Source organism: Parambassis ranga, chromosome 1 (genome assembly GCF_900634625.1).
Source record: "Parambassis ranga chromosome 1, fParRan2.1, whole genome shotgun sequence".
Classification (NCBI taxonomy): domain Eukaryota; kingdom Metazoa; phylum Chordata; class Actinopteri; family Ambassidae; genus Parambassis; species Parambassis ranga.
In genome coordinates, this window is record NC_041022.1 from 10,500,563 (window position 1) to 10,561,510 (window position 60,948).

Here is a 60,948-nt window from a genome sequence, read left to right on the forward strand (position 1 = left end):
TTTCAACCTTGTGACAGCTAATCGATGAGGAGAACAGGAGAAAATATGATAACATGACAGAACACAAAAGGAGCACATGCTGAGGCTGAAAACTGAGGTAATGACAAACACGCACACATATGCAACAGCACACACACACACGTACCTACACACACAGATTTTAAAGGTCATCAGCAAGTCTGACTACCCTGAAGACAGCTGGCAATCAATAGAAGAAAGAGGACGACGGAACAATAAGCAAGAAAGCCGTTATTTGGGTTTTTAAAGTATTTTGCTCCCTTAGAGACGAGAAAACTTGGTTGTTGCTTCGACTGACCTTCACATGGCAGCAGTGGTCCATTTAATATTGGAGTAGTATTTTCCATGCAGACATGAGGGGGAGGGTCAAAAATGTGATGAATTGTATAAGTACAGAATGATCACCTCTTGCTCTACTTTTGACATTTTGTCCACTTTCTCAGATAAAGTAGAATCATCGGGTGTTATCTCCGTCTGTCTGTCGTCTGATCAGAGATTTGACTTCTGAAGAACATGCTCTAGAAGCATTTCACTCTACTAACAATACAGTCAGGCTGAGGATTATTTCAATGTTCGTGCATGTGTGTGTCTCCATCTTAAAGAGGCGTTCGTGTCAAGTCTGGCAGCACTCCATGAAATGAGAGCTCTCATCCATTTTGAGTGATTCTTAATGAAAGTAAAATGAGTTTACACAAGTGTGCAATTCCCTCGCGAGAAAGTGTGTGTCTGTGTGGGATAATATGTATTCAAGGAGTTTGTTTAGGTTTATTACCATCTCTAAACCATAAATTTGCCTGTCAAATTAATGTGATCTGCAGTTTGTAGTGTTTAGATGTGGTGAGACACGTCACCTGGATTGTTTTCGAAACACATAAAAAGGCCAAAAGGTATCCAGAGGAGCTTTGCAAGGACACATTTAAACGAAGCAGCAGATTATTAGTATGTAGCTGATATTTTACCCAGAGCGGCGAGGATAATATAGGTATCTCTGAGGGATTAAAGCTTTCTGCTGCTGCTGCTGGTGGCAAACACTATCCTTCCTCGGGGCGCTTGTGCAGGTGTTGCTAAAGACTTATATGTTTGGGGAATAAATGTGAAGAATGCTTGCAAGCATAGTTTCAGCTAATTATATTCACACAATGTATACAAACACACACACAAAGAAAGTAATAAATGAGTGTGTTTAACCTCTGTGCCTCCAGAAACACACCGTCACCCTTCTTATCGAAGCTAGGTGACACAAGCGATGGTGGCTCTAGTAGTCAAGCAGAAAATCACGCAGTTATTGGGCTATAACAATCACACACACACAGAAAGCAAGAATTCTCTAGGGACAGTCACGTCTCTCTGCTTGATAATCTATCTCCATTAGGCACAAGTGATAGGTTCTGATTAATAGGGGCAAAGGCAATAAACACACACATATACAAACACACAGAAATACTGACACAAAGTCTCATTAGCCCAGCACCACCATCAACAACACAATCACAATTATTACTGTTGTGTTGATCACAAACAGAGTCGACATAATTAAGGTATGTACTCATTCTATTTTAGGCTCATGTTTCACTTGAGGGATGATCAAAGTGAATTTTCTGTATGTATTTGTTTAATGTCACCTAATTGTGTTATTACAGCTATAATGTTTCTTTAAATATCTATGAAATCACATTATTTAAAAAAAATACAATTTGGCCCAACAATAATTTAAAAAACAAGTTGTTTTATGTTTACTTCATGACATTTTATTGTTGTCATTTCCTGAAAATTGCCAAAAAAATGGTCAGCTGAGTCAACTTGCTGTAGTCTTCTTCTTCTTCATCATCATCTACTTTCTCATTTATATATTTTCAGCAACCCCTGTGATTGCAAGTCATCGCTGTTCTCCATGTTGATCCCTTGCTGCTTGCATAGCAACAGCAGATATGATGAAGCAACAGATTCTTATCTATCTATCTATCTATCTATCTATCTATCTATCTATCTATCTATCTATCTATCTATCTATCTATCACTCATCACTTCTTGGCTGTATCAGTCTCACCGAGCTAAGCCTTTCTCAGTCCACCTTTCATTATATAACCAGAAATAGGGTTGAGTCTAGGGTTTTTCACACAGAGAACCCAAAATACAAGCTTCTCCACTCTCTGTGACACAGCCTCAAGACACAGCAAATTCATTTCTGTTCATGTCCAGCCCCATGCAATCCATATTTGTCCTCCCCGATGACATGCATGCACATTAATGTGTGTAGCATGTGTACACATAGACATAGATGGACACACACAAAAACCAGCGCATGCATTACACCTACATGAGACAACAGTGTATTATTTCCCCTGTGATTTTGAATGGCAGGGTTGAGTAGGAACATTGAACCAGATGCTCTTAAATCCTGTAATGAGAAAACCAGCCAACCACACATGCAGCAGGGACACACACACACACAGAGAGAGAGAGAGAGAGAGCCAATAATCTGTTCGACACAATGCCGCTCTTTTAATCCCGATCCCTCTTTCCCTCATAATGATGACACTAAGACTCCCTCTCCACTATTGCAACTAATCATGTATCTGTTTATCTAACTACGCACACTGAGAAACACAGATTGTCTTTGTATATCCGTCTGTCGTGTTCTAACAGGCCGAGAGGAGGACTGGCAGGCTGTTGAGCAGAGAGACAGGCAGATGTGCAGACAGGCAGATGCACAGAGATCCGACTGGGCAGTCAGGATTAAGCTTGGCAAAGGAAAACAGGCATATTTTACATTACGTTCATGCCTTCTAAAAAGGATTGCGTACAAGTGTGCGCATACTTGTATATGAGTTTGGTCTGCAATTGCATGCTTGAAAACTGCGACCTAACAAACAGACAACGGTAACCAGGCAACTGATTCACTCCTAAATCTTTTAAAACCTCAGATACCACTGTCATTGTTTTAGAAAACACACCCAAACACACACACAAGGATGCACGGAGACACACTGAATCCATGTGGCAAGTGTGCTGTACTTAGAATATAAACACACCATTTCTAAGCTGCAAAAACTTTGAAAACATATTCTTTTACAGATGCGGTGGCATCCAGAAATAGACGTCAGCAAGAGCACATCACACGCTTTGTTTAGGCCTAACGATTGAGACGGGTGAGACACAGCACATATGCTAGGTGAAAGGGTAACAGGAGAGACAGAGAAAGAGAGAGCTGAGGGAAGGGTGAGAAAGGGAGGTAATCACAGTTCCACCCAAACAGATCTTTCTCTAGCATGGCTGGGCTAGAAATCGATAGCACTTCTCCTCTGCTCTGTCACCAGTGCTGCCCAGAACACTGACACACACATGCACACAAATTGTTGACAGAGAGAAAGAGATAAAGCACACAGACACACACACAACTGCACGCATGCATACATGGCAGATGATGCACAGATCACTTTAACATGCTCACACAGTCTTGCCTGTGGGCCATTTAACTGCCACTAGATCTGAGGGTTTGATCAATACAGCAATATCAGCCACACACTCTCTTCTGATTTCTTTTATTCTTACCATCTTTCTCAAGCCCAGAATAAAATAAAACAAAAAACATACACCAACATTTGTCAGAAATGTGAAAGCTGACACACACACACACACACTCTAGCTTGCATGTAAAATGTTCCACACACAACAGGAGCAGGGCAGGGAATCAGTGTGAACAGCAGTAGCATGGTTTCTCTTCTGCCACTTGCAATCATGCACATTAATTCACAGTTTTTATTATACTTTTACACCCAGAACGTGCATTTGTGCGTGTGTGTGTGTGTGTCAGGATAATGGCTTGTTTGTTTATTTGCCGTTTGACACCAGTCCGCCCTCTCCTATTGATTAGTGCTCCTGCCTCTCTCTTTAGATCTCCTCCCAGTTGGCTGGTTATGAAAACACTATTGTTGGAGAGACAAGTAGTTTGCCTAAAGGTTCCAAATTCTGTGTGCTGTGATTTCACAGGTGGACATAGCAAGGCATATCCAATATCCAAGGGCGGAATCGACCACTAAACATTAGTTGTGGTTTCACTGAAACAGCACTTCATATTTTTCACATTAGCAAACACTTTTTGGTCTGTCTTTTTCATTTTCATTCTTCTCATGCACACACACACATGTATATAGACAGCCAATCAGATAGATCTGATGTTAAGTCTGATGTCTGTAGGCTGGTTGAGTAAGTGATGTATTGCAACTTGTCTTGTGAGTCTAAAACAAAGTACCCCCAGCGCTGCCAATAAATCTATGGAATCCATTAGCTGGTGGCTTGGGACTCAACCTCATCATTTAGAGACACACATACCCTCACACACTCTTTTCAATGCTGCACACTGCTCCGAATTCTGCAGACTTCCATTGTGCCTTATGTTACTCAAAGCCCCTTGCTTTCAGCAATAGATTGTGGCTAATCTCTTTATAGCCTTAACTCTGTTTCATCTATGCCTGCCACCTAAACCCAGGTATTTACACCTGAAGGCAGCTGAATCCCAATTGTTGCAAACAGAAAAGACTGTGTGTTCCATCTATTACATTCAAATCTGAATGTAAACAAATCCAGATATAAGAAATTGTGACCCGAATTCAGTTGGGAAAAAAACACATCTCTCCTCCTCACAATCTTTCAATCTTCCCTCCTACCCTGCATCTCCAACTCTGGAGCCTCTCTCCTCCACTCGCTCCTATCTCCATCCCTCCATCTTTCCATTTCCTCACAGCGCTTACCTCTCTATCCCCTCTGCCTCCTTTCATCCCTTGAGGAGAAAGATCCTATCTGTTCACCCCACCCCACCCTCTGTATCCCCCTCCGCATCCCTGTTCTCTTGACCCATGTGAAGGACAAAGCAGCCCAAGCCAGCAAATTTAGCTAAGGCCTAAATGCTTAAGAGTAATCCCTTTTTGTTCTTTGTCCTTCCTTGGAACATTCCTGCATTAGACATTTTTTCCTGTCGCCCAAACTCTTAGTGCACCTCCTGGGCCTCATTTTGCGAGTCATTAACATGTATTACTGTCTCCTTTGCCTCTAGCTTCTACTCAAACTCATCTCCAGAACTCCATAGCTATCTATCAGAGCTCCATAAAAAAAAGCAGCATCGTCAAACATTCTGAAGAGGGTCATGTTAAGATAAAACGAGAGGGTGAATAATCTGTCCAACATTCACTAATATACGAGAGAGAGAGAGAGAGAGAGAGGGATGGGGATAAGGTGAGGAGTTGAAAAAGGACAGCCACAAGCCTGAGCTGCATCCTGCAGTGAAACCCAGTGTGATGGTTTACTAACTGTGAGGAAGGAGGGAGACACGAGGAGGGCCGTGAATATTCAAACTGATGAGAGACAACCTGAAGGCTTATGAATTTTTAACGAAAAGAGACAAAGAGATTAAAAAAAGGAAGAGCTGTGTACTACTATGTGGAGAAAACTGATCATTTATCACATTATTTATCCATGATGTGATGTATGTGCACCATCAAAAAAAAAAAAAAACGCTGTTTTGACTGTCGACGTGCCACCGCTCTAAAAATCTTTCTACTCGATCCAAGTGCACAGTAAGATTTGCGGTAACTGCTCATGCTTATCTGTGCCAAATTAGATTCATCTGGAAGCTGCTTCAACACAGAGTTCAAAGCATGCAGGTTGTTTTGGCGAAAGTGTGATGCATAGTGGCTGGGCTGCTACTTTGTCAGCTGACTTTATAACAATCTGGGAGCTATGTAGCTGTTTAAAGAATAAACACACAGACAGGCTGAGTGACCTCAGTGCATCTCACTCTCATACATACATGATGGGAACAGATTAGTATTTGTTGCAGCCTTGCAAAGCCACTGGGGGTGAGAAGCATTCCAGCACACAGTAGCACACAGAACCGTACATAAACTGAGTATTTGTAAGAAAAAAAATGGTGTGCATCATCTACCTAACAGAACAGTAAGACCGCCGTACCTCACCTCTGACTACAGTAGGTCAACTACATCTTTATTCCAGAAATCAGCCTTATTAATAATTCATGGTACTCCATCAATATTTCAGTCATAAGCAGGCATATTTCTGTCCTGCCTGTAAGACTAAATCATTAATGGCCAACAGAACTCTTAAAAAACAACACAGCGGAGAGTTACTGTGTGTGTGTGTATGTGTGTGTGTGTGTCGACATAAGCTGCTGACCCTTCTCAACGCTATATCTCATCCTCCATGATTTGCAAACCGTGATCCTCAAATCACTCCTGCGACAGTGATTTAACACTCCGAGCGGCACAGTCAACATAGCTGATTAAAAGGAAATTAGTCTTTATTTTTAAACTGCATCATCAGTTGAGACTTATCTCCAGGCCCTCACTGGGAAGTGCCATGATTTTATGCTGAAATTGCTCTTTTTTTGCGCAACTATCAAGTTTTCAAAGCAATTTACTGGAAGTGTAATGGCTTCCATATTGTTGTGCAGTTCATAAAGAATGTCAGGCTTGACTTAAGGGCTGCAGTGACCAGGCAACTTTGGAGCAATAAACAACATCACTGCTCCAACTGCTTCCAAGATGAGAAGTCAGTAAAGAATTGTTCTTCTTGTATTTTCGACACTCACACTAAAAATAGTTCATCTGCACAAAGTCAGAACAGGGACAAAAGAAGCTGCATATCATTAAATACAAACTCTTTTAGAGGTGAATGGGGCAGGAGGAAGGGGGGGCTGTCACACCAACGTCACTAACACGAGAGCTTGCAAAATGTCTTCACAGCTCCATGGTTTCATTGTCATCAGTATTCACTGACCAGAATGGATGAACGTAATAGCTGGTAAAATGGCCTGACTGTCACAGAGCAAATTACTTTCATTTCAACGCGGCACCATCAAGCAGCGAAAGCACTGACATGTAAATAGCAGACCAAAAAAAAAAGAGAGAGAGAAAGGCACTTACACAGAAGTCATTGACATGTAAATACCAACACAGGGAGATGAAAGATGAAAGGGAGGAAAGATGTTGCAGGAGGGAGAAAACAGGGAGAGACACAGCGTCAAAGCAAGAGGGTTTTTGAGTTTTGAAGTGCTGTAATGGTCCTCATTCTCATTCGGGTGTAATTTAAATGAAAAGGTGGGCAATTTGATTGATAGAATCTTGGATGAGGCTTTTGGTTCTTAATATAACGTCTGAAAGAATGCTCTGCTCTTTTGAGTGCCCCCTCTCCTTCACACCATCTCTCCTCTCCAGCCAAGTTCAGTGCCACCCATGTGAAACAGAGTTGTACATGAGTCACATAATATCCTCTTTTTGCACCCGAAATGGCTTCCTCAGCGTGTCAAGCTCCGTGCTCCAATGGCTGTCGCTGTTGCATCTCGGGCCTATGCACTATGAGTGATGACAGGGAGCAACTGGCTTCCATTGGGATCTAATCAAATGTGAGGGCCCATGCGGCTGCAGGCTGATAGAGAGGCGCTTTAACAGAGCTGCTCAAGGGAGACTCATCCATCAACCTGCAACCAACCAAAGAGCACCGGGCTACCGCTGGCAATGATGGAGAGCTCACCGACTGACTCAATGGAGGTGTGTGTGTGTGTGCGGATGTCTGTCTGCACATGCGCGCTCATGCATCAATATGGAGGTGCAACAGATCGAAATACAAGAGATGGGAACCGCGTTATCCCCCATCCTTTGATCCAGACTTTAAAAAGAGTTATGTTTGACAGCACAGACATCAGATAACTTACTGGTTACACAGTGGAGGTTTCTTCAACATGGCATCACTTGATAGGTTTCTGTCCATTTTTGTCTCAGCTAGCGTGAAGTTTCAAGTTGCAGGAAAGTGGGCCCAAATGCAGACAAACAAAAATATTCAAAAAAAGGTGGAGCTTAAATAATAACTAAAGCTGAAAAAAAAATCAAAAATTCCCAAAAAAGCCAAGACAAACAAATGCCAGATCAACAACGAAGCTAAGTATAAAACAGACTGGGTAACACAGGAAACAACATGGAGCAAACAAAGACAAACAAGAGCCAGGAGAAACACACAGGTTAAATACACAGGGAGTGGGTGACAAGACACAGGTGGAAACAATTAGGGTGGGGCATGCAATCACAGTGGAGGGAAAACAACAGGAAGTAACGCAGACAGAGACACACAAAGACACTTGACTTTCAAAATAAAACAGGAAGTTCAGAGAAGATTTGGAAAGTGAAGACTAAACATGAAGACAACCAAAAGAGGACAGACATCACAATACAGGACTAAACTTATAAAAACCTATAGGCAAGGCAAGGTTTATTTATATAGCACTATTCATACACAACTGAATGAGAAAAGTGCAGTTAAGACAGCAATGAATAAATAACTAAGATTAATATGTAAGAATTTAAGAGAAAGCTGCAGTAAACAATACTGTATTTGGGCAGACCTTAGATATTCAGGATGTTTGCTCCACAGATGAGGGTCAGATAACTGAATCCTGCTTCCCTCTGTGTGGTCCTGACCCTGGGTACACACAGTAGGCCTCTGTATGCTTCATAAGGAACCAATACTTCCATGATGTATTGTTGGTCCAAGACCATTTAGTGCTTTGTAAACCAAGAGTCAAATTTTAAAATGTATCCTTTGACTCACAGAAAGCCAGTGCAGTGCATTGAGGGCCGGTGTAATGTGGTCCTGGTATTAGTCAGAGTATCCAAGGCTTGAAAACAGAGAAGAAACACACTGAGCATAAACAATATTAACCAGAGAACATGACATTGACTTTTCATTACAAATGAGCATCTGTTTCATTCAAGTCCTTGAAACAAGGATGATAAATCCTGTCAGCAAGTACATGAATCAGCAACATTTGGTTTAAAGTGATGAAGGGACTAACTGTAATGACAAAGACCCTTTGGTTTTCAAGTTTCTGATGCTCTGGACGAAATATATAAAGTTGACTTTCATGACTCCTGCCCTACTATACCCACTTTAAAGCCTACCATATACTGTATGGACAGGAGTCTAGAGTACAATCTTGTGGAGCCTTGTGCTAAAAATCCATCTCATCACCAAAATCTCACAACAATCTCTATTCGGACAGTTCCCGCTGGTTACACACAACCACAGGCTGCTGTAATCTTGCTAACGTACTTCTCAGATTCCCAAGTTGAATGTCACTTTATGTGATAATGAACTCATGTTGGCTATGAATATGAAAATGATGCCCTTAAGTACAGAAAAGGTGCGGCTGATGAGTAAAGGTGTGATAACATCAAAATCAGTGACGACAACAAGGAAGAATGTTATAACACTGCACTGGAAGGTTCTAAGTTTTTCTTCAGCTATATTCACAACATTTCCACAGTCTCAAAATAATAATTAATTACCCATGAAGAGCACATATAATAGCTGCACAGCACTACTCCAAATATTATGAAAACCTGTGTCTGCCCCCAGTTGCGTCCCCTTCTTAATGCTTTCTAACAGTCTCCCTCAGGGAAAAGCCACATGTTAGTTATCAAGCTGTGTTATCAGGCTTTGTTAATGTTTTGTCTGTCTGAAAACTGAAAACAACAACCCCTGAATACTGATGACATGTTTCTCCTGGTCAAAATGTCACTCATTCAGTTTTGTTCACTTAGATTTCTTTACAGAAATCCAGAGTCTGACCCCTGAGCGAGCAGTTAAGCTAAGGAAAAACTCCCCTTTAACAGGAAGAAACCTAAAGCAGGACTTAGCTCATAAGAGAGGCCCTCGCTCTGATGGTCCACTGGGTAAAGGAGGAGAAAAGAACAGGGAAAACGAGGAATAAACATGAACCGATGCAGACTAACTTCAGTTAATGTTATTTTTTTTTTATCAAAATTCAATGTATTTCTAAGTTTTGGATGTTGAATGGATTATTCTTTTACATTTTCAATGGCGCAAATTAAACAAAAAAAAAGTTGGATTGTGTGAACAACATATTCTGAAAACAGATCATAGCAAGATTATCTTTTTCCTCAGCTTTAGGGAGAATGGACGGAAATATGAAAAGCCAGAAAACCCAGAGCGGAGGAGACAAGAGAGAAATGAAATGAATGATAAAGATCAAATGATTTACTGAGTTCAAAATAAGGGATGCGATGGAGTGTGTGTGTGTCTGTGTGTGTGGGTGGGTGTGTCTTTGTGTTTTCTTATCAGTGCAGACAGCAGGCCTATGAGGTCAGTACCTAATCATAGTGGAGGTTAGATTTCTATCTCACTATCTCCCAAGTCCCTCCCTATTTCTATCTTTCTATCTCACCACTAGCTTCTCTTAGGGATCCACTGCTGGGCAAAGGATTCCAACAATATTAGTGAAACGTTTCCCACCATTAACACACACAAACACTAACGTGTGAAGCGTTTTGGCCAAAATAAGTAAGCATGGGAGGTTCAGCAAGGGCAGCAGTAGGTGTTATGTTTCTAATCAAGCATGGCATTGACTTTATGTTTATTTAGTGCTTATTTATTGTTTGCTTAGTCACATTACCTCTGCGCTGCGTCCCTGCAGCGACACAGCTATAATTCACTCCCATAATTAAATATCTGGCTGAAAACTCAAAAGCCTGATTTTCTCCAATTGAATTCCCAATTCCTCACAGATACGCTGCATCAGCTTACAGAGTCACTGAGGCTCTGGGGTTGGGACGAGGTTTGGAGAGGAGAAACGAAAAAAAGAGAGAAAGAGAGGGGCCATGAGGGGGGAGGAAGACGGTGTAGGTGAGAGGCGGCAAGAAGAAGTGGAGAAGAGGAATAAAAATCCTGAGTACAGAGAAGAGCAGAAAGTAAATCAGACAGAGAATTAGATCACAGAGAAGCTGAAAGATTTTTTTGTGCCAGTACAACATTTGGCCAACCCTCTACTTCTGGGCGTTGTCCAAGCATTTAGAGAAGGGTGACACACACTGGCATCTGTCTGTTTCTGTGTCAATGCAGAGTGTGTGTGTGTGTGTGTGTGTGTGTGTGTGTGTGTGTGTGTGTGAGTTTATGTGTGGTCACTGGAGTTTAGAGATTACAGCAAGAGGTGAAGCCAAACTGACAACAGCTGCTGACATACAAACCACATGACATTGATTTATTTTTGATTCTAGCTTAATACCCTTTCCTAACCCCTTAACTCACACACACACACACCAGTTATAAGTCAGTATGATTGATATAAAGGCTGTCATTCTCTCTCCCGTGCTGTCAAGCTTCTCTTATCTCCATGGTGACACAGTGACAGGGCTCCATCTATCCCAAGCACCCTGACACACACAAACACACTCACGCGCATATACACACATAAACGCATGCGCAGACATAATAAGGCCTGGATGCACAAATATATCACATGCCAATTATATTTGCTTGTTGCAATTATTCATTACCTCCATTCGTCTCTTTCAAGCTTCATCTTGTCTTTGAGGTTGCTGTAGGGACTCTGCTTCCCCACATGGATCATTTAACTTTCATTTGAAATCTCTCTCTCTCACACACACACACACACACACACACTGAGGCGACACTTGAAGGCCTCTGATGTTGAAGGCTTCTCCTCACCCACTGATGGTCACATCTGTCATGCACAGTTTGGGTCCTGAGATTTTTCATAGGGGGAGATTTAATAAGAGTTGCAGCTGTAGATGTACTGGACTAGAATGACAATAGCATCATGACTTAACACATGGATACATGCACACACACACACACACATACACACACATAAGTTTGGAAGCTATTGCAAGATGTTTGCGTCAGAAGTTGAAACTTTAGTCAACAGGTCCAACAGCTGTTGGTCAAATAAAATAAGACTGACAGACAGGAAGATAAAAAAAGAGACAGAAGCATAAGATAAGTGGTTAGTAATAGAATACTAGCACCCTCTACTGGACTGAAGGGTAAGCTGCAGTCTCCTGGTAGTTAAACTCACCAGTTTCTAATCAAGCAGCAGGGGTCATTGGATGTATTGATCCCAACATTTGTTGACATGAACAAGAAGAAAAAAGACAGAGGAGAAGTGTTTAGCTGAGCCTTTCACATGTCCTTTGATTAAGATGAAGAGCCCCCTATTTAGATGCATGATGACTATGACCTGGATGAATGAGAGCATCCACAGATATATGATGCTTATACTCATGCAAATGTAGCAAGTACGTACAGTATGGTAAATGATAAACAGGTAAAAAAAATGTTTTTTAACACCTAAAGTTTAATGTATAGATATAATGTAAAGTATGTATATATGTTTTAATTGAGGTCTAGTACAAAAATACATAAAGATCAATTACACATTGATCTCTATTAGGGGAACAGGTCTTTTTCTCTTTTACTATTAGACATCTTGTCAGAGCTAAACTGACTTCTGGGTTGATTTAGTGATTGCAACGTCTCTCAATGTCTCCTGTCAAACCCTTTACAAAGAATTGTCCTGTGATCCATAGGTAGAGCTTATAATATGCCGTGACAGAGATGAATAAACACTGAGGGGAAAGCCATCACTCATCACTCAAGTCAACAACATCCAAAGTGGCAAAAACAATTAGGGCCACACACAGTCAAACAAGCAATGCAGCAGACACACACACTCACATGAAGTCTGTGGATGTAGGAGATTAGAACACACCTTGTTGTCAAATTATTGGCACATCCATCACTTAGATCCTGTGTAAAGAGGGAGGACTCTGTATAGTCAACACACTCAGTCCACTCAAAGTGTCTAATTGCTCCTGACTGTTGTCCTTTGAGGTGATGAGGAGCAGCAACTAGATAATGGGCACTTATAAGGTCTGAGGAGGGAGGTGTGGCTAAGAATGAATGAATGGAGGATGTCTTGAATGATGGGTTTTCTGTGATATTGGATTCCTCATCAGCTTATGTCAGTCCTCCATTTCCTCCAGCCTTCCTGTCTCAGTTAACAGAACAGTGCTCGATTTGGCCACCAGCGGCAACAAAAGAAAACAACTTCAAGAACGTAAATTAAACATAGCTGCAGATGCTTTTGACTGTGAGAGAGAGTGTGTGTGTGTGTGTGTGTGTATGACGTCTGCAGGCCCCTCCAGGCAGAGTGAATAATTAACAGGGCCAGTGAGCGAGGCAGGGTACCAGGCGGGGTGTTTTGTTACCCCGGCCTCACTCAGCACGAGCATACAGCATTGGATAACCCTATCTACCCACTTATGTGTGTCTGTGTGTGCGTGTGTGTGTGTGTGGCTACTTTAGATGATTCCACCATTTGATACCTACAAAAGCCTCTTGCTGCTTGGTAACAATTCCCGACAGAAAACCTATACATCCCCTATCAGACTGAGACTGGCAGCATCACCTGCTGTAATCAACATCAGCCTCAGGTCTCTGAGGAACCTGGACTGCATGGTGCCACTGTCAACAAGGAGATCTAGATTTAAAAAAAAAAATATGAAAAACTAGATAGTGTGCCTACCTTTGGCCGAAAAAAAGAAAATCAATCGTCTCTGCAAACAAAATATGCATTTTTTATTCAGCATTAGTATTTTGTTTACATTCTATTTACAGCAGACACACATGACAGGAAAAAAGTGAGGACTTTGTCATTTTTAAAATTAAAGCAAAATAAAACTAAAAAAATAACAAGGGACTGTTAATATTCAATATTGAAAGCAAAAGACAAGAAAACCAAGCCAGCAGAGCACACCCGGAAGTTTAAGACAAAGAGGTGGACAGGAGGGAAAAACAACACAAGTGCACCATTGAAGACGGAACAAAGGAAGCACAGACACGTGTCAGACTGCAGGATATGTACAGGATTAAAGGGCAGGTATTTACCAAATGGGCTATAACATTAACATTGAAAAAAATAACAAACAAAAAAAAAACAACTTCACAAACATATTTTTCTCTCCTGACCCTGTTCATAGCTTTTGTAGCACCTGCATACACAACTGCCAGACCCAACAGCTGATGTTGTTATTGATGATAATGATTCAAGTATAATAGTTTTCAGCGGGGCTGTGCAGGGCGGAGCAGGTGTAGCTGCAGCTCACAGAGAAAGACAGATCACGAAATTATTATATGAAGGATTTGAAGTTGGATGGATGTCAAAGCTCTTAAATTTGACGTTTGCAGTTACACTGCAGTTTTTTTAAAAGTGGTAAACAATCTTCTGCAAGAATGCAAAAAAAAATAAAATCTTTTGCGAATTTGTAAAAGTTTAAAAAGTATGTCTGGTCTGTGCTGCAAATGCAGTGACAGTAAAATACAGTATGTGTGGCATCACCCAACTGGAGGTCTCATTTTCCACGAGCAACTGCCCTTTGTGAAATATCCATTAGCAAGATACTGAATCCCCACAAACTCCACAGATACTCTTCCAGCTCGCCTTGTTCTTTGATCGCACCGACAGGTGGGGGTTAAGAAAAGAGATTTTCACTGTGGGGATTAGTGTCACTTTGACACATTACTATTCATTGTAAAAGTAGTGGGGATCACTTTTTTGTTGCTGGAACTATGGCATTCAATCCATCTTCTTACAATCCTCCCCAATCCGCCTTTAAATTAACAGACATGGCAGCCAAGAAACAAAACAGTAAAAAAGGAGGCAACTTTATCCTCATTGATGGAAAAAGTTACAAATTTGTCTATTTTTGGGGCGTATGCATAAAAACTTGTCTGTTATTGTTTTTACATGACTCTCAGTGGGCTTAAACATATCTTATTTGTTTTGTTGCACCCATACTACTACAATTATAATAATCTAAAATTCCCACACAACAACAAACACACACACACTGTGTTCAAGCATACTGCATACACATATATCTGCATTATAAAAGGCCACAAACATGAATGTGAATAAAATCACACTCAGAATTAATATGATTACATAAAGTCTGCCTAGTGTGCACAGGAACCACCAACAGCAAACAGACTTACAGAATGAATGGATGTTTTCTACCTGAATAGTATCATTTAAAACTAGCATTAGGAAGAGTTAGTATATTAACAAATAAAGCACAGATGAGTAATGTACAAAGTCAAGAGTAGCACTGAAAATGGCAATCAAGTATTGGAGTAATAAACAGAGAGGGAGATGCAACTATTAAGATGAATTAATAACGCTCTGACTCATCCTCGATCAGCTGACTGGATGAGCACAGTTGCTGCTGTGTGTCCTCAGTGGTTATCTTTTTATTAGCAGGGTCACCTTTTCACACGGAGAAGCCAAATTAGAGTTATTCTGTACCGAAACAAAAGTCAGTTGAAAAGCAATGGGAACGCTGCACAGCAAGGTGCAGTAATAAGTTGGCACTGCCATGTGAAAAGGGAAAACGGGTGTGTTTTCACACTGATCAGACTGAGGACCACAGTGTATACTACAGATAATGCCCGGGTCTTGTTTTGTTTTTTTTTTTTTTTTTTTTCATCTATATGAAGAACACAGATGTGAGCTTAGAGTAGGGAGTGTACGTCTGCCATCACGCTGTCCACGCCTCTGATATATGAAATAAATTACAAATCAGACAAAGAGTCAAAAAGGTCCATCCTTTAAATGCATTTTGTACAGTAATAAATAGATTATTTATCTATTTACAGCTTACCAGACAAATGGAGTTTGCAGTTAAAAACACTACATCCTAAATATTTCAAAAGCTATCTTGTTTGTGAGGATGAGGGGTTGGCGCTCAGGGTTTTCCCTCTTCATCATCCTTCCACTGATGAGGAAGGTGGGAAGACAGCAGAGAGATCACACAGGAGAGAAGATGCACGTCTACAAACTATGTCCTCCAGTCTTTCCTGTGTTCCATCCTCAGACTTTCCAATTGAATGTTTGTGTTGCTGTAGCTGCTGCTGTTAGAGAGTTTTTGTTAAATTTGCTTCATTGCCACACATTCACATTCACCCTCACACACACGCACACACACACACACAGACTTTGAGCACCCAATGCCTTGCTCTGTCCCTTCTACAGCCTCTTGCTTGCCTCTGAGTAGCAGTTGCCTCTTGACGCAGACCTAAGAACGGCTTTCTTTCCGAGCATTCATGAAACAACTGAGCCAGACCTAGAGCTGAGTCCGTAGGGCAACTTCCTCCTTTGCCATTCCTAACATTAATTCATCTTCTTCTCATTTTTCAAGGAGCCATTGCGTTTGTGCTTCCCGTTTGCCATGCTCTCGCTATGGCAATGTCCGTTGGCCGTGCTACCATCATCCCTGATGTCGCCTGCTCTCTTATGGTCCACGACCTTTCCCTTCAGCAGTCGTACCAACCACCGCAGTGCAAAGACTGTTAGAACCGCAGCGGCTCCTACAGTAAAAACAACATCCAGTAGAAAGTACTGGTACAGGGACACCTCGTATACAGCCGAGCGCAGGTGGTTGGCACCGTTGTGACGGAGGATATAGCTAACCCAGTAGACGGCCCTGGTGACAGGGTGGCCTGGTTGATCTTTGTGAATGTTGGAGAGTAGGCGTGCTTGTTGGCGGTACCTGTGCAGAAGAAGACAGACCTTATTATGATTTTCTGAGGGAAGTGGGACAAAAATATATGAATATGGTATGAGCAGCAATGCCATAAACGATCACCAGATGTCACTGACGAACACAATGCAAACAGTCTAACCTGCTGTCCTTGATGACACTTGTCAGGGCCATGAAGAGGTCTTCCTCTGTCATGTATTTCCAGTGCAGCATGATGCCCATTCCTTTGGCTGCCACACGAGTCATGGTGTCATAGTGGTCTCCAAACAGAGGCACGCCTACCACCGGGATCCCATGATACATGGCCTCGTAGATGCTGTTCAAGCCTCCGTGGCTCAGGAAGGCTCTTGTGTTAGCGTGCCCTAAATGACAGCAGGTATAAATTAGTTCATGTTAGGAGGTCTGTTAAGGTATGACAGGGCAGGCTTTTTGTTGTGTAGGTCTGTTTAAAAGAGAGATCCTACCTCATTTCCTCACAGGAATTTAATTGCAAACACTTTATGTTGTTTATACCAATTCTAAGAATTAAAAAGGTGCAGTTCACCTAAAACACAGGAAAACCTTGTAAACTATCTTATTTAAATGCCTTTCCTTAACCTCAAGTCACACTGGAAGCCTAACCAGCACTGACACAATGTGAGCTGTCAATAGCGGCGTTGCTACATATTGCTCATTCCTGACAGGCACTTATGTTATTCGCAATTTACCCACTACTGTGGTTAATGAGTAGGTGTAGGAGGAACCCATGACACAATTAAAGCTAGCCACATCATCTTCAAGTAGGAAAATGTTGCGTAAAAAAAAAAGAGCAGAGGATCAGTTTTGTGTCAAAACATGCTATGAACCGGGAGTGCACAGAATTCAGATTCCTGAAATGGTGTTTTCAGAGGATTAGAAGGAGAACAGCAGCTGATGTCATCAGGCACTCACCTAACAAGTCGTTCTGTGGCATCCAATCAACAAGCTTGGTGTTGTTGCCAAGGTTACTGGGTGGAACTCCAGAGAATCTAAAGGGAAAAGAGGAAAGAGAGGTCAAAGGGTTGTCCCACATCATTTTATATTGATTTGTCAATATTAATGCTGAATTCTCTACATAAATAATTTAAATATAGCTAACAATCATTCATTGTCCAAACTTTGAGTTACCATAATACATTGACTGCTCATTCTACAGTGAGTGGAATCCATGAACCAGATATGATAAAATCAGCTGTGTACATACTGCATTGTACATACAACTGATAAAGAGCAGTGGCTGAGCTTATGTAACTTTAAAGAAATGCTTTACATTTTCGGTAATGCACATGATTCACTTTTTGTTTTACAAGTTCAGTTAGACAGGCTACACTCCCTATGTCTGCACTGTAACTTGAAACCACAGTCAGCAGCTTATTAGCATAGCTTAGTACACAGAGGGGAAGCATGGAGTAACAGAATCCACCTACAAGCACCTTCCTAAGCTCATCAATTAAAAAAACTATTTCTAATTTATTTAATTTGTGACCAAGCTGACCCTAATGGTCTCCAAAACGAGTTACTTCTGTAGATTTCACACTTCGACAAATTATTTCTGTAATAAGATCTCTAAGTGAAGCCAAGTGTTGTCGGCTGCAGAGTTAAGTGCAGTAAACAAATGACTTTTAGTCATTTACAATACCTTTAACTTGTAAATTGTTGAAATCTAACCTTTGTGAGATTTGCATCTATGACAATTGTGGTTCCACTTTCGCTTTAAATTAAATGCTCAAAGGCCACAGACAGTCATTTAAGCCTGCAAAAAAGGGAAACTGACAGGCTACAAGCAGAGAGAACATTCAGGCTTCAACTAAGTGATTCACACTGCTTTTGTACAGTATAATATGTACAGTGTTTGTAGTGTGAGGAAGCATTCCACACCCAGGGTATGTGCGTGCTGAACCCATCCGTCCATCTCTGTCTGTTTCCCTGTCTAAGCCTGAAGCCTTTCATCTCAACAAAGCACCAATTCACTGTCCTGCCAATCAAAGCCTACATTCATGGAGCCAATTATCAATGACACGATTCATTTGGCTCGGTCCCTATCCTGCTCATCAGCCCCCCCCACCCCTTCCTTTCTGATCCTCTTCATTTTAGAAGGGCCACTGAAAGCCGCATTACCATACAGTGCCATACATAATGTCTGAAAAGTAGCTCCACTTCACCTGCAGACTAATACCTCAACAGGCACCATATTATTACTCACACTGGCTGGGTTTTTTTTTTGTCTAGCTGACACACGTGACATTGCAACCTGCAACCACAAGCTCATTGTCTTAGACAAAGACTCTGCCCAGTTACTCCCTTTTTACCTCTCAAACAAGTTCAACTTTGTTCAGCCAAAGCACAGTGAAGATCCACTTTTTATATTTGGAAAACTAGAGGTCAACGTGTTGTCATGTGAATAATAATAATAAGTAAGCCTTTCAGCTGGCATGTGGTCTTTGCAATTAAAGACACGATATTCCACCTTTAGCTTTGATATTTCTATCTCTCTAAAACTCTCTATAAACCAGTGTTATATTTACAAGATAAATAAAAGTGCAATGTTGGATCCACTCGGGAAAAGGTCAGAGAAGAGGAAGTACAATGTGTTACTATCATTGTTACAACTATCTGAACTATACAGACATGTCATATGCATTTGAAAGAATTGAACTCAATGCTGAAAACTACATTTAAACTACATTTAAAATGCAAGACTAAGGTGTCAAACTACTACTAGTACTAGTACTAGTAGCGGATCCAAAACTGAATACAAACAACCATTTTAAACCTGTTATTATTCGGCTGCAGACACAGTGAAAGTGTACCTGATGTTTTTGTCAGTTGTGATGTCATTGTGAACTGCTCGGTGTATTTGTACAAGTGATGACCTTATTATATGTCTGTCACCAACTGTTTGTAGGCACACACGTTCAAACATTAACCTAGTGGCATTCTTATATAAAAATCCAGTTAGTGTGGACAACGTGTGTGTGTGTCTATGTGTGTGTGTCTGTGTGTGTCTGTGTGTTAAAGCTAAAGATTTGATTTCGATAGTTGCAAAACAAAGTGACTTATACACTAATGTTGATGGAAGATTTGATGATGTAGTTTCTCTCATTCTCTCATTGATCAAGTGATTGGAATTACACAAAAACTACGTGGTCAATGAATCACTAGACTCTTCAATATACACAGATTAGATTAAGGTTTAACAGACTCATGGACAGATTGTTAAAGCATTGTTAAACCAGGCCTCACACTGTAAAGAGATTAGAGTCCAATCACTCACTTTATCTCTCATGGTGAAAGATAAGTTTTAAGTGTATCTGAAACATGTGAATTCATCCTAAACACATTTACAAACTTTGTTACAGACTGCTGCACAGTGGACCACTGTTACTGTCACTGTACAGTGATGACTGTCAACACATTGGTCTGCAAAGTTGTGCATTTTAACAAACTGTGTTTAACTAAGCAGACATACAGGAGAAATAATTTATATTTTGCAGCTTTCCCAGGTATCCGTATGCAAAGGTATCCCCCTTTATCAAAATCTAAAGTCATCACCCTTAATTTCCCCTTTGTGGAATTTGACCAACTAAATGACCTCAGAAAATACCACAAGGTGGAGATGGACTTCGACTTCAACAAGGCCGCCGCCTGATTCAGAGAAACAAAGCTTCGTGTTTACCTTTCGACGTGCCAAAGCAGTATATGTAAGGATCATTATAAATATCCTCCAGTTTTATACATTTTATTCTAAGTACTGTAACATTTAGAGCCTTTACAAAGTCCAGTTGAGATCTGTTACAGCGTCCAGCTGTAAACGAGCATCTTACCTCCAGATGACACGCTGGGGCAGCCTGGCGAGGGCTCCTGCCAGTTTGTGAGCAATGTCATGGGAAAGGTACTTGACTCCAGCTCCAAATGACACAACCACGAAGCCATGCTCCGCTGTGTCGTTCACCCATGCCTCGAAATCCTATGGGAATATGAGGGAAAAGTTCAACTCAAGTTCAGTGTTATTATCATAACATTATATTCAAATTAATCCATCTGCCCTGCTTCTGACTCCACACAGACTATATTTAAGAATAACAGCATCACAGATCAATACAAACCTCGTGAATAATACATAAATCACCTTAAATTATGCTGTTCCCCTATAAATAACGTCAGTCTGTGTACCGGTGAAACAAACTTTGTTTGCATGTGCCTCAGTTGAGTTCCATTTTTTTTTTTATTTCTTCTTTTCTTATCTTCTTCTTGTCTAATGATCCACAATGTGCATAAAACTAAATTAAACACCTTAGCTAGATTAATTTTTAATGCACTAAAAATAAACAGCTGACAAAGTAAAAAAGACCCTTTTCATAAACTTTGTTCAACTCTCTTTGTTTGCTGCATTTATTTCAACCTCAAGTTCTTGCTGGATTACTTTGCAAATGGGCATACAGTAGGTTAAGGAAAGTTTAAATCACATGAGGATAATAACACAGAGAAACTGGCAAGATTTTTAAACCATAAATCAATAATATTCAACTGAACATGTGCAAATCTCTATCTCTCATATCCCTGCTGTGTATAAACTGAAGAATGTGCCCAAACTCAAATCTGTGATTGTGAAGGACTTCCCTCTTCTTATAGCTGAGCTGACCATGCTACCCTACACTATGTCTGCTGTATGTATTAGTGTATATTCTTTATTCTAAACCTGCTTGTGTCTGTGTGTGCCAAGCAGCAACTTCTGTGGCTGAGAGACAAAGCCGGTGCTGCCAATAACAGATCCTCCAATGGCTACATAAAGCTGGTGAGTAAATCTCCACAGATCTCCATGTTAAATTGTCCAACTTTACAACAGAAACGCCTACAATCTGGTACAGAAATGTTTACATCTCTATAGAAAGTGTTCTCTCTATAAGAAGTTACATTTAACTCATCAGTTTATGATTACATACTATATTACTATATTACTACTATAGTGATTTTCAGTTAGGCACAGTTCAGTTTACTAAATCATCACAGGAAACACTTCAACCAGTATATTTGGCCAGATTTTACCTGAACTATTTTTACTAAAAACAATCCACAGTCCTACTAATCCCAGCGGTGGAAGAACCTTGAGGTTAACATTTAAACTTGAGTATATTTATCCAGAAGGATGCACAATAAATTTCCTGTGAGGTATTCATAGTTGCTTAAAGAGACCTCTATATTATATATGGTCAAGTCTAAAATTCAACAGCTCTGGATCAAACTATTTGGATGCCTAAGAACCAAATACAAATAGGATCGTGACAATGTGCACACCTTTTATGATATCATATCCTTAACTGGGTTACAGCTCTCATTGGAAAGCTGAGGCACTACACTCACATGTTCAACTGATAGTCCTAGATAAATGTAACACCCATCCCCAATGTTATTAATAATGTGTCAATAAAAAGAAAATTTAAACTGAATTGGAGATTTGTCATACTGACAGCTACCCATAAGTATTAAAACATGCAGATGCACCCTCTTTCTCCAGGGCTTTGTTCTTGGAAGTAAGAGACAGGTTCTAGGACTTACTCTACGGAGCAAACCTACTTCTTGGAAATCACCACAGCACGAGACTGTTGGGTGGTAACACAACCTGCTAGTACCTGATCATAAAAGCTCCTGACTTGGCAAGAAAGTCATAACAAACAAAGGGGATCAGCAGGTTGTGTCTGAGTGTGTTGCATTTGAGACTACTTTAAGAGAGACTGGACTGACCACCAGTGGTTGAGAACTGCAGCCACGTTAGACTGACAGGTCAAGCAGAGGGAGGGAGGCTAACAGTCCAGCTGCAGCAGCTAAGGCTGGCCCTGGCACGGAGCAACCTCAGGGGCACACTAGGCTCTGTGTGTCCCAGCAGCACAGCCTTACTGTCCCTACAACGCAGCCTTAGTGACCCCGTAAAAGAGTCTCAGTGTCCCCAGCGTTCTGCCCAGAACAATGACAGCGTTCTCCCTCCACTTCCATTATACCTCCCTCCACACAACCTGGCACAATGCTCCCTATTGGCTGGACTGGCATTCCAAAAACCCTCCGCAGCAGATACCGACGGCCCGCGCTCTCAGCGTCTGAGCGCAGAGCTAACCCCCCATCACTGCCCGCCTCTGCTCTCTCTCCCTCTCTCGCTCAAAACCCCTTAGTTCCATTCAACCAAAAACCCATCCTCACCCCTTGTCTATGAAGGCGCGCTTTGTGGCAGGATGTGATAATAAGATAAAAAAAGACAATGAGCGCCAAGCAATGGTAGATACACAACTGTGTATACGGCAGGGAGGAAATAATATAAAGAGATGAGAAAGCATGGACACAAGCTACTGAACACTCAGATTTTTAATAATCTGCTAAAATGTGCTGCTCCTAAATTAGAGGTTTCCAAGCTTTTATTTATCTAATGGTAAACTGAGTTAGTTTAGTTCAAAACAAAGCATTTGATCATATATTCTGACAGTTAATAAATTACTGTTGCTGCATAATTAAATAGCACTGGGAAAGAGAGAAAATGGGCAAAAAATGAACAGAAGTACCCCCAAGCCAGTGAAGTGCCTCTCCTTCCTGTCCTGGCCATGAAACCTTACATTTGCATAATGGAATAGTCAAAGTCTGCCACCATGAATTAGCCATTGTTAGTCTCAGGGTGCTTATTTGATTTTTTAGCACTCCTAGCACTGCATGAAGTAGATGATAACATCTCGGACACACTGACTTTTATGGCAGGGTTGAACAATGTAATAGGTGGCTTGGCAATGGCTTGAGGTGTCACACGTGAAATTTGGTAAGCATTAGAGATTTTACCATGTGGTTTACAGTGCCATATTTAGTTTGAGTGTGGCCTGACTCATAGCTTCAATGACCATTGATACAGTACCTGTCCTCTGCTGGAACCAATGACATGAACTGTACGTGACAACACAAAACCATGTGCCTGCTTCATTATGTGCTTGTCAGCTGTGTGTGTGTTTTGACACTGACCTGTGGCAGTGGGTTGGGAGGCTTAGTGAGGATGCCTCCAATGTACACAACATGTGGAAGCGTCGGCCTGGGGAACTCCAGAGCCATGTCAGTGCAAAGCATCCACAGACGACTGCCCTGAACCAAGTCAGCCATGGCCACCTGAGGCTTTACTCCATGTTTCTTCATAATCCGGTCGTACTTAGGTAACGCAATGTAATGGACTCCAAAGCGCTGCACCAGGTAAACAGCGGTGTTTGTGATCCTTTGCATCAAGGACATACGGTCCGTCAGCAATGAGTTGAATTCGGGTACATATGATAGCGGTGCAGGGGCTCCAACCTCTGCTGGGTACCACAGGCCTGTACTGAATACAGCATATTGTACACCTAGGATATGAGCAATCACAAAGCCGCACATTTCATTAGGGTCCACTAGCAGCAGGTCAAACTTGGCCTCTTTCAGGCGGTTCATTACTTCAACACTGCCAACAACAGCATCACAGTTCTGAGAGTAGTGGTCAAGAATATCAAACAGTTCCAGAAATGTCAGGCGGCCTGAGAAGATGTTGGTGACTTTGGATTGGAGGAAATTGTCAGCCGTGGTGCTGTTAAAGATCCCTGGATATCGCTGTAAATGGTAGTGAGGAGAAGGCGGGACCTCACGGCCCTCTGATACTAGAAAATGGGTCTCATGGCCCTCCTGGTGTAGAGCTGTGGCCAGCGTCTTGAAAATGTAGAGGTGGGATTCAAACATTATGGGCGGGACCACAATCACTTTAGCTGCCCATGTTGCTTTGGGACTCCAGGTGAGGAGGCCGAGGAGAAGCAGTAGTGATGAAGGTAGTAGCATGGCTGAAATAAACAAATAGACCACGTTAGCCCTGTTTGACATCAAAAGCACAGACATATTAGATTATTGGCTATTGCCAGTACATATTACTATGAATGCTGATGTGAAGGATTGCTCTGAATTGCTGGAGAATGTGCAATCTGAACTTAATTTGCATGTGGAAAAGTAGTATACAGCTGAAGGATGATCAATATGACAGATATAATGCTTAAAAGTGTGATAAAGACCACAAAAATGGCTGCTTTGTATGCTTCCTGTGTCAGCCTGTCACCATGCTAACAGCCCTGCCTGCCTAATTAAGCCCTAATTAAGACACCTGTGTGATTCTCCTTTTACTCCTCTCAGGGCAGATCCCATGTATTTTAATGGGGGTTGCACCCTCCGGACAACTTCTCTTTTTGTCCAAACCGAAGTCTTCAGACAAAAAATAAGGACACCGTGAGAATCACAAGAAGTTGCTCTACAACACGGTATCATTTTTATGTGTATGATGTCAAAGATGTGAAAATGGCGGCGAGTTAGAAAATATGGCTGCTCTGCTTCTCTGTTTTTGGTTTTACATTATGTCTTAATGGAAGAATGACCGGCACTCTCCCCAAACAGCTGGCTGTAAAGGCAAAACGGTTTGGTGTTCAGTTTTAAGAGTGACACCATCAGAGAGCTAACGAGTGTTCCTTCGAACTGATATAAAAATGAATCCCAGTTAGATGGAAGGTGCAGGCCTGAGCGCAGGTTAGAGATATTTTTCTAGGCATCTTGTCAGCCTCTCTCCACTGGATGACATCATCCACTCTGGCTCTCAACATTCCGCACAATACACACTAATGTTAAACTCAGAGGCGACCTCAAAAACCACTCCAACTTTGAGAGCCTGGCACATGGAAATTATTTGGAATTAGAAAATTCTGAATACAAGTTTCATAGAGGAGCATCTAATGAGCGTTTTAAGACTAAACTGGAGTCTGTAGCTTGAAATTTGTAGGAGATACAATTGTCAGATGACCCTTGTTAAAGGGCTCTCTCATGGACTCCCATGTTAAAAATGACAGGAAATTGCTTAATACTTGAAAAATTATAATTTTTTGAAAAAAAAACTGACGGAATGTCCTCTGTGAGATGAACATTTTGATAGTTGAATGGCTGAAATCGGTCAATGTATGCTGAAGATACGCTGCGCCAAAAAACGTACGGAAGAAGAAGAAGCAGAAGAAGAAAGAGGGTGAAGAACAATAGTTTGATTGCCTAGCAATGGCAAACTAATTATATAATATAGTAGCAGTAGTATATTTTCTGTGTGGTTAAAAACATCTAATGCCATTTATTTCTTGTCTTCCATGTTGGTCTGCCTTCAAAACCAGAGGCATGCCGATCACCATCTACTACAGACTGACTAAAAGAGAACAGAGATTAAATCAGATTTAATTTCCACAAAACCTTAATTTAAAATACCTCAGTTATGTCATCAGTTTTAGCAGTTTCAGTACAAAAGTTTCCAGTATTTGTGTGGTTGAGGCTTGTCAGAGGCTGAAATTTTGCTAATAAACCTCTGTTATCTTTTAACGTTATTTCAGTCCACCTCCTCACTCTGTGCACAGCCATCACTGACATGGTGTGGGTAGCACCAACGTCATTCTAAACCTCCAACCGCTCTATTCACAAATACAAACACAAAGAACCATTATCGTGCTACCATGTCATAGCCTATCCCCTTATGCCTACACTCATACTCTATGCATTCTCTCTCTCTCTCTCTCGCTCTCTCCCCTTTGGATTAATGATTACCATGGGAAGCCTTTTTATGGAGATCCATCAATTGTCCAGGTTTTCTAATCTGCAATCACTAACCACACACAGGGCGTTACACCATAAGGAATGTGCTGACAAAAGTTAAGTAAGTTATACTATATGAGCCATAGCATGGCCTAAAAAACTTTAAAAAGCCAGTAAAACACTAAACAAAGTCATGGCCAAGGTAAAGGCTGACTTTAGTTCATGGAAATGTATACATAGGTAATAACATGATACTGCAGCAAGTCATTATGCTGTATATGTTATTTTGTGCGTAGCCCTGAAATCATATGATTCTGCTGTTTTGACTGCCTGTATGTGTGCATGAGAAGGTGTCTCTGCTTCTCATTCAATGCACACTGCACTGAACAGGAGTAGAAAAAAGGTGCTACTCCCCCCTGTCAACCCCACAACATATCTTACATTCCTTGTTTTCACTGGATTAGTAATATCTCTTGATTATTTTACCATATGCCTGAATCAGTATCGGATGGCAGGACCATTGTTGTTGAAGCTGATAGCATCTGAGCAGGATTGTAAAGGTGCATCAGCCACCTGCTTGTGTGCTATATGGAGTTTCTGTCTGCACTTTCAGCCCAGGCTTGGTCTGAAGTGAGGACTCAAGATGGCCACCATTTTGTTTAGCATTGTCCTTATATATATTGTTACAAACAGCTTCTCAGGCCAGACTGTTGATGGTAACTATAGAAACCAGCCACCAACTACAGAGGACTGGGATGCGTCATGACTTAGGTTACTAACAATGGAGTCTGGTTACGCCATGCATGGGGACAGGTGGGGAAATTATCTGGATTAAGTGAATTAAGGGATATGAAATGATGGGACGCTGTACAAGAAAACAGAAGGGAGATAAAAGAGGCATCAGAATTAAAACAACAACAAAAGCCCTTTACTTAAAATGAAAAAGCCTTTGTTTCAAATGTATGCACAGGGATAAAAATTTAATACCATTAAATGATTTCATGCCAATTCTGATAATTGTGACTAATTTGCTGGTTTACACCCACACTTAAAATCATTAAGGAGCTGCGCAATTTTGATTAATACCACATTTTAAAGTGTTCTTAGAAATAACTGAACTAAACAAACCAAACTGTATTTTCCCCAAATACCACATTTCACAAAGAGAGCTGAGAAAGACCATTATTATAACTTTTTTTTTTGAGTTTTTTGAACATTTTTTGAGTACCATACAATGTAAATAATTAGAAACTCCAACTACAATCATCTGAAACTAATTGGCTTGTGTTGCAGCTTTCTGTTGTGCATTACTGAAAATCAAACCAATTACAGCTTTGGCAGAAAAAAAAAACTTTCATCCATTCAGCGACACAAGATGGTAATTATACAGTGATTAACACTCTCTAATACTCTGATCTGGACTAACATTTCTGGATTTAGCACAGCAGGAGAAGCAGCCTGCTTCAGCAGTGGGGGATTCATTAGCTCAATGCACCCTGTTGAGAGGGGAGATGTTACATCCAAGAACTGATATTAAATCAAGCAAAACTCAGCCCAAAGTGTATAATTTTGGCCTCATATCCTTCAAATAGAGAGCAATAAACTAATCAGGCGTGTTTGCTGCAAAAGAAACTAACTGGGGGGCTTAAATGGAAACACTGTCTATGTCTACGTTGAGTTTTTTTTTTTTTTTTTTTTTGGGGGGGGGGGGGGGGGTTCTTTCAGACAAAATGACTGCTTTGAAGTCCAATTCTGAACAACTCACTGGAGACAGGATTTGTAACCTGCCAAAAGCTGTAAAGTGTGATGAAACCATTAAGTGCATCATGCAATTTCTTTTTTTTTTAATCATATCACAATTTAAACCCTGATAATAAAATCCAACATGCCAGCACAGAACTGGCTCTAGTGCTTACATACAGTGTCGATGTCCTAACTCAAGAAACAAAAATATCTCAGCACATGTAGGTATGTGTGGGGAACAAAGGTACATCAGGTCAACTCTGTGGAGGAGTTAATGGCAGCCATGTGCACCATACTACTCTCCACTTTAAGGTGGCTTCAGGGTACTTCACCAATAAGTTAAGTTAAGGTCAAGAGCCTTTAGATGTTGAATTTAAGTGAAAACACTATAAGAGTGACTTTCTTAAGCCAAAGCACATGAGATGCTGTTTACAATGGCAACAGGTTCTCTCTCTCTGCCTGCTCTTATCTCTTACTGCTTCATCAGAAATGGTACACTGAATACAGATAAAGCCGGCTAGTAAATATCCTTAAGAGAATACTACACGCTACACTTCTCTCCATGCATTCACCTGAGCATTACTTCACTGTTTTTGATAAAACTTACCTATTATTTTATTTATAGGTCAGAGCTGATTACAAAAAAAATGTTTACTTCCACCACACCACAAGAATTGGCACACCAGAACAGGTCAGACAGGCCCTGTCAATTGTTGTTACACAAAATAAACAAACTCAAAGGACTCAGAGACAAGGCAGTTAAATAAAACTCAAATGTCCTCCTTTAACATATTGACAGTAACTCTTCTGATGATATTTATTTTGAAATTGAGACCTAATGCCTGAGTACACTGTTTCTAAAGTGTGACTGGCCCTTTTAGACTGACTGGCTTAGTTATTCCTTAATAATAAGTGGCAGCTTTAGGAGGAGGCACACCTCATGTCACAAACAGACTGCAGCCTGTAACACCACAAAAAGGGCTGGAGGGTGAAATTAATCTCAATCAACATCCAAGTCAGACTTATAATGATATAATAATAATGCAAGTCAATGATGAACGAGTCAGTGTGGCTATTCAGGTCAAACAGGCTTGGATATGTAGGTCTTGATACACATATGGGTCAACCTAAAGCATATAGGGGGGGTTGAGCCCTCACTTTAGAACCATGAAGTGGTGAGTTTCATATATCACTTATAAACAGGTTACCTCTAACCATAAAGAAAAACCATGGTCAACGCTTGTCAAAAAACACAAACAATACAGTAATTCACAAATACATCCCGATAATTCTCTAATCGCCATGTTTCGGTAACCACGAATAGCACAGGCCGTGAACACAACACAGCAACCTGGATACACCTGCGTCACTAGAGGAGGAGGGGGAGGTTGTGGGGGGAGGGGGTTTCGACTGTCGCATCTGAGGTTTCTATTAAAACTGCACAAAAAAAGTTTCCTACTGTCAAATTTGTAAATGTTAGGACACCACACAAGCTACACGCGTCAAAGGTGAGCATTAAAACGCGCAGTTCAGCCGCTGCGTGCACGCTGCACCTGTAGCTACAGTCACTTAGTGTGCAGCCCGTGTCGGCTCTTACTTACCTTGAGCAGCTCAGGAGAAGTGTGTGAGTGTGTTTGTGTGTTCGAGGCGGTGAAAAAGGTTGTTAGTCCTGAACAAAATTTGGAAAAATGTTGGTGGGGTGAGACAGAATACAAAAAAAAGTGGTCAAAAATGCCTGTAAAGTAAAACGGGTCCCCGGGAGTCCAACACAAGCGGAGGGAGCATTAAAGTCGCAGTCCCTTTCACAGAGGTGGTGAAAGGCGGGGACTAGCGGTGTTCCAAGATAGAAAGGAAGGGAGTGGCAGAGGAGGCACACACAAAAAAAAAACACTGACAGTGGTTGAGTTAGGAACAATGAGGGTGGAAAGAATAACAGCGTCTTTCAGGTAACTCTCCATCTGTGTTGATACTGTCAATTTTAGAGGTCATAGGTTGGATTGGAGTGACAGCTGACTCAGATCCTTACGTTAGACTAAAAAACTGATCACACCGGCAACTTTTTATTAGAATTTTCTATTTATATTTAACACCATTGTATTATGCCTTTATGTGGCCCTTGCACCCTACATTTACCCTTTTCACTTCATGTGTCTCATATACACACACTTTTTCAGTCATGTGTCCACTATGTAACACTATGAATGAATGGGGCATTTTCACAACAGCTAATGTAGAAACTAGAAATCACTGATGTTGATTTTGTGTTTTTTCTTTTCACCTTGTATTAAAAACTTTAAATCAATTATAAACTTATAGGAGGGGGTTGGGTTGACTCCCCACCTGTAAACAGTGAAGAAAACATGCTGATGCTTATCAGGAAGAAAAGTGGAGATAAAGAGTTTGAGGGGTGAGTTCGTTATATTTATGCTGACTGTGGAGCTTAACAGATGCACAAAGAGGTTGATCTGATCTGTGTACATGGTAAACACCATATACAGCACATGCAAGCGCACTAAAACAGAAGATAATGCAAAGTAATTCGGGGGGGGGGGGGGGCAGGGCAGCACTGCACAGCAAGACCATGATGGTGTTAAAAACAAATGGACATTTCTTCTCAAACAGTGATCCATTTGTTTTTGCAACTGCCCTCCACACACACACACAGCTGATCTATTTTAATACATTCACATTGCCCTCCTCATCCCATTTCCTCAGCTATGCCGTTAGTCATCACAACATGCCACTCAGCTATGGGGCCTGACGGGCCCTCATGTGGATTTGGACCGTATGCGACTGCTTAGGGTGCTTCACTCTCGCTCATTGTGTGTCCGTTTCCCACTTTACCCCCGTACACTATTTCTCTCTTTCTCACTCTCTCTTTTCTACCCCCCTCAGTCTTCTGATGCTATTGTCTTTCTGCCTGAACCCCTCCCCCTGTTTCATCCCCTTTCTCTCCCCGCACCCCCACCTAACAGGTATCAGGTGTGTTACCTGAGCTTCATATCAATACTTAATCACCCTGGGACACCCAATCTACAGAACATGGTAGAACTCTCCCGTGGAGAGTTGCGGTGGTTCGGGGTGTGTGTGTGGTTCTGTGTGCGAGTGAAAAGAAAAAAGAGAGAGAGAGAGAGAGAGAGAGAGCAGGATGGCAAAGAATTTTGTGTTTTAGCAGTTGCTGCTGAGACAGCCTGAAGGAGTCAACAAAAACAAGAGTCTAAAAATGTAGTGATGATGAGGAAGCAAATGAGCAGATTAAACAAATAAATCCTTGTTTGGAATATTTATACAGCACTGGGCACAACTCCACATTATAAGTGTGTAAAAGCTGGAGGACAGATGGTGAACAAATGCTTAAAATTGGAGTGAGGACAGTGCTTTATGTCCTCTGCTGCTCCCTAGTGGATGAATAATAATACTACACTGAGATCAATCCAATCATGTGAAGCCGCTTTGTCCTGCAGTGCAGGGTCACAGGGGGCTGGAGCCTATCACATGTGGCTTCGTGTAAGCACACAGACACAGTGTGGAGTCTGAGTGCTTCTATATGTGCTGGTAATACTCTATCATTTTCCAGGTGGAGATATTTCCTCATCCCATATCACAGTGACTGGCAGCAGCAGCCACATTGGCTGCATGATAAGAGTCATGGTGAGTTCCTACATTGTATGAAAATGAACTGATCTTTATCATGGTGAGGTTGTTTATGATCCTCTAGGACGAGCAGCCCTGTGTGTCACAGGTAAAGTGATGCAGTATTTCTGCATGCTGAGTGCAGTATAATGCTAAAAGGCTATATTGTCATTTTAAACACAACGGACATCCAATCTGATTCTTATTTTGTGTTTAAAAGCAAAATAAATTGATCAAGGAAATACATAAAGATAGTAAGTACTAAAAAGAAATAGATAGTCCGTTTTCAGGGGGAAAACTTTTTGTGAGATGGAAGATGAGATTTCTCTCTTGGAGCATGAGGGCTAAATCATCTGCTCTGCTTAGAGTAGGAAGGTCATATCTCAGCTGGGAGGCCATGAGCCAGTAATCACAACTGTGTGAAGCGATGACCTGGTCAGCATGGGGAAAGGACATCAAGCATCTGGTGATGGCAGAATACTAATAAACTGAGTTTTACAGTGTGTAGCTCCTGGAGATGTGTGGGGCCAGATCGCCAAGCAGCTGTGTTGAATATCAATTGAATATCAGCCTATATGGGGCAGAAGTGGTGTTTTTAGGGTAATATATGATCTGTATGATAGAGTAAATCATGTAAAGACAAAGTACTAGAGAACAGGGGGTGGAGTTACTGACACTTTTTTCACATGATGTGAACTCTGAAGATTATTCTCCAGGGAGAATAAGAGAATAAGATTATTCTCCATACATAATGGCCCTAGTCAGAATTGTGCTAACCACTGCACCACTGTGCCTCCCTTGTTTACACATTTGTGTAAAAAATAATTATATGAAGTATTAATAATTAGACTTTTGCTGTTATACAGTTTTTTTGTATTGACTAGTTATAAAGTCCCAATATTGTAAAATATTGTCAGTGCAGTCTTTTGAGATGTTTGTAATTGCAGCTCATTTCTGTTCGGTGTAATGTGTAATAATGGCCACAAGGGGGCGAACAAACACCAAGTCTGCTACATGCTCCCATTATAGTTGAGCCACAACAGTCCAACAACTCAGTGATAAAGTCCTGTGAATAACTGTATTTTCTTCTCCTATTCTATTTCTGTTTATTCATCAAACTGTGCACACAGCAGCTCTGTAGCAGCTTCAACCTGTTTCATGTGACTCTGTCTCATCTACAGATCAACTTTGTATCTTTTAGATCCTCTGATTTGAAACTTGGGACTGTAGTTAAATGACCTGTTGTGGGGGAAGATTGATGTGATAATACATGAATGCTGACTTGAAATAGGGGCAGTGAGATGTATTTAGTTTACAAATGCATATTGGTTCTTTTGAATTATGCCATCACCCTGTAAAATAGCTAGAGGTCAAAACAGACACATATTTTCATATCACTCATCTTTCTCTCTCCCTCTGCCCATTTTCTCTCTCTCTCTCTCTCTCTCCTTTTAGCTTCTTTTTCTCCCTTATGCTGCCTCACAGGCTCTGTAATCAGGCTTCTCTGCGATGGCCATTTTGTTTCTGTCTGCCTTATCTCCTCTTTGCAGTTTCCCTCTCTGTCATTACTCTGCTATTAGCTTTTCATCCTGGGGCTAAAACACTGACCTTATACTCACAGCTATGTTCCAAATGTCTGCTTTGCAAGATAGCACTCTATCTACCCCACTCCTCTGAGCTGCCTCTGCCTCTAAAGCACACATATTTACTACATGTGTGTGCGCGCGCACACACACACACACACACAGTGCTTCCTGCAAACAAATGGCATGACTCAGTCATTGTAGAACCACTCAAACCAATATGTTTCATTTCACAAGAAAAGAGATTACATGAAATCTAATTAAAGATTTAGACACCTGGCTCTCTCTTCACTTCTGTCTTATCATGACTCATTTCCTTTCCCATTATCACTGGAAGAGAGCTTGTTATTCAATATTTTTGAGATAGAACTAATACCATTAATGCATCTTGAATTCAGTTGCACTCAGAAATAGAAAGGATAAGGCCATATTTATGTGAACATCTTTCTGGATCTATTGACATTTGTCAATATAGAATTTTTGTAATTATGAAAAAAACACTACATCCACTACAGCAGGAAGGATATCATGCTCAACTCCTTCTTCAGCTTGGAGAAGAACTTGCAGTCTGAGAGTGCCAGATCAGATCAAATCAGCTTTTCTGGATGGCACCCACCCACCCATCACCACTGTGGACTTGTTGGCTGGAGCATTGCCCCAGAAGAAAAACAATCCTCTGGTCAGCTTACCACACTGAAATAACTTCATTTTCTTGTCTGTGTGGACATTAGCTCACCTGCGTACTCGACTTTATTGGGAGACTCTGGATATTTCCATTGTCTTGATGTGTTTTGTACCTCTGATGGACCCACTTTCCTCCATGATTACAATTTCTTGGGAAATCTCTCTCATGCAGCACTATCATTGTCAATTTAACAAGAATCATGTCATGTTATGCCAACTGTTTCCTGTGATTGGCCTCCCGAGTGAGGCTGGACCTCGTCCTCTGCACCTCCAAATGAGCATGTTTATAATAATACAGGGCTCCATTGATAGTGTAAGGGTAAGCCAGTATGCTCAATACCCAGATCCAAAATCAGGTGCAGCTAAAAACAAGTTAACCGCTTATATTTTAAAATATCCTCATGCACCTCAGCCCTGCACTTTCTGGGAGGAAGTGATATACTAAAATATATCTGGCAGCGTGGCCTTCTGTGATTGAAAGAGAGCAAAATCCCTCCAGCCAAGTTCCAAAGAAAGCACAAACCTTCCCAGGAGAGTGGTACTCTTGTTCGAAAATTCACATACTTTTGGACATATATAGTGTAGTAAGTTATTATCTGCTAAAATACAGACTGGCATCACTCTGTAGCAAATGCAGTGCTATAGATACTGTGCATCTGTGTGCAGGTTTTCTTTCATCTTATCATAAAAATCACCATAATTCTCTACATATATTTTTAACTCCCTTTTTTACCTCAAATCCCCTCACCTCACCACCACTTTTTTCCTCTCATTTTCTCCCTCCCACCGTCTCAGTGAGCAGGTGCACGGTGACAGAGTCACTGAGCTATGAAATCTCTGCTCCTTGAGACACGTTCATGGCTCTTACATCCGAACACGCACACCCAGCCTCACTCAATCACACCTTGTGTCTGTCCTAATTTTTTTCCCTCATTTCTTCTTTCAACAGACCTACCAAGTATGAATCAAAAATCAAACTGCAGTGGGATGAAAAGTGTTTTGCAGAGTTTTGTTAAGCAACAACAGAAATCTTTGTGTGTTTGCTTGCTAGTGTGTGTGTGTGTGTGTGTGTGTGTGTGTGTGTGTGAGCACTTTGTGTGTCTCTCCTGCATATGTCTCTGACCACATCTACATCTTTAATGTCTGAGACTGAATAATATATGAACCCCTGGGCTCCAAGACACACACACATCCTTTACTGCTTCCATTCGCACAAATGTCATAAAGCCCAAGCTAACAGTAAGCCATAAAATATCAAATATTTTGACTTCAAGAAGATAAGAGCTGATTTGTGTTAACCAAAGCACAGTTCAAAGGAGATCCATGCCTTCTGCTCTTTTAACCACAATGGCTTTTCTACTGCCGGTTTCCTGTTGACGTGCTGCAAACTTCCTGTTGGTGCGAACGCAGCCTTCACACCAAACGTATTTTTATGTGCAGGTACCTGTGGTTGACCATGACACAATCTTGTGTGTCTCTGTGATGCAGTCATGCATGCTTCATCGTTCTAATTTGACTTTCAGATGTCTGCACATTTTTTTTCCACATGCCCCCATTCTCTCTCTCTCTCACACACACACACACAGGCCTCTTATGAAGATGAAGATGTGAAGCTGAGGTCAAGGTTGGTTTCTACAGCAACTGTGCATAATAATAATGTCTTGACCCACCTGACCAACAGGCCTCTCTCCTCTCCTTTTTTTTTGACAAAGGCGGAACATGAATAAATTAAGTGGAGAAACACAACAAATGTGGATGCTTCCATACAGGGTACAAGGGGTCACTGAATAGTTTATGGAGGAGGATTTAAAGACTGTACACAGCCTTTGTACTGTGTTGGCAATATATATATGTATATATAATGGCAATATTATCCAATGTGTTACACTGAGCTCTTCACTTCAAACACATAATGAGGGAATAACCTTTCATTCTTCCATTGTAGTTTAAAAGGCTGCTACTCAGCCTAACACCCCTCCAAGACAATTTCTCTTTTTAATTTATCACACATCTTGATCTGACAAACCACAATTTGGTCTCTGTGGCGTCTCTTTACAAAAACCAAAACTACAAATTGCTCCTCATCAATCAAAACACTACAGCTACTACTACAGGAGGAATGTTTTTGGTGTTCTTCAGAAACCTAAGAGACAGGGTGGTTCCACCCACTTTGCACAAATCATACAGAGTGAGTCAGAAAACCATGTTATCGTGTAGCATCAGTTTTACCTACAGTCCTCGACTAACCTCAGCCTGGAATGTGAGTGAAACTCTGTCATGAGCCACTATACTGTAGCCTGCAAATCAAGCATGCACTCTCATGTGATGGACTGGGACGCGTGTAATAAATAGAAAACGTACAGTTGTTTGTTTGTTCTAGTTTTATACAACTTTAAATAGACCGTGATTTCTCAAATTGTTTTCATTCGAGGCAATTAGTAGAAATCATCTCAGCGGTGGGCTGATAAGAGCCCACAGCGAGCCATCACGACTGTTTCCTCAGCACTGAGGAGAGAGAGGGGGAGAGAGAGAGAGAGAGAGAAAGAGAGGGAGGGAGAGAGGGAGGGGAAAAAAAGGAAAAGACTGACAGAGCGCGGGGCCCGCGCACGGTGCCTTGCGCGCACCCGTTTTCTGCTGCGCACAGACAGCCGGTGCAGAGAGACAGAGAGGGAGGAGAGAGCGCTGCTATTACTAGTGACAGAAAACGGCAGCGAGCACATACAGTCTGGAGAGCAGCTGATGCGACAAGGTAGGAGGAAAGCCCCCCCCCTCTCTCTCTCTCTTCCCCGCCCCGCCCCCCCGTGTTGTTATAGTTTGTGTTGACAGTGAGCATTCACTGGGGATGCGATGCGGATTGAACTGTTTATGTTTTCATGTGCGATTGCGGTGTCCTCCAGCCCGATCCAATGTCCTCTCTCCGCGCTGTTGTTATGTGTCCGCAGATGCTGAGCGTCGCCTTGCTGTGTGTGTGCGCCGTCGCCTTTGGACACGTCTCCGCTCGTTCCGACAGCGGCAATTTTTTGGATGATAAGTGGCTGACTGGGAGATGGGATAAATTCAGAGATGTAAGTACATATTTCTGGCTCACGTTATCATCGCACGTATTGTCTCATTTACAGCCCCCCCCCCCCCCCCACCCTAACCCTCCAACCACCACCCCTCCTTTTCCTTCCTATAGTCGTTGGTTTGTGATCATGCGCTCCTCGTTTTGTCGTTGTGTCCAAGCGACGCGTCACGGGGCTCGTTGTGGGTTGTGTTTGTCACACGTTCATCACCCGCTCCACCGAGACAGTAAATACAGCAATAGCGATGTTAGGGGGGTGACTGATTGTTGTTTTCGCGATAGCAGCCCCTGCTTGACAGAGATAGACAAGGCCTCATCGAAACACAATGGCACCTACAGCTGTGTGTGAGTCCCAGTAAGTAAGGGGCCTAATTATGGGCAGGTACGTGGAGGAGGTCCGCAGCAGCAGGCCTGGTTAGTTGGTTAGTATTGGCAATCATTATATTGGTGCGTGTGTGTGTGTGTGTTTGTTTGTTATGTTGATGTCCTATAAACACACGTCCACTCTAACTATGGGTATTTATGGGGTTAATTAGTGGACATTACATGGTGTCTCCCAGTGGCCTCAACCAGTGTAACAGTGATTCTTTATGAAGTGACCTGGTTGATTATGCACTGCTGGTGAGTGTCTTCAACAACAAGGTGCTGTCAGCCACCATTACCCTGACATGTTTATATAAGGCCACTTAGTGCAGTTAAAGCTGCCGCTGATTGTCATGGCACATACCATACAGCCTCAGATGGTGTGGGCCCTGCTGCAAATAATTACTGCAATTATGCTTTTGCGGTGTCACATTGAATCCTTATGTTAACAACAACCTTTCAGAAGCTTGCTTTTACAGTGGCGTGACCATATTATTTGAGTCTTCTAAGGAATGCTAAAAGATGTTCTTTTTTTTTAACTAATACAGAACCATGAAAATTCTTCTGCAACAGTCGTCAAATGGTGTATTTGCTATAAAGATTTCTCGCCTCCAGCAACAGATTAAATGGCTCCATACAACCAGAACTGATTGGTGCATGCTTGAACTTGTTCTCACAATCGGATACACAAAAATAGGCATGTTTGCATGTATGTGGGCTCACATACATGCAAGAGAGAGAGAGAGAGAGAGAAAAGAAGCTTTTTATACAAGGTGCTGCAAAAACAACAGGGATGATTCATAATGTTTTTGGAAGTCCTAGATATTTTTAAGACAAAACCAGAAGATTTAAACTAAATTAAATTTAAATTAAATTAATACATTATTGTTTATTTTTAAAAGGTTAAGTGTGTCCTATTTAAAGATATATTGTATGTAAATTGTATGTATGTATGTAATGTAATGTAAATTGAAACAGGATAGGTCTCTCTCTATCTCACTTTCTCTGACACTTTCTCTGCTCAGGTGGACCCATGTGACATAACTCAGGTCCAGCTATTCAACAGGATTTGGATTATGCAAATAGGGTGTCAGGAAAATAGGGATTGGCCATGTGCTGTGCTATTTAAGATCTGACTTCTTGAGCTACAGGGAGACAAAGTGTGTGTGTGTGCTGATAGATAGATAGATAGATAGATAGATAGATAGATAGATAGATAGATAGATAGATAGATAGATAGATAGATAGATAGATACCTTAAAGAGAGGTAGAAGATAATGAGAGTGGAATAGGAAGCTCACAGAAGAGACAGTGGAGTGACTGGAGCTGGAGGCTTTGTGTGCTTTCACGTCTGTACTTTAACCTTGAGGCTCAGGCATTAGAGGTAGAAGTGAAAAGCAAAGCATTATGTGCTCTGTGGATATATAATGTTATGCGTGTCTTTCATTTCCTGTTTTTAGGGCTGCATCCCAGAATGTGTCTGTGTTTTTCTTCATTCGTACATGTAGGAATGTATCTGCACGAGGGTATTCAGCTAAATAAAAGTGGCAGTTTTTTTGTGGTCAATTAGACTTGTGTCACGTGTGGGTGAAGCCCCCTGCAGACACATCAAAAACCTTTTTTTCTTACACCGAAGTAAGCAAAGCTTTGAGTTCATACAGCATATAGTTGAAGTGATCAGTCTATTTCTGTATTAATTTAGTTGCACTGTAGTCAGAAGTGATGACAATCTGATTGATACAGTCAGGCATAACAGAACACATGTATCCCAATACTGTCACAATACAAGGACATGGTATAGAGGTTACAGCTCGAGGGCCCGGTGAGCACCGCGAAGCTGCAACTGATTGTCATGACACATTGCTTACTGCACAGCCTGTGAACACATAGTTACTGTAAGTGATGTAGAGTGTGTTTCTGAGACATATGGCCTACATTCATACCGTTTCTTTCCAGGAAGTGACAGAATCACAGGTTAAAATCACAGTTTTAATGAACTGACAACTGCATTTCCTTTTACTAATTGAGATGTAGCCACTATAGCAGGATACAATATATTACACTGTACCGCCAGATGTAACAGCAATGAGTGAAGCAGACATGTTGGTGTGCTGATACCTGATCAGATAAGTGTTTGTGCAGACAGAACTAATTATTGGATAGATCATGGTCCATGCGGAGCCTCATTTCTGTCCCTAGATGATAAAATGTTATATTGCACGGACCCACAGTGAGCTCTTACATATCTGCAGTATTAAGGTACATCTACTCTGGTAGGTTTTTTTTATTTGAAAACGTTTTGAAAACCAGAGCGTTGATGTGCAAACCATGACTTTTGGGAATTATGCGATCACCCACATTCAATTCCCTCTTGTCAGCCACTGTGTACCACTGAGTGCTTCTGTGATTTGTCACACTGCTACCACATGACCCCTTGTCAGATTAAAAACATCATGACTGGCTTTGACTACAAGTGGTTAATTTAATATGGATAATGAATTACTGACCTGGCTGTGGAGTTAAATCCGGCATTCATATGTGCAGGAGGCAACCTGTGTTTTTCCATCAGCTGAGTCCAGCAGCGGTGTCATTCCTACATGAGGCTGCAATCATAGAATAAATGATAGCAAAGTCGTATTTCCTACAATGATGTTTACTCATTGATGTTAGAGGAAACAAGGGACTGGTTCCCTTTAAATGACTCATTGCTTCAATATAGAAATATTTAGCATGCTGGTAGTGTGGACACAAGAGTGGGTATCTCACACTTGTACTCAAAGCTATTTGTAAATCGTACAACCAAAAAAAATAAAAACACAATTCTAGAACTTTCCTAAATTTGAGCAATTTTCACATTTCATTGCATGCACTGTTGCTTTCATCTTTCGGTAAGAGCCATAAGTGGGTCTCATGCTAAGTGCACTAGATAGGATCTTGGCCACTGATTTATTGTAAGTCCTGTTAGGATGGCTGAAGCGGCCTGGGGCTGTCTTTGCTGCACCGGTGCCATCTCAGTGTTTTTAGACACTCTGCTTCTCTAGCTGGACCTTGGCTCACTGACAGAGAGTGAAGAGATATGTTGAGGGGGAAGATCATTTTAAGATGGGAGGAAACACAGTGAATGTTCTGTGGTGACATACACTTAATTGCATGGTGCAGTATAGGGGCAAATTAAGATGTTGTTTACTCCAGCCTCATTAGAGCCGATTTTTATTCTTCCTCTCCTCTCCTCTCCTCTCCTCTCCTCTCCTCTCCTCTCCTCTCCTCTCCTCTCCTCTCCTCTCCTCTCCTCTCCTCTCCTCTCCTCTCTTTGTGTGTGTTTACTGTGAGTGTCTGTCCTGTGTTGTTTGTGTTGTGGAGTGTGAATGATGTAGGGAAGGTACAGAGCTTGAGGCCTTTTCCACTTCAAAGCACCTTAGTGTAGATTTGTGTGTGTTTGTTCGTGCATGCATGCGACAAGCTTCAGCAAGACAAGCAGAGCCAGTACAGTGAAAACATGCACATATTTGTCCTGTTGGACGTCAGTGGGGGAAGCCAGCAAAGAAGCAAGGGAGAAGGAAGGAACCCATTAGGATGCAATTAGGAGGGAAATCAGATTTGTGAAAAAGTAAAGGTGAGAAAAGTGGCTTTCTAAACAACATGTCAACAAAAGACATGCACAGAATCAATATGCACAGCAGCAAATTAGCATGAAGAGGAGGCTGTTATAACTGCAAGCAAGGGAGGAAGAGAATTGGAGAGATAAATTCAAATGTTGCTATTTTAGAGCGCGCTGAGGAGACCATTAGTGCTATTGTGGAATTTGGGGTTTTCTGTATTTTTTTAAAGAAGTGGGTGGCTGGTTGTATGTGCAGCGAAGTGCATTCATCCGGTTATTTGATGTTTTGTAGTGCTGACAGATTCTGGCTCTACAGTGATAAGTTTGTTTGTTTATAGAACTGTGTGTGTGTGTGTGTGTGTGCTTCTGTTGATTCCATTAAAGAATCAGACCGTAAGCACTTTTGTTGTCTTGACTGGTCTAGAGGGCCCGGCCCCCATAATGCAATGTTCTCATTATTCAGTCTGCACGGCCTCCAGTGCAAAAAAAAGGACCCATCCTGTGCAGAGACAAATACCTCACTATTTGGCTTGAGCTTCTTTTTTTTAAAGCTTCCAGTATGTGAGCTTTCTTCCTGTTAAGACGTTAACAAGAGAAACAGACACACTTTCATTTTAGATTTGGAGAAAGGGAACGCGATGAATAGTATGTGTCAGAAGGATCAGCAGTGGAAGACGGGAAGGAGAAATAAATAAAAGCTCAGAAAGAGCAAGAGTTAACCCTGGTGTGTTACATTACGGCAAACAAGGGAGTGGGACACTGACAGTTAAAATAATGCTTTTTGTCATGCGTTGTGTCAGATTATTTTCTATACCAATGCACTATAAGTACATTTTCCCAATTCAACTGAACAACAAGAAAATATAATTACTTTGCTTTAAATATTACAGTCCTGGCGCGCCACACTGGAATTACGTGACACCGAAGCACAAAAGCATTGTAGCATGTTGTTGTTTGCCCAAACCCTAACCAGCAATAGTGTATAAATCTGTTTAAATACTGTATATGTGTGTGTGTGTGTGTATTTATCAGTTTTAAATGTTAAACCTTAAATACACCTTTTCGCACTGGCCTTTATGCTTACATGTATATACACTACAGTTTTTTAATTAGCTTGAAATTGCTCTTATAACTAATTAGATCTAATGGTTTAGTTTATCTGCTGTGTTGCAGCATTTTAGCTGATGTTTGATTGTGCGTTAAATGCGCTATATAAATGAAGTGGCTTGACTTAATTTTGGCCCGCAACCCTTTTTCCTGATCCATTCTTGGCCCTTGATTGGAAAGTACAAATAGTGAACTTAGTCATGCAGTTGCGATCCACCCACAGTGGTCTTAAGTACACGGGAAATAACATGACCTGGATGAAGGAGGGCCCTTCAAAGGCGTATTTGTGCTTTTGTGACCATATAATGCATGATTAAACTGCATTGACATGACACATCCATTTTGCTTGCTATTGCTATTTATACGCAACTCCTGTCCTGTAAAAGCAGGTCAGTAAGTCTGTCGCTGACGATACTCCAGGAAACACGCATGAATGAATCAGCTTCTCATAAATGAGTGTGTAAAGTTCAAGTTATAATGTGGATCGGCATCTTCAGCTTCCCCAACTTTTGCTCCACTAGCATGCTGTTGTCATCAGCGGTTATATTAAAACTTGCAGGAATGCTTTGGAGTCCGTCTTGGCAAAGACAGGAGTGTGTGGTGATGTGGTGGGAGTGTGGATGAAAGTGGTAGACAAACACACAACAGAAAGGAGACATGTGAGATCACAGGAGAGGGTTATCATTGTGACAGAATCAGAGGCAGCACAGCACAGTGTTGGGTTTGAACGGATGCCCAAAGACAGAGGGGAGGAGCGGTCCGTGAGATCTCTTGACAATGCACAGCGCACTATTTCTTATAAGCTTCTATTGCAATTTACATCAGCCAGCACCTGCTGGGTGTGTCCTTCTTCTTCTTCTTCTGCTCACCATTATGTAGTCTTTATTTAGACTGTGGGAACACAGACAATGCACTTGTGTAAGTGAAGTAATTCGACTAGAATTTAGGGTGATTTTTGTGTTGTGATGAATGATTAATATTAGGAGTATTTATTGTTGACAAGCCAGACAGTTTTCACCATCTACAGAAGAAAAATGGTTTCCTTACTCTTTGGACAAAAATGGCCAAAATCTTTCTGACAAAGCTCAGAAAACTAAACAGGAGACAATCAGATGCATTTGAGGCAAATCACATTGCAAAAAGGCAAAGGATTTTAAGATCACATGTAGTTTGACTGTCTTTAAATTGTGAAAAAATGATGTCTTTACTTCAAACTGCTGAGCCTCTTTGATTTATATTCCATCTCTGCTGTGTGTGTGTCTATCATACAGAGCAACAAAATCCAATTCAGTGATATAATAGAGTATGATAAGCAGCATATGCACAGCCTCTTTTTGTGTGTATTACTGCAGAGATATGCTGTCTCAACATCATAAAATTTAGTCTAAAGTAATGCACGTTCGATGAGTTTATACATGATGTGTGCGCTCGTGTGTGTTTCCTCGATTTCTATGTGCATATTTTATTTCGCAAAGTTTACTTTATAAAACCTAATCGAAATCCTTTTTCTGATTTTCTGTCTCTGTGATGCTTTCTCTTAAAGGAAGTTGAGGTTTGTATGACTTCTTTGCTCTTTTAGGCTTATATCCGTCATGTGTAATTTACCTAATATGTAACAATATTTACATGATTTTTATTATATATTGATATTCATGTTTCAGGAGCCTGGGACATGGACCCCATCCAAGCCCTTCGATCAAGGTGGGTGGAACATCAAAGAGTAGAGCCTGGAATGGAAGTTCTGTGGGCTGAGTGATGATTTAAAGATATCTAAGCTAGAGTTTTTTTATTTCAAAATAATTTTTTTAAAGGAATTAAAGGAATGTTTTGACTGTATTTGTGTGCCTACATACAACATGGCAGGCATCAGTCTGAACAACTGTTTTGTTGTATTAACATTAACTTTCCTGTGGGTCTAATGTTGTTGCTGTATACTTACAGTATGTTAACTGATTTGCGTCAGTGATTCATCATCACTCTGCACACATTGTGTAAAACAACAATTGGTAAATGTGAGAAAAAGATGGCGACAATAACATGCCTTTCAGTCAGTCAGTCAGGCACAAAGGCACAAAGGCTGCTGTTTGGGTATCAGGGCTGCTGCTTGGTTACACTATGGTTGGAGTTAAAACTATGGTGGCCAAGATTGACCAACTCACATGAACACATGAAAAAGCACCAGTGGATAATACAAGCAGGATGTCCAATTCCATGTAATATAATTCTGTCTGGCAAGCTAATTCAAGCTAAAGGCTAACGAATAAGGATGTTTACCATGTGCAACCAGCTGCTGTAGCATTTTAAGGGGTTCTTTTATTGCCTACTTTGTTTTTGCCCCAACTAGAACATTTACATGCAATGCTTCACATGTCCATAGCAGTTCAAGGAATACTGTGGGGACTGGTTGCTTGTTCTTCTCATTATATTATTGACAGTGATAATCTCTTACACACATCCAGGCACACCAGGACATGAACATATTCACTCTTACTCATCACTGTATCCATACACACACACAGACATGTCAGGGAAACAATAGCATTAGAGGATGCGTTGGAGGATGGAGGCAGGATAATCTGCCAAAGCTGCTCAGGGATTACAGTAAGGTTCTTTAAAGCAGAGGTCATTCACAAACTGTTCTGAGAACAGCTAGCAGCCTTAGATCCTGCTCAGAGCTGCCTCACTAAAGGCTGACATGAGATCAGAAACAACCAGCTTCTCTTTACCAACAAAGATCACACCCTGTGCATACGACTCAGATCTAAAATCAGCTCTCACCTTAAAAGCCTTGCATGACTCTCAGCAGTGTGATCTGACACCAGATGAGTTTGATGATCTCTTTGAGAGCACACATGCGAATGACACTGGGTTCATCTTCTAAAACCAGTTCCATCTGTTTTTAGCTGTAAGGACATTTAACAGTATTATGGCTATGAGTTCAGAGTAGGAGCAACAATACCAGAGGAAACAGTGAATTAACACACACACACACACTCAGAATAACACACTAATGATTGTGTTTATAAAATTGAAAGGCAGCATGTGGTTTGACTGAGTCATTGACGTAGCATTTCAAAGAAGAAAAGACTGTTGATACTAATGGACTAAATCCTTCAAGGACACGTACACTTTAAAAAGATCTATATGCTCTGTGCTTTTTAGGCCTTGATCCAGCCAAAGATCCCTGTTTGAAGATCAAATGCAGTCGCCACAAGGTGTGTGTGGCTGAGGATTATAAGACTGCCACTTGTGTCAGCCAGAGGAGAGTTAGGTAAGAAGACAGACACACTTGATTTTTATGTTGCATTTAGATGTTTCTGTGACGAATGAAACAGCTCATTCTCTCCCTTCGCTTGGGCTGCCTAAGCACCAGAAGAGTGTCTGTTGTTTTTTTTTTTTTTACCAGCTGGTTTACTGGTTGCTGGGCTCTCTGGTGACTGTTGTGTGACATTACTGTTTGGTCCAATTACCCCTGCACTGGCACAGCCTTACAACGGACACAAAGTCCTGCCAAGTGATATGAATGGGCTTTGTGATGCGTATGTGTGTGTGTGTGTGTATCTGTGTCTGTGCGGTTCTGTCTAGGAGAGCGCAGACTGGACAGAGGACAGTAACACCATACTGACCTCATTTCCCATTCTTAGCAACAACGCAATTCCCACTACACAGTGCAAGCAAATCAGAAAATAATCACACACAAATCCTAAATCCTTGTCTCATTTCTGAAATTGTTGTAAGACAATGTGGCACAGATACAAAATGTTTAGAAAGTAGGGAAGGATGCAATACATTGTGATGCATTGTCTTGCAATGTTTTGATACACACAGTTATATTGTATGTGTTTTGGTTCCCTTCTCCAGTTTTAAAGACGCCAATCTGTACCAGAGTCCAGGGTCAAAGTGCAAACCCTGCCCCGTGGTTCACCCCTCACCTGTGTGTGGAACTGATGGTCACTCCTACTCCACCAAGGTACCTCTCTTACATGCACAGGGCCGCTCAGTCATTTGTCTTTTAAACATATTTGTTTTTTCATTTCTCCTTGAGGAGACTCACCATCCTGATGTTCTCTTCTGTCTTGTGCCCTCTGTCTTTGCTCTCTCTTCATCAGTGTAAGTTAGACTACCAGGCCTGCATCACAGGAAAGAAGATTACTGTGAAGTGTCCTGGCATGTGTCCTTGCCCCTCTCAGCCCGAACAGACTTCTGCAGAAAAGAAAGGTACACACTTCTGCACACAATAATGGACACTGCAAAAGAAAAGAGGAGAAAATATGCGTACATAATTGCAAACCTTTTTCTACATTTAATGTAAACTCTTTGCAACAAGGCTGCCATTGACCCCGATTGCCATAAAGGAGCACACTAAAGCATCACTTTACCGTCATTAATCATAAGTGTTATTGTTCCTCAGTGTGCAGTGAGGCGGATCTGAAGGAGGTGGTGAGCCGTCTGAGAGACTGGTTCAGAGTGCTGCATGAGAATGGCAACCACAAGAGGGTCAAGATCCAGAAGCCTGAGAAGAACAGTGAGTCACAAGGCACTGTTGAAAAATACATATACTCAAGTGCAATCATATAACATATTCCTATTTAATGCTACTTCAATTGTACCTTTCAGAGTTTGAGGTTGGTGCTTCACCGATTTGTAAGGACCCTCTGGGCTGGATGTTCTCCCGGCTGGATACCAACTTTGACCTACAGCTGGACCAGTCTGAGATCAAGAGCCTCTATCTGGACAGGAATGAGCCGTGCTCTGATGCTTTCTTCAAAGCCTGTGACACACATCCCGACAAAGTTATAACCAGCTCTGAGTGGTGCACAGGCTTCCAGAGGTACACAGGTATGGAGTCGCATTGGCCATAAATGCAGCTAAGCTATCATCATCATCATAGTGAAGATCAGATTTAACTTTTACCTACTACATTTTTTGTAGTTGTCATACAAAGATTCTTGTGCAATGGGAGATGAATGCTAACATTTTTAGGTGCATATTTGCAGAGACAGCTTAAAACATTTCCTGTCTGTGTGTCAGCACCGCACAGCCTCTAAATAGGACTCGTTCTACACAAGCTACATATTGATCAAATACTACGTGTCAGGAGATGTGGCAACTAACAAGGATTTTCACAAGCATTTAAGTTAAATAATATTTGTTATGCTGAATACGACTGTCACCACTGTTCATTTATTGTTTAAAAAGAACCCAATCTGTTTTGTTCCATTAACACAATGCCACAGGAAAGACGCAGGGTGTGCCATTTCACACCACAGCACAGCTTGTAATCTTTGTGTTGTTGTTGTTGGCAGATACTTTGGTTTTACTTCCACAGGAAAGGGATAGGTTGCAAGTTTGTAAACGTGTCCGTCTATATTTTGCTGTCACCTGTGGTATGTTAAAGTAGCCATTTCACAATGTTTTTGATGTTCATGATGAGATCATAACCAACTTAAATGAGAGTCAAAAGAAGCTCAGAGAAGCACAGCACTCAGCATAAAAGTTACCTTCTCTCGGTCAGGATGCAATTCTGCTGTAGAACAATGAACACAATGCAGTACAATAAACTGCATAAAACATTGTTTGCAACTATGGATGAAAATCTGCAACCACCACCAGAGCTCACACTTGTAAAAGCAAAGACAGCAGGATAACAAACATCATGACGAAAGCAAAAAGTACACAAAGGAAGAAGGTTCACACAGACAGACGCATTCCCAAAAAATAAACAGCAGACTTGTGCAGTTTGTTACTGCCTCCCTTGTCTCTCCCTTTCAGATTCTCCTTGTAAAGCAGAGCTGTCCAGTATCAACAAAAAGCAAGCAGGGAAGAAGCTACTCGGTGAGACACACACAAACGAGCACACACACACAGACGTACAAACATTGTGCTGCCCTATCTCACTGTGTGATTTGTGTTTGTACCTGCAGGTCAGTATCTGCCATCCTGCGATGAGGACGGTTACTACAGGTCTCACCAGTGTCACAGCAGCAGCGGCCAGTGCTGGTGTGTGGATCGCTATGGCAACGAGGTGGCAGGGTCACGCACCCACGGTCCTGCGGACTGCGGTAAGCAAATACACACCGAGGACACAAGTGTCAGGTTTCTGAGTTTGTGACTGGAAATGAGGAAACAAAGTCTGATTTGCAGTCTGGGTGGAGGAAACAATGTACCCACATCTCAACAGATCATTCTTGGTCTTGTCAGAATGAGGCAATTCTTCTTCGTCTTCCCCCAAACAATCAGTCTATTCTTAACTATAAATGTTTGTCTTCCGTTTCCAGGAGTGATTTTGGAGTCGTCCGGAGACCTCGGAAGCGGAGACTCGTTGTTCACTGATGATGATGAAGACTCGTTTGTCCTCAATGACCAGGCGGGCATGGATGACGAGGATGACGAAGATGAGGATGATGTTGACGACAACGACGAGTACCTGTCGTAATTTAAAAAAAACAAAAAAACAAAAAACAACAAAAAAAGATTTTAAAAAAGAGAAAACTGTTTGTTTGGTCAAACTGCACGTTTCTAGGTGACTCCCCCCAGGCAGATACTTAATCGTACTAACAGCCTATGGACTACTCTTTGTGTATTGTTTGTTCATAAGTAAAAAAAATGGCAAATGATTTCTCTTCCTGTTTAAGTATAAAATATAAAGTGGTTAATGACACTTGTTCACTTGTGTGTCAGCCAACCAGAGAATATGACAAGGACTTATCAACAACCAGTCCATTGCTTTGGATTTGGTCACATGTGTGAAGATCTTTTCCCTTCATTGGACAGTCTGTGTCCTCCAGTGTGTCCTGTCCTTGTGCAGCACTCCAATGCCTGAGTGTGTTGATGCCTAAGGTGCAATGTTAAAGAGATTTCCCCTTTTCTTCTTCTTCATACCTTCATCTCCCTTCATCTTCCTCTTTCACCCCTTTAATCCTTATCAAATGTTCCTGTGTATAGGTGGGATGTTTACGATGTAGATAAGAGAATATTCCACTCTTTAGGTTTCTTTTGATCATGATTTGTAACTGTGACTGTAACTGTGTGGAAAAACAAGATAAGAGTTTAGACATGCTTCATTAGGAGACTTAAGGCAAAAAAAAAAAACAATGTAAGTTGGATAACAATCAGAAGCGACATGCTAGCTGACACACGAATCAAGTCAAATCATCTCAATGGCTCAGCAACAAGGAAAGATGTTAAATTACTGTTTGGCCAGTGGTGCTTTGCGGGGTGCGGGTGGATATTGTTATCTATTTTTCTAATCCATTGTAAGATGAATACAGAAGATGAAACAGATTTGTCTTAGCATGTCCAATAATGCGTGATGTTGTTTCAGTCTGTAGAAGCAGAGTGCTAATCCTTTGTGGAAAATATAATAGGGCTTGAGGTTGAAAACTAATGCCTCGAGCATGTACAGATGAAACATCCATTTGCATAGTGATGAACTGCTTGTGTGATTTTAGAAAAGGCAAAAAAAAATATGTTGACTGACCTTTAATGCCAGTGAGCTCAAAGCAAACCTCTTCAATGGAGCTTTCAGACAAAAATTCTTCAACCTTTAATTGGATAATGTGATTGAAGCGCACAGTGTGACAGAACAAATATCTTGCACAGTCATGTTGACCTGTTGAAAATGTTGGGAGGGGGATTAAAGGGGGAAGGTGTGCCTTTTACTGGTAAGGACAGACAGTGGTGATAGAAAGGAGGAGAAGCATGCTTACTGGACTTTAACTCATCTTTACAGTGTACAAGAGCAGCTTTAACTCTTAAGCCTGCATACGACTTGGATTTTGGTATGGCATGTGGTTTGGGTCTCTCTTACGACGGTGATGCTACTTAGGCCATACTCTGATCTTTTTTGATTTGTTACATAGGATAGCTAGAATGTAGAGAAGCACACAAGATGCTTAGCAGTTAAGGCAAACAAACAGACTCTGCTGGATTTGAAAATGTTTTATATATTATACACTGGCTAGAAGAAGCTTTGGTTTAGACAGCTTTATATGAAAAGAAGATCATCTTATAGTGTTTTTGCTTTTACTCTCTTTCAAAGCTTGATTTGTACCTGATCTGCGCTGACTACTTATAGTGTATATCACTGTCAGGGTTAAACCTGATCCCAGATGTGTGTACTGTTGATAAGTCATGTGACTTTTTAGTTTACACAGACCTGGGATCAGCTGAGCTGGATTAATTTGCCACTGGACTTTTGTTTTAAATCAGATATTCTGTTGAAATTCCATGTTAAGATGTGAAAAGTGCCATCTAACTGTCCAATAGGTTTTATTTTATTTCATTTTATTTTTTTTAGCTTCCTCAATCCTTCTAACTTGGAATTTCAATTCACTTTACGGACTGGAAAATGTTTCGGTCTTAAAAGTGTTGCTGTTTCATGAGTGTGATGACATGCGGATCATTTTGATGACCTCAGACACTGTAGCTCAACTCTCAGCCAATCACACACTGTCATCACAGCTCTGATGGTGTTCAAAGCGTATGATACAGATGCATTTTTTACAGTGTATGTATGATTTGCTGAAATAAAAGCTATATTGACCAACGTTTGTCGTGAAGGTGTCACTCGGATGACAGGCATGTGACTTTGTTCCTGTTTGACAGTTTTGGATTGTTTCTGTTCTCCATTTGTGTGCTTATATTTAGGAAAACACAGAGAAGTGCAAGAGGTACATGGAAATGAGAAAAGACAGCGGTCAGCAGTGAAAATACTGCTCGTAGGTTCTGTGGTGTGTGTGTGTGTGTGTGCAGGAATATTACTGCATTATGCAGGAGAAACACAGGTGAATATTTTATGAGTCACATCACACCCACACCATGTATACTGTACATACAACACATAAAAGTAACCGTTTAACACAAGCAATGCAAATACATTAAATGAAACAGAAAAGGAACGTTCACTGACCTGGAAAAGTCTGTTTCCCTGCAATGAGAACAGTGTGTGTGTGTGTGTGTGTTTTTCAGCAGGAACTCACACAATGGGTAAATGTGTGTTTGTGTGTGTGTGTGTGTGTGTGTGTGCACCGCAATAGAACCTGTCAGTAGCTCCAGATAGGGAAGTCTCTGGGTAAATATCCAATGTTCATTTTCACACACCTTCTCTCTGCCTGTATGTGCTGACTATAAAAATGTGGAGAGATACCATCTCTCATTTCCACACACTGTTATTGGAAAGAGTTAAAAAAAAGAAAAAAGAAGTGTGTCTGTGGGGAGACAGAGCTGATGGGAAATGCCTCAAATTGCAGGAAGCACTTTTGATGTCCGGACATCAGGTTTGTTGGATAAGCTCGACTCTGGCAGGTTTTTTTTTTTATTACTTCCACATCGCCTGATTATACAAGGTGTAGTCCCTCTACAAGGTTTAATAACTGTAGGTATTCAAATGTAACACCAGTGTTCCTCACTTCAGAGAGGCAGACTTGGACCTGTGCATCATGAGAACATCATCCATGACTCAGAGCTTCTCATGGACACACATTTTGGTTAGTCTTTAAATTGTAAATTTAAGTTTGGTCAGGACTAGTTAATAGGAAATCAGTAGTTTATGCTCAAAATAAGAGCACACACCAGAGATGAAAAAAACTGCTACTTTCTGGGACACACACATATTTCAAGACCAGGTTATTGGGGACAGGGACATTCGGGGACACACACCAGACTGAAGATAATTTACCTAGGAGACAGGTACTCCCAGGAACACACACTCAATTCAAAGCAGTTGATGAGGGACAGATGGTGCAGCTGATGACATAATTTAACACAGAAAACAGTTTTTGAGCCGATGTTTGAGGTTAAGTAGGTTCTATTGTTGGGGTGTGTTTAAGGAACAAACATGTTTTTTGTCTGTATTCAACAGAGCAGGTTTGTTGGCTCTTTTCACCGTTCAGCTCTTGTTTACCTACCAAATGCAGACACCATAGAAAAGGCCTGGGTTGAGCTTTCAGGGTAAGCTGCTGAGGAGGCAGTATAGCTCACCTTAATGGTTAAGTCACTGCTGGTCAATACATACACACACACTCAGAATGGGCTCATGTTACTGTGCCTCGGTCAGCGCAAACAATATACTACTGTGGGAGGACAGAACAGGTTTACCAGGAGAATAAGAGATTAAGAGTTTCTACTTAGAAATAAATAATTATTTCTGTAGCTTATCAATGCTGGAAATACTATGGGATGTATAGACAGTATTTTCTAACAGAAAAAAATCAATGCGCATTATACTTGAAGTTCTGTTCCAAAATAAATTTTTAATGTTATATGTTAAAATATGCATGTTTTAGAGGTAACAGAGGATGTCTGTAAGATGTGTTTACCATATCTCATAACAGGATAAAAGAATGACAAAACAAACTATATAAACAAACTACTCAGGCTAACAAATGTGTTTTCTTTTTTTTTATCCAATAACAAAAGGCTTCCAGGAAAGGTTAGTGTGCTTTAAATATTAGAGAAATCATTTCAGTGTGACTCACCAGTGGCCATCGAGCTGCTTTCCTCTGGATCCCTGTGTTTCATAGAGGTAAAAAGCAGTGCACAGAAAGAGCTTTCCCATCAATAAGTCCTAACTGCTTAGTGGTTTGATTCTTGGCTGTTGAGCACTGGATTGAAGAGGATGAGGCAGAAATCGATACATCAATAGACTGAGGAACAGACTCATGGGAAAAACAGATTTATAGTAGGGTTTATGGTCATTGCAGACATTTCTAATCTGCAAAGTGTTGTGACTTCAGAAAACTACAGTCTATGCTGTATTTATATGTCTGAATCTAACATCTCGACTGTTCAACAGTGAAAAATGTAAAAATACAGCAAACACACAGGAACATTTAGTTCACCTGTAGCATATGCTAAGATGATTATTTAATCGGGACCCCCCTTTAAAAAAAAAGCAGTTCAAAATTAGGTCTTGGAATTTCCTAAAAGTTAAGGAAAATCAACATGTGCAACATCAGTCCTGATCAAAATATAAAGACAAAACAAAAGGATTCTTTTTATCTTTGGAGGGCATGATATCTCCTGAGGATCGGTAATTTAAATATTTAGTTTTAAAGGATATGCTGCCCTCAGGTGGTTAAAGCTCAACACCGCAGTTGAATATTTGTCACTAAGCTCCTAAACTCTATGACATGCTGTCTTTAATTATTGTTCCTTTATATGAAGAAATAGTAAAGACACTGCCTGCAATAGACTGTGGTGAGGACTATTGATTTTTATAAACACAGATAAGAACACAAACTGTATTTTAATTTAGGTATAAAATTTAATCATAAAACAGAGTGAGCCATTTCAAAATGTACACAGAATCCTTAATTTTTTTACTTTACCACCCAAATGTAAAAAAGCCCAAACATGTTAAAACCATGTTAAAAAAATACATACTTTTAAAAATGTAACAAAAGGGAAAAACAGCAATGTAATGTCATTAATAACAAAATCTATAAAGCTTCTGCCATGTTCCATCCACTAAATGTTAGTTTAGAATAATACATTTAAATTAAAAAAAAACATAAGACCAGCTGCAACAGTTTCTGAGACTTTGTAAAGCTTCTGTATTTAGTGCACTGCTATCTTACTGATGTCCCTGGATGGCCATGCTGGTAGACTCTTGGTGGTTTTGGCATTCTAAGTCCTGATCAAGCCAAGGTCCCTCCACGCGTCTACAAGAAAAAAGTCACACACACACACATACACAGTCACGCACAGTCTACAGCAGTGGCTTACTCACTGAGTGGCTTTGCATGCAGCCACAGGGATAAATCCTGTTTTATTGTATCTCTTACACAATTCCCTATTCATTGTTAAGCTTAACAAACTACTACACAGTGACAAGACCACCAAGACTTTTTAGCTCACCATGGACTTCATCTCCCGTCCATCTTTAACATCCCCTGTGTGCCGACCCATTTTCTTACTGTTCTCAACAAATTCCTGGGAAAAGAAACAGGATCATTATAATTTGTTAAGGCGATTATTAAAGAGTTAAAAGTGAGAATGATGGAAAAACAAGTTTTAAAAATGTCTAATCTGTAGGAATACCTTGTCTAGATATAATCATTTACATTTACATAAAATCCCACTCACTGTCAGTGATTTATTGGATGCCCATGACAAAGTATATATTTTTCCCACTGAGCCCTGTTTTAGAAGTATGGTCAACATAAACAGGACAATCTCTAATCTCACCATTAAAGCCTTGTCCATGTAGTACTCGTGCCCAGGGCTTCCATCATTATACTTGGTGTCCACAGCAAAGCAGAGAAAGAGGACATCGACCACATTCTCAAACACAGAGAGGAAGCAATGGGCCACCAGGAAGGCGAACAGGCAGACAATAATGAGAGGCAGCACCCACAAGGTGTAGTCCCTCTGGTAGTTCAGAGCCAAAATGCCAGCAAAGGCTGTACAGGAGACTACAAGAACCTGAGAATGTATACATGAGGCTGGTGAGGAAACATGAAATCCTACAGTCTCTGGCAAAAAAAATTGTCCACTTGGGGGCAGCACAAGCACGTTAAAAACATAAACCAATCGTATGTGGTGACTGTACAACACACAGTTTACCGACACTGTGCACTGTAAAAAGATACATATGCAAAACTGCAGAATGTCTGAACGGTACCTTTCCTAAGAAGAGGACAAAGTCTCCCATAGTGTTAATGGCCGCCACTCTGAGCGCATTCTCCACCAGGATAATAAAAGCATCACGGGCTGAGGTGCAAAAACTGGTGCTGTTGATGGCTGTTGCAATGTACGCATTCTGCAATAATATCACATGGAAATAATCAGTGTTCAGGGTGTCGGACATATTGTGCACATTTCACTAACATGAGATCACTTACTTGATTCAAGTATGCCAGACACTTCTCGAGACACCACAAACAACAGACACAGGCTTTCAGCATGCAACGAGCCAAGGCGTTTTCCTATTTTAAAAAAAGAGAAAAAAAGGACAAATGCATGAAGATTTTTGAAAAACTGACCCTTAATGACTCAAAGTGGGCCTGTAGAAGGTTTTGGCTCACCCTTCCTTTGAGCTGGCTGTGGATGTATGTTAGGATGAGACGAGGGATTTTAACAAGCGTGATGATGAAGGAGCCTTTAGCCAGAGTACCCAGGTGGTAGCGGATAGTACGCATCATAGAAGAAAGGATGGGTGTCGCTGGCATCTGGGACTTATTTCTTAAGATCAAGAGAAGAGAAAAATGAAATCAGACGGTGTAAGAGCTGCAGAAAAATGACAGCAAAATATCACATATATTAGGGCCTTCTTCTTTTTCCTTTGTACCTTGTGAAATAGTAGGTGACCACAGCTCCAGCAATGGTCATCTGTTGAAAGGCAAGAATGAACTCACTGATCCAGATGAGGCCCACAGCATGATACCACACCAGGTGCTGAAGGGGACATTGCATTTCATATTCAACCACACCTGTGGAGTTGTTCTTTATTGGTGCACCTATGAGGAAAAAAATGAGGAAATCAATCAAAATTAAACTGCATAGTGAACCTCTGAGTTTGATATGAGTACTGTAAAGAAAAACATTATGTTTACAATATTCCAAATAATGCCATTTTCAAAGTTTCAAGATGAAGATGCAGGATGTTAGAAGCATCTTTCGACAGGCATGTAACACACTTGCAATATGTATCTTAAGTGGGTTTTTCAGTGCAGTGTGCTCCACACAAACGCTTGTCTATTTTCAGTGATGTACACAAACCAACTGGATAACAGCTGCAATGCTGGGGTGGAGAAGAACACCTAAAATAAATCCCAACATTACTGATGGGAAGGAAAAACATGCCTATTTTTACACATAATGAGAAGCTTTGATCTTATCTGATTTGGATATGTAAGAATATCACAATGGCAACACTGAGCAAGTGTTCATTTTTATATTAAGATTCAATATAAACTATACTGCACACAATACATAAACTTGATCATTAAAGTATGATTAAATTTAAAAAAAAGACCATGTACAATTAAAAAAAACATTAGGACTCTTTCCATATTTAGCACAATAGTACAAAAAAATCTAGTGACAATCGAGCAAAAAAAAGAAGATGTGATTTTATTGCTTCCCTTGTGCTGGCCTACTGCTTATAAATATTACATTAAAGTCAGCAGTAGAAAGGAGAAGTGGGAGATGAAGAAAGACTTCTTATCCCATTCTCCCACATCATGAGACTGCCACAAGATCGCCAATGTGGGAGTTAAGTCACGCTACAAAATCCAACTCAAAATGTCACGACTGAAAAAAAACTTAATATTTTATTTGTTTGGGAATGGCTTTGAAGAACTCATAGCATCCTGGAACATTGCGTGCATGCTGCAATGACACTATTTTTAAGCAACTGAAAGGCATTTTGTGAAAACTGATAAATATGCACATAAACAACTTCCTAACCTGCAGTGCCAAGGAAGAGAAGCACACCAATCCAGTAGACCCAGAACAGCATGAGGCAGAGGAAAGTCCAGAAGGGCTGCAGGACCAGCAGGGGAAGGTGGATGAACACTTTACCCGCCACGTGGAACAAGGAGATGGTGAGAGCCACACGCCTCCTCATGAAGAACATCACCAGCAGGAGGACGACCTGAAAACATGTACAAAGAGATGTCTTGTCTTATCTAATCCAACCATTTTCAATTAAGCCGTTTAGTTTGATACATTTAAATATGCACATCTCACATAGGGAACAAGATTGGAGTAATATAAGCATATTAATATTAGCATACCGTGAAAATCGTAGCACCAATTGAGTACACAAGCAACGCCTTAACATTGTCTGAGGCCACTTCTTTCCCAAATACTGTTGTTGAGTTATTATTAAGGGCATTTCTGTGGTCTACATACAGCCACCACAAGACGCCTGTTCCGCCTGTAAAAGCAACAAATGCACAATATTAGTAGATGTTTATTGCTCAAAACTTTTTCTTGCAGTTTTCTTGCAGAAGGATAATTAAAAGTACTAAAACACAGTTACCTATAGAGCCAATGATAACGAGAATTGTAAGAATCCACACTAGTATTTTGGAGATGTAACGAATAACAACCATCATGATCAGGGACAGAACTGCAGAGAAAAAAAACAAGATATTTCAAACAGTATTTGTCACTCAAAAGTAGTACATTTATTTTATGTCTACATGAAACATAGCTCATATTATCTGTAGCAAAAAGACAAACAAAGAAAAGAAACTGCTTTGGGCTTTGCATTTACAACCAAACTCAGACATTCTTTTAAAGTGAGAATGGCAAAAGCCCAGACATCCCACAAAGAAAAGACTTTGCTGCTATGAATCACAGCCTTGACAATCACAACACCAAAACCCTGCAGATCAAATAATTGAGATGAAAGATGTCTAAAACCGACATGCGATCAGTTCTGTCTTTTTTACTGCACCAATGGGAGGATTTTAACTAATGCCTGTGGGCTAAACTTCAATAGATAGAGTGACTGTAACCACTCAGACATTTCCTGTTTTCTTATGACAAAAATAGCTTCCCTTCCAACAGTTTACTTCCTACTGAATCCTCATGAGCAGTTGGAGCAGAGAAACAAAACTTAAAATATATAGTAGTTTTTCTTTTGATAAAAAGGAGGAAAACAATTGATTAATTGCTCAAAATATCTGTCTAGCTGTACACTGCCGGACAAATGTTTGAGAACACCCCAGTGTTTCCATGTTTTTATTAAATTTCAAGCAGGTCAAATCCAATATATACTGCTAAAAGTAGTGTGTTGCTATTAAATGGTGGGAAAAGAAAAGTCTTCTCCACAACCTGCAATCTTTTGAGCTGCAGGTTTGACCAATAGAGCTGATGCTACGACATTGGATCAAGAAAAAAAAGAGCCTGGACCATGAAACACGACCAGTGGACTACTGAACACTGGAAGAAGGTGTTATGGACTGATGAATCAAAATTTGAAATCTTTAGTTCATTATGCAGGATTTTTGTGTGCCATCGCGTAGGCGAACGGATGGTTCTTCAGTGTGTGACTTCAACTATCAAACATGAAGGAGGAAGCGTGATGTCTGGGGCTGTTATGTTGGATCCAGAGTCGGTAATTTGTTCAGTGTGAGGCACACTAAACAAAAATGGCTACCACAGCATTCTGCGGCACTATGCAGTGCCCTTTGGTATGTGTCTAGGGTTCTTCCTAAAGCAAGATGATGACCCAAAACATGGACAAAAGACCAAGGCAGAACTACCTTAGGAAAAAAGAAAAAGATGGTAAGCTTGAAAACATAGAGTGGCCAGTACAGTCTCCAGACTTAAAACCGATCGCTGGTTTGGGATGAACTGGACAGAGGAGTGAAAGCAAAGCAACCTTCAAGTACCACACTTTTAAAGAAACTTCTAGAACAGAGCCACGTTGCACTTTATGGGGAATATTTGATTAAGCATTTTGGTTTTCTTCAATTGTTAATTTGTTCTAAACTTTCATTTCAGAGGACAATAAGACATTAAACTGGAAACATTTGGGTGTTCTAAATCTTTTGACTAGTAGTGTAACTGTGTGTCATACCTAGAGCCAGCACACAAAGGCCCATGATGATCTCTTTGCTTGCCATCACCCCGGCCATGACCCGCCGCAATAAGGTGTTGTCGTTGACAAATGTGATGAAGCCCTGGGCGAATTCAGCATAGCAGCCGATATCCACTGGGATACAACGGTGCAAGACCGGGACACCCTTACTGCAAAGAATAAACAGAGGTGAAGGACATAGACTGACTTCTTTCTAATGAAAGCAAGTAGACGAGGCACAGAAATAAACCCAAAAAATTAAGTGAATGAAAAATGTGACATCAACATGCATTCTCTACATGAACTTAACTAAATCTCTTAATGGATTTATCCAGAGACATTTCATATGTTATTAAAACACAAAAAATGCATTGAATACCTTGGTGGAACAGGGAATTTTGGACACTTAGTGGCTCTCTCTGAATGACTTGTATATCGTGTAGCAGAAATATCATAGGAGCAGAGATAAGAGCCTAAGAACAGAAAAAAAATAGGTCAAACATTCACCTTCATTAAGATATGTGTACTGTAAGATTTGCAGGATTCTCTGAACACAGAAACCAAATTAAAGATGGTTAGACTGCCTGAAAGCATCTGGTATGTCCGACAGATATCATAAATATGTGTATATCAGTAAGATGAAACTCTCAGATAACACTGTAAGATATTTTTCCTTACCATTATTCAGAGCAAACTGCTTCAAGTCACTGTATTCCTTCAGTTCTGTTGATGGACATTTGGAGACACACAGAGCAATGGACTTGATCTTCCTGTTAATAAAGTCAATGTTGCAGGGCTCTAGAAAGAAAACATACCTAAAAGAAATAAAAATGAAATTAACCATTTCACCTAAACACGTCACTGATGAAAATATCAGCTTGTTTGGATTTTTGGCTATTCCAGTTGGGACTGTTTTGTCTGTGCAGAAAATGGAAGATGGTGACATTTGCTACCCCATCAGACAAATCCTTCTTTGTAGCAGAAACGCCTTTGATTCAAACCCTCTGCGGGCAATCAGCCCATCAAAGGCATGACCCATTGTTTTTCGTAAAACTGGGTCTGCAGGCTGCGATCTACAGCCCAAAAGGAGGAATTTAATCAAAAGTCCACAAAGACAAAAGATAAAATTATCGCATTAACTTAGACTTTCTTTGTGAAAATTATATAAAAGGAGATATGCTAATGAACCATTTTCACTTATATGAAGTGCTTAAACAGCAGATCACTGTATGTCTTGTCTGTGTAGCTGGGGGGAAAAAACAAGATGAAGAGTGTGTGAATAAACCTGTAAGCCACAAATGTCACAAATCAGACTAACTTGTTTTCCGTCATGTCCCGGCCACTGAGGGGTACTCCGTCGATCTTGCTGTTGTTGCGCCCACATGTGTTGCCATAACTATCATATCCTGAGACAAGCCTGGAGGCACCTCCTGTGATGATGGGGTAGCCACAAATACAACCCTGTACAAGGCACAGGTTAAATAACATCAAATTATTGACAGGGGAACATACAAAAAAAAAATAAAGCAGATATTTTTTATTGTTATTACTGTGTGTACTTGAAAAATTACAGCCTGCGGTCACAAATCCTTTGTGTTATGCAAAGGTTAGCAACTGTAACAAGGGTCATTAAACTACTACTACTATATAAACATAACTTCACTAAATCATCACATTCATTTCAGTACATGGGAGTCTGCATTAAATTACACGGCACTTTACTCATTCTCTCAATCGCCTATAGACTTACCATCCCAACACAGAACAGTATAAATATGATGAGCCATGGTATATCCGTGCAGCTGCGCTCCTCCAAGGGCTTCCAGTCACGTTTGCCCTGCCAAGGCATAAAGAACAGCAGCGATTATCCTTCAGCTCTGTGTTTATGGAGACGGCGCTCCGAAGTAGCTTCCCTCCGCTGCTTCAATATATGCACACAAAACAAGCTGCGGCGCTCTTGCTAGAAAACAATGAGCTACTAGTGCCGAAGACGTGACGCTAACGTTTCATACGACCAACAAATCCCCCCCTGCTCTTCGGCTTTTTGCACAATAACGTGGACATTACGCCCGTTTAAATTTAGCTAACTTACCTCTGTGCTGCTACAACACCCCATTGTGAACGATGAAAGTCAACTTTAAACAAGAACTTCGTTAAACTTCAGTTTCTTCGACTCATTTCTCTTTCTCGCTTCCTTTCTACTCGTTTGAGCTAAAATAAGCACAAAAACATAAATACATGCATTTGTTTATGCCCTATTTCTTCTATAACCAGCGCCCGTTTGAGAAAGTGCTTACGGCCACAGGTAAACACGGAAGAAGCCTAAAGTCTTTTATGATGCATTCAATGCCGATCGGAATAACATCGATTATGAGACACACACTCTTTCGGTATATGTATCGATTATAAGGCAGTGCATCTTTAATATGTCAAATAAACGGAAGAAGGAATTTTAGTCTTACGTAAGGAAATTATTATCGATATCATTATTGTATTTTAGTTGTTTCGACGCTGGATTAGAAAATTACAGGGTACTGTGAATGCACCACGCGGATGGCAGGCTGATGGCCTGCTTAAACACG

The 60,948-nt window shown here is 40.9% G+C and overlaps 3 protein-coding genes across 4 annotated transcripts; 1 reads left to right on the top strand and 2 right to left on the bottom strand.

The window, feature by feature from the left end:
• Nucleotides 1-15,332: 15,332 nt before the first annotated feature.
• ugt8 (UDP glycosyltransferase 8) lies at nt 15,333-29,633 on the bottom strand. The gene is made up of 6 exons (XM_028414444.1): nt 29,399-29,633; nt 23,454-24,286; nt 20,285-20,427; nt 17,373-17,449; nt 16,585-16,804; nt 15,333-16,451 (listed from the first exon to the last, which is right to left on the bottom strand). Exons 2-6 carry the CDS (start codon nt 24,282-24,284, stop codon nt 16,073-16,075), a joined length of 1,650 nt encoding a protein of 549 aa, XP_028270245.1. The 5' UTR covers nt 24,285-24,286; nt 29,399-29,633; the 3' UTR covers nt 15,333-16,072.
• Nucleotides 29,634-36,315: 6,682 nt separating this feature from the next.
• spock3 (SPARC (osteonectin), cwcv and kazal like domains proteoglycan 3) lies at nt 36,316-50,378 on the top strand. 2 transcript variants are annotated; one of them, XM_028403765.1, is made up of 12 exons: nt 36,316-36,446; nt 36,640-36,762; nt 43,373-43,381; nt 43,491-43,530; nt 44,992-45,100; nt 45,691-45,799; nt 45,939-46,047; nt 46,241-46,354; nt 46,447-46,668; nt 47,602-47,664; nt 47,754-47,891; nt 48,108-50,378. In XM_028403765.1, the coding sequence occupies exons 2-12, from the start codon at nt 36,640-36,642 to the stop codon at nt 48,263-48,265; spliced, it is 1,194 nt and encodes a 397-aa protein (XP_028259566.1). In that variant the 5' UTR covers nt 36,316-36,446; the 3' UTR covers nt 48,266-50,378. The 2 variants fall into 2 exon arrangements, with proteins under 2 accessions (XP_028259566.1, XP_028259576.1); XM_028403775.1 differs by lacking the exon at nt 43,373-43,381.
• Nucleotides 50,379-53,071: 2,693 nt separating this feature from the next.
• On the bottom strand, nt 53,072-60,684 carry slc44a1a (solute carrier family 44 member 1a). The gene is made up of 16 exons (XM_028414480.1): nt 60,459-60,684; nt 60,117-60,203; nt 59,685-59,827; nt 59,045-59,181; nt 58,746-58,839; nt 58,367-58,536; nt 56,819-56,908; nt 56,571-56,713; nt 56,242-56,428; nt 55,121-55,289; nt 54,858-55,014; nt 54,675-54,758; nt 54,455-54,592; nt 54,019-54,255; nt 53,689-53,763; nt 53,072-53,492 (listed from the first exon to the last, which is right to left on the bottom strand). The coding sequence occupies exons 1-16, from the start codon at nt 60,480-60,482 to the stop codon at nt 53,469-53,471; spliced, it is 1,959 nt and encodes a 652-aa protein (XP_028270281.1). The 5' UTR covers nt 60,483-60,684; the 3' UTR covers nt 53,072-53,468.
• Nucleotides 60,685-60,948: the final 264 nt, after the last annotated feature.

Coding starts and splice junctions, on each gene's coding strand:
- ugt8 (XM_028414444.1), bottom strand. CDS start 24,284: ATGCTACTACCTTCATCACTACTGCTTCTCCTCGGCCTCCTCACCTGG. Junction 20,428..23,453: donor CTCCCAACCCACTGCCACAG/GTCAGTGTCAAA, acceptor ATATTCCCATAG/GATTTCGAGGCATGGGTGAA. Junction 17,450..20,284: donor CCCCAGCGTGTCATCTGGAG/GTAAGATGCTCG, acceptor TTTTCCCTTTAG/ATTCTCTGGAGTTCCACCCA.
- spock3 (XM_028403765.1), top strand. CDS start 36,640: ATGCTGAGCGTCGCCTTGCTGTGTGTGTGCGCCGTCGCCTTTGGACAC. Junction 46,669..47,601: donor AGGCTTCCAGAGGTACACAG/GTATGGAGTCGC, acceptor TCTCCCTTTCAG/ATTCTCCTTGTAAAGCAGAG. Junction 47,665..47,753: donor AGCAGGGAAGAAGCTACTCG/GTGAGACACACA, acceptor TTGTACCTGCAG/GTCAGTATCTGCCATCCTGC.
- slc44a1a (XM_028414480.1), bottom strand. CDS start 60,482: ATGGGGTGTTGTAGCAGCACAGAG. Junction 59,182..59,684: donor CGGGACATGACGGAAAACAA/GTTAGTCTGATT, acceptor TATTTCTTTTAG/GTATGTTTTCTTTCTAGAGC. Junction 58,840..59,044: donor GCAGTTTGCTCTGAATAATG/GTAAGGAAAAAT, acceptor TTCTGTTCTTAG/GCTCTTATCTCTGCTCCTAT.